This window comes from Lactuca serriola, chromosome 3 (genome assembly GCF_051521515.1).
Source record: "Lactuca serriola cultivar US96UC23 chromosome 3, Lser_US96UC23_V15, whole genome shotgun sequence".
NCBI classification, from domain to species: domain Eukaryota; kingdom Viridiplantae; phylum Streptophyta; class Magnoliopsida; order Asterales; family Asteraceae; genus Lactuca; species Lactuca serriola.
Genome location: NC_136410.1, coordinates 73,293,875 through 73,365,963, shown reverse-complemented (window position 1 = coordinate 73,365,963; position 72,089 = coordinate 73,293,875).

Sequence of the window (72,089 nt, the reverse complement as noted above, 5' to 3'; positions counted from 1 at the left end):
TCTACCATGTGAAAATGTACCCACTTGTTGGAAGTTTTACCCTGGAAAGACATAGTACGCCTTGGGAAGTGCGGAAAACTTAACTTGTGGAACCATAGACTCTTCGAGATCCTCGTTAGGAATCGATTCCATAGCCCTCTCCGAGCTATCTTCAGGAACTTAGCAGCGAGCATTCGGTATTCCACAACGTTGTTTGTGAGAAGTGCTAACCTGATGAAAACCCTAGTCGCCCTTTGATGAGGTCAAAACCAATGAAAATCCGAACCTTCTTGTACGAATCAATTGAGATAATAGATTGAGAGGTTAACCATGCGTAACAAAGCCATATCCTGACAGTGAGGGTTCGCTAGAATGTCAAGCGGAGACCCGATTCAACTTAGGAGATTAAAGACCCGAAGCAGTAGATTCATCATCATATCTCTTTTTACTTCGTGACCTGTGTTCGAATCTCTGAATTTTGGGACGAAATTACCTCTAACGGGGGGATAATGTAACAACCCGAAATTCAGATCCCTAAATGTAACCCCTTTTCGCGACTCGTTCTGAACATCCAATCGCCGTTTCCGATTTGGACATTTTATTAAGTCATTATTGAATATTTTATTTTATGACTTAATGAGTGCCCAAATACCCTTAGAACTCATTCTAACGCCTCGTATTAGTGATCGGAACATTTCTAGAATCAACCATATCGGGTTATGGCAAATTGGCAGGGTGCGACCAAAAGCCCCGTCTAACGCCGGTATCGGGTAGAATTCTATCGTGTCCCGAACTTGGACACTATTTAAAGTGATCCAAGTCTTCATTTTGAAGCTTTTGCTTCATTTTACAACTATCACTCCAACCTCTCTCCTCAAACTAGATTTAAGGGTCCAAATCTCAAGTTTAAGGTCTCAAATCTTCAAGGTACCTTCCTATACTCATTTTGTATCATATTGGGCCTTCAAATTCGAGATTAATTCATGATTTAGAGGCTTGTATATGAGTTTACGGCCCAGGAAGGTGCTTAGGCCGTAAACCCATATTTAAAGGGTTTTTAAGCCCTTAAACCCTTCCATGACCCAATCTAGACCTAGTTATGACTTTTAGGAACTTGGTAATGGACTTAGAAGACTTCAAACATGAATTTTGGGGGATTTGTATGAGTTTACGGCCAAGACATGTGCTTGGGCCGTAAACTCCTCAAACATGGGTGTAAACTCACTTCTAAGGTGTTAGAAAGCCATCCAACACCACCAAAAGCCTTGGAATAAATCATAGAACCAACTAAAAATAGTTTAAGGACCTTAAACATAACAAAACTCTTCATTTGAGAGTTTACGGCCATAGAACATGCTCCAAGGCCGTAAACTCCTATAAGTATGTCAAATTGTGCCCCAAATTCTTGCCAATGCTTGGAAAATTAACTAGAATCACATGTGATTGTCCTAAGCATCACAAATTAAATATGGTTTGAGCATGGGAGAGTTTATGGCTGTAAACTCAAAGTTTATAGCCGTGAACTCTCAAATGTGATGTATATGTTGCTTCAATTAAATCCATGGCATTACAAAAATTCATTCCAACATTCCATTGTCCATTTAAGCCATTTTAGCACTCAAAACCACCCAAACATGAGTTCACGGCCGTGAACTCATGTATATAGGGGTATATGGCTGCAAACTTCATTAGGGAGTTTACTCTTGGGGAGTAAACTCAAATCCCAAGTCTCTCGCTTCAATTCCCGTCCGTAGATGTCACCCGGGTCACTCCAAACACCCGTTTTGAGGTGTTTTCGTTCGTTGGAGTGTAATTTCATATCTAATTAGAGTTTATGAATCTAATTAGATATATTTGTATGCCAATCATTTTACATAGGAACCTCGCGTGTTATCAGGCCTCGATTCAACATTTAGCATCCGAAACCGACACATTTCCGCGTCCGGTGAGTTCATACCCCTACCCTTTTTCAATGGTTTTTCAATGTTTTCAGGGGGGAATACAAGCAAAAGTACAAGAATATCTTGTACTTAAACTGATGATTTCAGTTAAATGGTTTCATATTTGTATATTTTTAAGAATTGAAAACCTTTTAACAAATTATTTTTAACTTGCAGAGTTGTTTGTTTTAACCGGATTTTCAATTCTTATTATACACTGTTATAATGTATACTTCACGTTTGATTGTTCACACTTAAACTGATAGGACACATAAACCATTGTAATGTCTGTAATAAAACACTAAGGTTCGAGTGTAAAAGACAGACACCATCAGAAAACATAAAACATCTGTATGTCCTTAACAATACACCTAGGCTCTAGTGTGATAGATAAATATAATCATAATACACAAATCAATTGTAATGTCCTTAATAATACACCTAGGATCGAGTGTAAAGGACAATCACCATAAGATAACACATATATCATTTGTAATGTCCTTAATAATACACCTAGGATCGAGTGTAAAGGACAGTCATCATTAGTTAACACCTAGGCTCGAGTGTAAAGGACAGGTACGTAGAATATAGCTAGTCGTAAATACTACTTTCCTAGTCGAAAAGTAAAGAGGAATCTTAAAGATTGGAGACACGTCCTCATAACACTTCCATGGCACGAGATAGTGGAGGACTAACCTTGTAACCAGAATCTCCGAACGTAGGAGAGCGTGGCTTGAGTGTATAAATCTATACGGGACTGACAATCCCACACCTGGCTGCTAGCTATAGCCGAATCGAAAGGTTCAAGGGTGACGAAAGTCATAAAAAGGATATTGACCACGACTCGAGTCATATCTAGTCTGAGTATGGTTAAGGACTCGCAATCTAGATTGTTAACGCTTTAGACTCATTTACTAGCTTTATGTGCGTAGTAAAGCTAATGTACGTTCAAGGATGACAGACACACACATACACACAAATTCAGGAAAACATGGGGTTTTCCTGGGAGAACACTGAACATAACCAGAATCGGTAATGATGCACACACAAATTCAGGAAAACATGGGGTTTTCCTATGGATAACAATGAACATAATCAGAATCGGTAACAATTAGTATACACAAAATTGGTAATAGCACACCCTCACTCATTCAGGAAAACATGGGGTTTTCCTATGGATAATAATGAACATAATCGGAATCAGTATCAGTTAGCTCACACAGAATCGGTAATAGCTCACACACACATGTAGGAAAATATAGGATTTTCCTGAGTAACAGTAGTATGTAACCAAAAAAGTGTAACAAGTTAAATAACTGAACTACAATTCACAAGAACAATCATGTTTTCATTGTACATCGTTTACTTTACTTTTCAGATTTGGAAACTAACTTTACATAAGAAAATATGGGATTTTCTTGGATAACCACGTTTTCAGAAAACTAAGGGAACTCGTACATATTCAGAAAAACAAAACCGCTTATGAACTCACCAGCTTTATGCTGATTTTCAAACCGCTTGTATTCTCAGGTCCGTGTTAGACAGGTACCCGACGATCTCTTTTGGTGAAGAAGAAGTGCGTAGAAGACTCGTTTCGTGTTGTTTATATATACTATGTATCACTTATATAACTTATGCTTTTGAAACAAATGTAACACTTTCATATATGTAATGTAATGGTTGTTTTACTTTACTTACTATTTACATTGGATTTGATACTCAACGTGGAGTCAACCCCAGAAATGTTTCCGCCTTTGGTTTTCGGGGTGTGACATCATATACTTGAACATACTTTTAGAAGTATACACATGATAAGAATCAGGGAATACATGCTCTATTCAAGAAATAACGACATCATCCATATTTGTTATAGATGATACTTCCCCACCCTGTCCCAGACCTTTTAATAAACCCATAAGGAACCAGGTGCAACAATAGAGATTATTTTCCATGGCCATACCAAATTCTATAAGGAGGGTCTGGTTGTTCCTATCGATAGCAACCACTACAAACATTTTTTTTAAGTAGTGCCCTTTAAAAGGGACACTACGCATGAAGATCACAGGCAAGAAGCAGCCTATGAATGCATGGACCTGTATTTTTTGGGAACAAAAACAAATTAATTTAGATGTAGAAACATTATCATTGTTAAAGAAACAATAGAAAAGTACAAAAAACAAATATACCACCCATCCAATAGCCACAAAACAAGCTTCGAAATGATCCATCAAATTAGTTTTGACGTGAGTGTAACTATGCAGGTTAGTTCGCCTTAGGTTGTGAAGGTAAACATGCAGGTTGTTAAAGCTTTCTTTGTGCTGACTCTCTAAAGATAGATGATACATGCGGACGGGTATCAATTATATAAGATTGAATAATATCCAAATGAAAAAAGTAAGTATCTACGTCCTATTCTGGTTTACGATGTGATCATATCGTGAGGGAAGGTGTTTGTGTCTGCTTTATATGGAGAGGACTCTAGGGTTCGTTTCCCTCATTTGTGTATTGTGGTAAGAAAGTGACTAGTGAGGAGGTGCGAGGTTTTCCTTGGCTTATGCAATGGTGGGATTAAGGTAATCAGTGGTTATCTCTTGTGGAAGTCGTCAAGGAGTTTCGACTAAAGACCATTGAAGGGTAATACTAAAAGTCTCACCTTGGAAGAGGATTATTCACTTACAAAAAAAGGAAAGTTAGGACCTCATTACATTGGTCCACTAACAGTGTTGGATCAAATCGGTGATCAGGCATATAGGCTAAAGTTGCCACAAAAGCAGAAGGGAATCCATGACTTGTTCCATGTCTACTATTTGCGGAAGTGTTTGGTCATGGAGCCAAGCATACTACCCTTGGATGAATTGTGAGTCGACGAGTTGAAGCATTTAGTGGAGGAACCTAAAGCAATTTTGGATAGTGAGACCAAATAGTTATGCAAGAAGCAAGTGAATCTTGTAAGGGTTCTTTGGATGAACAATCACATAGGCGATATAATGTGGGAGCTTAAGAGTGAAAAAGATATTATAATCCTATCCTGTTCGTTCGGGTTCTTGATTCCTGGATGGAATCCTCTCAAGGAGGGGAGGATTATAACGACCCGAACTTCTATCCGTTATTAATGTTAGTGTTATATTAAGTTTTATTCTTAAAATAAGAATTTGATTTGTTTAAAGTTATCTTTGGAGGGCCAAAGTGTAATAAAATGAACCTAGATCATGTATATGGCTCTACAAGTCATTTTGTGATACTTTAATGGCCAATTATGGAAGTTATAGGGTATTTAAGGCGGCTAAACCCTAAAATCTGGGAATTCGTTCATTTTACAGTCAAAAAATCCTAATTTGTATCCTCCAAGTTCTTTTGATGTGACTTCATAAGTGGTATTTCCATTCTTGAAGTTTTTGTGAAGATCCAAGAAGGTGGTGTAGTATTTTTGGTGCTTTTCGAGTGAAGATTCTTCTAGTAGAGATCAAGTACTCCTTCCTATTTCTTTCTACTGTAAATTGATCATATTTCCAGAGGTATGAATGAATTTCCTACCATCCATCTCTATTTTCAAGTCCTTGTTTTAATCTTTGAAGTATTTAGTGATTTTGTAAAAACTTAGAAATCTGGACATAATTTTTTCTCTGTTTTAAGAGGGCCTTAGAGCTTGACATGTTCCGAATTAGACGATTCCCTAGAGACATGAAATTTTAGAAAATCGATTCTAGTTTCTATAAAGTCTGATAACACTCATTTTTTAATTTTAGAATATGTTTTATGCTTGAAATACTGAACATGGGTCGGGCTGTGAAACTTCAATATATGAAACTTAGACTTTGTTTTCTATTTGGATTGCTTGTTTCTATGTGTGGTAACTTTTTCATTCTTATTGAGTGTGGTTTTTTTGTTTAGTGTATACCAAAATATTTTCATGAACACTCTCAAAAGTGTTATTAATCAAGTCCATGAATTGCTCAAAGTGTTGGGATCATTTCCTTCTTTGTTGTTGCAAAAATTCATGTTGATTTCTATCTCAATTATAGTGAGTATTTTTCTATAAAAGTCCATGTTTTGAACCGTCCAAAAGGTCTTTAAAACATTCCCTAAGTGTCTTTTTATGTGTCCTAATGGTGAAGAAAATCCTACCCAAATTGTGTTTTCTATTTTTGCAACATACATTGTTTTTCCCATAAAAGCAATGTACTTTGAGTTATGGTTTGAGGTTGATATTGTTATTTTAACTTCTTGGGATGTTGCTACTGTTAAGAACTCAATTTCCATCTTTATAGTTGGTTTTTTTTATGGATTAATGAGTTAAGTTGTCAATTACTCCTTAAAATGCATTGTTAGGAAATTCTAAAAATTTACCAATCTGTCGATGTTTTGAAATAAAAAATAGAGAAAAATCATCAGGAGTCGGATTAATGATTTGTGAGTTCTCAAAGTTTTAATTTTAAGTATTGTTTATCCATGAATTTTTCCAGACCTATTGTTGCCTCCAACTTAGGAGAAAGTTGTCTTTTTCACCAGCTGATCAGAGTATAGCTGCATTGATAGGCAATTTTGTAAAAATCATATAAAATTGTAGAAATATAGTTTGGACCTTTAAAATTACTTTCAGAAAAGCCACAATTCAGAACTTTTGTAATATGAAATAAAAATAAAAATTTTACAGGTACTAAGGGTCCTAAAACAACTCTAAATAGGTTGTCAAACAAATTATAAGTTATTATCAAAACAACATCAGAGTATCCTAAAATCCTCGAATCTCTATAAGCCGACGGATGTGTACAATCGAGCCTTCGCCTTCCCGAAATCTGCAAGAGTACCTAAAACACATATTAAATAACACGGTAAGCACGAAGCTTAGTGAGTTCCCTAAAATACAAAACGCAAATAATTAGCCTCTCATGGATATATCTCAATAAGGACCCTCTAGTCATGTGTCTCAGCGAAGACCCTCCGGTCTCACGGCTCAGGTTGGACCCTCTGCTCCTATCTCAATAATGCACAAGGTAATATACAACATAAATCACAAGACAGAATGCTTGATATCACATATCATAGTATAAGTTCATAAGAGCAACATATACACAGAATAATATAACAACATAAGTCACAAAGATAGTATGCATGGTAACACATATCACATTATAAAAAAATAAGACCCTCCAATCAATAATGTAATAAGACCCTCCTATCAATAGTGAGGACCCTCCAGTCTCATAGCTCAGGTTAGACCCTCCGGTCCTGTATCTCAATGAATACCCTTCGACCATACAGTAATTACCACTCATGTAAGTATAGTGAGAAGACTCACCTCGAAGAGTAAAGCAATGTATCCCCACACTCGAGCTGCTGGTCTAATCTCCACCCCTCTATGGCCTCCAAAATCCACAGTTGACCAAAACCCTAAAGTCAACAGTCAAAACTAACCCAACCCTAAAAGTCAATGGAAGTCAAAACTCAAGTCAACAGTCCATGTTGACTCAACTCTCCGAGTACAACTCATGAACTTGTCGAGTCCCTCGGAACTCAGTAATCGTGAAAACCCAAGTCTATTCGCCAAGTTGCTAGCCAACTCGTCGGGTCCATATAGTGCCCAAAAGACTAGGAAACCCACACCTACTCGTCGAGTCGTCTCATCAACTCTCTGAGTTCACTCTGAATCCATAGATGGGTAAAACCCTCTCAACTCGTCAAGTTGTCTAACCAACTCGTTGAGTCTGCAACGCGTCCAGACAATCGGGGTAAACCCTAACCAACTCATCGAGTTGGCTCATTAACTCGTCGAGTTCCTTCAGCCATAACTATCATTCTTATGTCTTTAAGCTAGACTAGGGCCCCAAACTTCAGATCTAGACTCCTAAGGCTGAGATACCATGTAAAGTTGCAAGCTTTACGTCCATGCATGGTCTAGAATGGCTAAACTCATCAAAACAAGGCTTTACAAGGACATTAGCTCATGTAGATTGTCCTAAGCTTGGTAAGGCTTGTGTCTTTAGGTCCAAGGGACTTCATACTATCCACATCTAAAGTTTCATCTCCATATCAAGCCCACAATCATAAATGACTCAAGAAAAAGCTAGAAAGGCCATAAACTCATAAATAAGGGGATCTAATGCTAGAGTGATCAAGGTAACGACTTGTTACATGAAATAGGATGCCAAAATGAAGTAGACAACAAATCCTCAGACTCCTCCTTGAATCAAGCTCCTGAATCCTCAAGCCTCTTCAAGAATTCCATCAAAATAAGCACCTTAAGCCTCACACACACTCATGATAGGGTTTAGCTCACTGGGGTTTGTTCTATGGACATAGAGAGTGATGAGGGAGGCATGGTGGATGCTTAGAGTCCTTTAAAGAGGGTGCAAAACCCAAATATTTAGGGTTTCCTCAAACAGCTCCAACTCGGCGAGTTGGCCTCTCAACTCGTCGAGTTCGTCATAAACCTCATGCGGCCAACTCAGCCTCTACTCGATGAGTTGCGACCTCCAACTCGTCGAGTCGCCCTGCTAAATTGAATATACAAAATACTTTAAATTGTACTTGTATGTCGGGATGTTACAATTCTCCCCCACTTGAATTAAATTTCGCCCTCTAAATCGATTTTTAACAACACATAACTCGAAACCAATAACCCGAGAAGTACCACCGGAAAATCTCATATCATACAACGTGACATCCCCTAATTTCTCGGCTAGAAAAGACCGATTTAATTTATGCTTTTTAAAATAAAATCAGAGAAATCTTTTTAAAAGATGTTGCGGAATTTGTCCCCAAAACAAAACATGATAAAAGTTTGTCAAAACCTTTCTTTAAGAAATATATAATTTCCTTTTATATCAAAACCTCGGGATGTCATGTTCCGATACAGATCAAAAGCATAAACAAGACATTATAAGCCTTACAATAGTTATTTATAACTACTGGCCTATAATCCAAAATCCCTCATCATCATCATCCGACTATGCTCGGGGTCCATTACCTGTAATCATAAAAAGCTGAGTGGGTCAGGCTTGGAAGCCTGGTGAGCATATAGGGTTTTCAACCCACAATAAATAATAAACTCTTTAGGTTTATCAATCAACAAATAATTTATTAATTTTATCACCAAAAACAACCCTAATTACCCATTCCCGTTATCCTCACCTTACGTCCCTAAAACAACTATCACAAGGGACCTAGCCTATGGATTTTCATTAGGGGTGATAACATTGCTTCGGGGGTTCCTCAGCAATTTATGTCAAATAAGGTAACCACTGGGGTGACAACATTGCTTTCCCTCAACAATTTATGTCAAATAAAACAAACACCGGGGTGACAACATTGCTTTCCCTCAGCAATTTATGTCAAATAAAACGATCACCGGGGTGATAACATTGCTTTCCCTCAGTAATTTATGTCAAATAGGCACGAAGTCACATCGTCGCCAAGGTTTATACAACAGGCACTACGTCACATAGTCTCTAGGGTTTATACAATAGGCACTACGTCTCATAGTCGCCAGGGTTTATACAATAGGCACTACGTCTCATAGTCGCCAGGGTTTATCTAATAGGCACGAAGTCACATCGTCGCCAAGGTTTATCTAATAGGCACTACGTCTCATAGTTGCCAGATTTTATCTAATAGGCACGAAGTCACATCGTCACCAGGGTTTATCTAATAGGCACGAAGTCACATCGTCACCAAGGTTTATCTAATAGGCACGAAGTCACATCGTCGCCAAGATTTATACAACATGCACTAAGTCCATAGCTGCCAACATACTAAATCCGTAGCTACCAACGTACATCTATACCGTACTAAATTCATAGCTACCAACGTACATCTATACCGTACTTTTATCCCTCATACTTTATCTACCCATGTTTTACCCAACATATTTAAAGATAAAATATATACATTTTAAATCATTTTAAACATGTATAAAACATTCATTCAACATCCATCTCAAACAAACAAACGACATATATACACATATCACGTATTTTATATAAAATACTTCATATTTATGTGTAAGATGAAAGTGACTACACACTCACTTGATTTGATGATAATCGGGCAGCAATTCGTTTCCTAAAACGTTCGTTTCTAATAAAACCGAGAGTTTTATTGAGAAACCGGGATCTGCGAAGGGTCGGGCTTCGAAACCGAAAAGATAAATTTTCCGGGCTTCTCGGGCACTTCGTGGCGTATTCTGGGCTTTGGAATAAGTATCGGGGCTTCGGGGGATGTCAGGATAGTAAAAATATGGAAAAAGGGGTCAAAAATGGCAAAATCCCATTTTTACCCGGGAGGGTTCGCAAGGCTCCTATTTATAGGAGTGAAATCCGAAGGTCGGTGGAGAAGAGGTGAGTCAGCGAGGCACGTGGAAGCCGCGGAAGAGGGACACGTATGCGAGGGTTCGGACACGTGGCAGGCTGCGAGGCCTTGGTTCGGACAGATGGCGAGACAGGGCTTCAGCTCGGATAACTGGAGGCCTCTTAGTGGACCGGACTTCGGTCCAATGGGGAAGAAGGGAGACGAGTTCGGACCAATCAGCGGTTGCCACGCGAGGCTGTGTTCCAATCAGAAGATGCCACGTGGAGGTTGCATGCGAAGTGTGACGTTGCCGAAGCAACCTATGCGAAATTTCTCGGTTTTCGCGCCAAAACTTTTAAAATCCATAACTTTCGCATACGAGCTCCGTTTTTGACATTCTTTATATGCACGCGTAGGTAAAATTAAGCTCTACAACTTTAGTTTAGACTTTGTCGGCTAATTTTGACTTTAATTTTTATATTATTATTTTTAACAGACCGGGACAAGAAATCCGTTAGAAATTCATAACTTCTTCATCCAACGTCTGTTTTCGTCAGACTTTTTACCATTGTACTAGAAATGATGAGATCTTCGATTCTCGTTTAGGTCGTGTTGGCTAAAAATCAGTCGATCTAAAATTCGAGTTTTTAGCTGTCTACTGCTAAACTTCGAGCTTCTGGTTTAACGAATACTACGGGTTTCGTTTAGATCACTAAGGCTAAAAAGTAGCTTATCAAAAACCCACTTTTTACGACATTCGGCACCGTGCCGGTTTGTCGCGAAACTTCGACATGTCATAACTTCTTTGTTATAACTCGGATTTCAGCATTCTTTATATGTCCAGAAACCTTGAGACATATACTACAACTTGGTTAAGATTAATAATTCTAAATAATCTTCCATCAAAAAGTCATTTTTGATGCTTTTCGTCTCTAAATTGACTAGCCCGGATCTACGGACATTACAATTATCTCCCCCTTCGGATGAACACGTACCAGAATCATCAATGAAAACAGGACTTGTATAATGATTCCATACGTTATCTTTCCATCCCAAGCAATAACCATGATGCTCAATCTTACACCTGCTCTTCGTACTAGGTTGGACTTTCAATCGTAACCTACAAGTTACAAAATGAATCCTTATTGAGGACTCCTTCTTCTTCTTAGGATAAGTACTTCCCCTTATCTATTGTAACAGATCGACGGGTCATGTTCTAATGACCTTCATCGGATGATGCAACGTCTAGACTCAAGTCTCTTGGAGTCAAATTCCATAATGGAATATACCTTCGTTCGTATCTTAATGTGATATAATCACATTTTAACATATAGCATTTCCAGCTACAAGCTTCATTAACAACGAGTGCGCTGCTATCGATCGCATTAATTTCAACCTTCTAACTTTAGTCAGATGCTACATCGAACTTGGTCCTCCGAACCATGTAACAAACTCATCGTAGTCCGACTCAATTTGATATGACCACTAGGGTCGGAATAACAACCAACTTACTAGTCATTACCGAAACAAGGGAAATGACACATCCGAATAAAACAGAATCAATCACTAGTTTCTTGGTAACCTTGTGACTTTCCCCGATCCAAGTGTGAGTCCTGTGCTTCCAGTAGTATAGATCTCTACTACTATTCACACCTACTTATACTCGTCCCAAGTACTGTCTCGTAGTCCCCATGTCCTAAAATCACAAAACAATTTAACACATACGAATGTGTCCAATTAATCATAGAATTTTCCTAGACTCTACTAGGACTTCTTCCACGAGTATATTCAATCAATTCTACCTCAACTTGGTTGGTGATGGAAATTCTAGACAACGGGACAACTTCAAGAATTACACCAACCATTCATCGCCCTGCCAATCAGAGGTGTACTTCAGACGTACCGTACCCCTCTAAACATTTCGTTATTTAATTAGACATATTCTAAAGACAAGATACCACTCTTACGATATCTTCTGATAGGTATCATTCACTATCATAAGCTTTTCATTTCCTCCATCTACTAAATTTTCTACGAGTCTCAACTATGACGTTTTGTACACCCAAGCAGACGTTCGGTGTACTGGGCGAGAATTTAAGATAGGAAAGCTTTAATTATGATAAACATATAAATCTCCTTATCACTTCGAAACGTTTACATGTTAGTTCTAATATCGTAATCGTACGCTTAGAATCCTACACACATAAGGTTTCCAGATCCGGTCGACAACAGACCATATATCCTAACAAATAATGGCATATATGGAAAACAAATAGCATTTAGCACATAAAAACATTTTAGGCATCTTTCCTAAAATGAATTTGTGCTCGTGTCTAAAATATAGCAGCCACTCATCTCACAATCATCACATAGCATTCTAAGTTTAAGTCTAGAAATCCTACAAATTCCTAGTTCGCCTAAACTAATGCTCTGATACCAACTCTGACATCCCCTAATTTCTCGACCAGAAAAGACAGATTTAATTTATGCTTTTTAAAATATAATCAGAGAAATCTTTTTAAAAGATGTTGCGGAATTTGTCCCCAAAACAAAACATGATAAAAGTTTGTCAAAAGCTTTCTTTAAGAAATATATAATTTCCTTTTATATCAAAACCTCGGGATGTCATGTTGCGATACAGATCAAAAGCATAAACAAGACATTATAAGCCTAACAACAGTTATTTATAACTACTGGCCTATAATCCAAAATCACTCATCATCATCATCCGACTATGCTCGGGGTCCACTACCTGTAATCATAAAAAGCTGAACGGGTCAGGCTTGGAAGCCTGGTGAACATATAGGGTTTTCAACCCACAATAAATAATAAACTCTTTAAGTTTATCAATCAACAAATAATTTATTAATTTCATCAACCAAAAACAACCCTAATTACCCATTCCCGTTATCCTCACCTTACGTCCCTAAAACAACTATCACAAGGGACCTAGCCTAAAGATTTTCATTAGGGGTGACAACATTGCTTCAGGGGTTCCTCAACAATTTATGTCAAATAAGGCAACCAATGGGGTGACAACATTGCTTTCCCTCAACAATTTATGTCAAATAAAACAAACACCAGGGTGACAACATTGTTTTCCCTTAGCAGTTTATGTCAAATAAAATGATCACCGGGGTGATAACATTGCTTTCCCTCAGCAATTTATGCCAAATAGGCACAAAGTCACAACGTCGCCAAGGTTTATACAACAGACACTACGTCACATAGTCACCAGGGTTTATCCAATCGGCACTACGTCTCATAGTCGCCAGGGTTTATAAAATAGGCACTACGTCTCATAGTCGTCAGGGTTTATCTAATAGGCACGAAGTCACATCGTCGCCAAGGTTTATCTAATAGGCACTACGTCTCATAGTTGCCAGGTTTTATCTAATAGGCACGAAATCACATCGTCACCAGGGTTTATCTAATAGGCACGAAGTCACATCGTCACCAGGGTTTATCTAATAGGCACGAAGTCACATCGTCACCAAGGTTTATCTAATAGGCACGAAGTCACATCGTCGCCAAGATTTATACAACATGCACTAAGTCCATAGCTGCCAACATACTAAATCCGTAGCTACCAACATACATCTATACCGTACTAAATTCATAGCTACCAACGTACATCTATACCGTACTTTTATCCCTCATACTCTATCTACCCATGTTTTACCCAACATATTTGAAGATAAAATATATACATTTTAAATCATTTTAAACATATATAAAACATTCATTCAACATCCATCTCAAACAAACAAACAACATATATACACATATCACGTATTTTATATAAAATACTTCATATTTATGTGTAAGATGAAAGTGACTACACACTCACTTGATTTGATGATAATTGGGCAGCAATTCATTTCCTAAAACGTTTGTTTCTAATAAAACCGAGAGTTTTATTGAGAAACCGGGATCTGCGAAGGGTCGGGCTTCGAAAGCGAAAAGATAAATTTTCCGGGCTTCTCGAGCACTTCGTGGCGTATTCCGGGCTTTGGAATAAGTATCGGGGCTTCGGGGGATGTCAGGATAGTAAAAATATGGAAAAAAAGGGTCAAAAATGGCAAAATCCCATTTTTACCCGGGAGGGTTCGCAAGGCTCCTATTTATAGGAGTGAAATCCGAAGGTCGGCGGAGAAGAGGTGAGTCAGCGAGGCACGTGGAAGACGCGGAAGAGGGACACGTATGCGAGGGTTCGGACACGCGGCAGGCTGTGAGGCCTCGGTTCGGACAGATGGCGAGACAGGGCTTCAGCTCGGATAACTGGAGGCCTCTTAGTGGACCGGACTTCGGTCCAATGGGGAAGAAGGGAGACGAGTTCGGACCAATCAGCGGTTGCCACGCGAGGCTGCGGTCCTATCAGAAGATGCCACGTGGAGGCTGCATGCGAAGTGTGACGTTGCCGAAGCCACCTATACGAAATTTCTCGGTTTTCGCGCCAAAACTTCTAAAATCCATAACTTTCGCATACGAGTTCCGTTTTTGACGTTCTTTATATGCACGCGTAGGTAAAATTAGGCTCTACAACTTTCGTTTAGATTTCGTCGGCTAATTTTGAATTTAATTTTTATATTATTATTTTTAACAGACCAAGACAGGAAATCCGTTAAAAATTCATAACTTCTTCATCCGACGTCTGTTTTCGTCAAAATATTTACCGTTGTACTACAAATGACGAGACCATCGATTCTTGTTTAGGTCGTGTCGGCTAAAAATCACTCGATCTAAAATTCGAGTTTTTAGCTGTCTACTGCTAAACTAAAACTTTGAAAAATCATAACTTCCTCATACGAAGTCAGATTTGGGCGTTCTTTTTATCGAACTTCTCGGTTTAACGAATACTACGAGTTTCTTTTAGATCACTAAGGCTAAGAAGTAGTTTATCAAAAACTCACTTTGTACGACATTCAGCACCGTGCCAGTTTGTCGCGAAACTTCGACAGGTCATAACTTCTTCGTTATAACTCGGATTTCGGCATTCTTTATATATCCAGAAACCTTGAGGCATATACTACAACTTGGTTAAGATTAATCCTTATAAATAATCTTCCATCAAAAAGTCATTTTTGATGCTTATCGTCTCTAAATTGACTAGCCCAGATCTACGGGCGTTACATACAAGAATATACCTCCCAAGACACCCGAACCCAAACAGAAACTCCACTCCCGAGGAAGGACGGTCCCCTCTGCCGTTGCGGTACCAGTCTTGACTCTCCAAAACCTAGAAACTCTAGTCGTCTGTCTCCCTGCCAGACCACCCATGAGAATATCATGTTAATCGATCATCGAATAACAGATCCTGATAACACACTTCTAACTCTGATTATCTTGTTGCGACTGATGGGAATGATTCTTTGACTTATAATTTGCTGCTAATCACTCATGTCAGACATGCCAATTGATCCAGATCGTGGCTCAAAAGGGACGGAAGGGTCACATGTTGTGACAACCCGAAATATTTGGATCAAGTAAGGTCTAAATCGTATCCCTATTACCATGAAAACCTGGAAGACTAGAAGGGCATAGGTGCTTGTACATGGAAGTATACATTTTAGAAATCACATTTAGGGTAACCTCTTGAAAGTAAACAAGTTTAGCAAGGCAAAAGTGAGACAAGTAAAATGGAGTCCATGTTGCAATAAGTCCTAAGTAAACAATACAATCCAACAACGTCACAACTAGCATTTTAGGATCAGGGTTTTCCTATTCAAGAACAAGATAGTTCTTTGTGTAACTATGTAATGGCATGTTTAAATGTGAACCAAACTTCAATGTTATATTAGTTTATTCATCCAGAAATTGTGTTGTAGTCGGAACCTCCTCGTGTAAGCCAAAATCAAACCAATAAGCCATGATCACTTAACTTTGGGCCATAGTTGGGCCGAAAATTCTTAATTAACATAGTTTTGGGCCATAAGACCCTTCGTGGGGCTTATTGGGTCGATAACATCTCAATTTATCCCTATGGGCCGAAAACCCATTTATCCAACCATATTGGGCTGAAAACACATTTATTTAACCACATTGGGCCGAAAACCCATTTATTTGACCCCATTGGGCCTTAAACCCATAAGTGGGCCCACATGGATCGAAAAATCCATAATGGGCCAATGGAATCTCAACTACACTTAAATCCAAGCCCAATATGCTTTTTCCTTCTCCCCTCTCCTAATTCTCAGCTATATATATATATATATATATATATATATATATAAAAGGGGGAGAAAATTTTGTATTAATCTTAATGTGACACCTCATCTTTGCATGGAGGACATCCATGCAATATATCTATCATACATCTAGGAAAATAAGGGTTTAATCATTAAACAATCACCACACTAGTTTTTCTCTCTCTCTCTCTCTATCTCTCTCTCTCTCTCTCTCTCTCTCTCTCTTCCTTCTTAAACTCGGCCAAGAACCCCCACCATCACTCTTATCCTTCAATTCAAACTTCACTCTCTATACTCATTCTTCTCTAAATCTTCAAGAAATCCCCTCATTTCCTTAGCAATTTTCGTGAGTCTGGTGTGTGTGTGTTTACAAGAGCTTTTCATTAAGCTTCGTACTCTTGGTAAGGTGTCATAATACACAAGTTATTACTTTCCATTTTATGCTAAGAACTCTTCCTTACATAACTTCATTTCGTGTGTTAGCTTCTTAGAACCATCCAAATTTTGAAACTCTCCTCAAGAAGCTAGCTAAGACCGAAACCACCTTCATTCACCTCTTCAAAAACCGATCTAACACTAAGGTGAGCTTCATACCCCCTCATTTTCGAGTTTTACTACCTTTTTGGGGGGAGAATACAAGCTAGTTTTGTGGTTAATCTTAGTATTATGCATGAATGTGTGTATTTTTCATGATTATGTTGTGTTAATATACCATGAAAACATTTTAAACATCCATAAAATTTGAAATATCTTCCATGTAACATTCGGATTTTCAGGTATGTTACTTTTAATTATTTATTTTTGAGGATCATTGATCTACTCGACGAGTTGGTGCTATAACTCGTCGAGTAGAAGAAGGGTGGCCACGTGAGTTTAATGAACTAGTCGACGAGTCCAAGAGTAAACTCGTCGAGTAGGCGCTGTAAGTGGAAACCCTAGATCCCCAGGTTTGGGACCTATTTAAGGGAACTTATAGCCTTATTTGTGGCCACACCTCACTGAGAAGAAACCCTAATCGCCCCTTGAGCTTGTGAGAGAGTCTTGAGCCTTACTTGAGATTTGTGAGTGCATTTTGGTGAAGGAAAAGAAGATTCCAAGCTAGGATTGAGAAGAGGCTGATAGATCTACTGCTTATTCGTCCAAGAGCTTCTATTATAGGTATCAAGTTTGAACCTTTCCCTTTTATTTGAGTAGATCTCTCATCTTAAAGATTAGGGCTTCTTTTCCTTTCATTTTGGGACTTTGAGGATTTAGGGTTCATGAGGAGGTTTGAACTCCAGATCTAGACCTTAGGAGGTCTCTAGCACCCAAAGGTTCATGCTTTATTCAGCCTTGATGGTATTTATGAGTGAAAACCCCATTTAAATCATGTTCCTGTCATTTCATGCCCAAAATGCCATGCATGGACACCAACTTGAGACCTTTACGTGATTATTAGGTGTTAGAAGGCCAGATCTATAAGTTAGAGAAACAGATTTGACCTCAGCAGGTCGTTTGAGCATTCTCATGGATGAAACTCGCCGAGTCCATGAGCGGACTCGACGAGTCGGATCGTGTTGCACCACGATTCGTGATCAGTGGTAACCTTCGAGAAAAAGGTTAACTCGACGAGTCGAGTGAGTTCTTAGGAGGATTCAGAGGACACGCATGGACTCGCATAGTCTGGTCAAAGTTGGACCGTTGACCGGGGTTGACTTTTAGGGTGTGGTCAACATTTGGACATTGGACCATTGGAGGGATAAAATGGTCTTTTCCCCTTTTGAGTGAATATAGGGAGGGACTAGTCTAGCCTTTGAGAGCCGTATTAATTAGAGATAATTACTTTATGTGATTAGGCGGAGGCTATATCAGATATTCGAGTTCGAGACTTTCCGAGATTACCCGAGGTGAGTCTTCTCACTACACATTACCTAGAGTGGTATCTATGTGCAGTCCGGAGGGTCTTATGTGTTATGTGTATGTTGAGTTTATGTGTATTGAGATATAAGTATGCTATGTGTTATACAGACCGGACCGAAGGGTCCTACGATTTAGACCGGACCAGAGGGTCCAACGATTTAGACCGGACTAGAGGGTCCAACGAGTTACACCGGACTGGAGGGTCCAACGAGCTACGGGACTCGAGGGTCCCGCTAAGACACATTGACCAGAGGGTCATACCGAGTCATAGCCTCGAGTGGCTTATGTGTTGTATGTGGTATTTTGGGGAACTCACTAAGCGTTTATGCTTACCGTGTTATGTGATAATTGTTTCAGGTACCAACGAGGATCGTGGGAAGACGCCAACATGATTTGTACACACTGACAGAGGATTATGTTTTGAGATTTTGGGATATATTTTATTATGATGACATTTGACACATGAGATTTTGAGAATATTATATGAGTTTTATCATGTTTGAAAAATGAAAAATTGTTTTAAAATTTACGTCGTTACAAGTTGGTATCAGAGCCTTGGTTTGAGGGATTTGTTTGCACCTTTGGGTGTATCTGAACTCAAACTGAGGATTTGAATTTTTTTTGCATAAAAGAAACAATTTTTCTAAAAAGAGAAAAAGATTTTTGAGAAACGCGGAACGGAGCAGTGTGTACAATCAGCCAGCGCCCGAATGGTGATTTCGTAAAATACCCTTACATTATGTGTTATGAGATATTATGTGATATGCTATGCATGCTAAAGTAGGCTAGGTATTCATAGTTAGGACTAGAGTGGGTCTGATTTGTGATGCCTTAGCCTAGGAGTTACTGCTACTATGAGATACTTCGAGAGTGAGTAGGTAGCAGCGAGGAGCTTATGAGTGGTCTACTGGAGGGTAGCCTGAGTTTAGTGAGATATAGAGTACTTGTGATCTGGGATCCTAGGAGGAGGACTTGAGGTGAATACCGATGCGTTGTGGAAGGTAGTATAGGGCCCATACTACTGGAAACACCAAATCAGTGAGCAGTCCAAGTAAGAATCCTTAGGGTACTAAAGAACAAGAAGGGTTGAGTATCGAGTGAGAGTATACTCGAGCGAGTCTCTGACTTCTTTTGTGTTGTATTTTAGAGACATCATGGTTGGGACGCACTACCACCCAAGGGGCAGTGGTACCGGTGATGAGGAGATTCGTAGGTTGATTCACGAGGAGGTGGCCGCAGCTATACGAGCGGATATTCCTAAGATGTTTGGGTCTATCAAGACCACTTTGATTAAGATGTTTAACGAGCAGTATGCTTTTCTTACCGAGGCTGCTGTTGCTGCAGCCACCGCAGTCGTCGCCGCTGCTAGGCCACATGGGGGGTGACTCGTTGCTGTACCAAGAGTTTAGCAACACAAAGCCACCGGAGTTTGATGCAACTCAAGATCTGATAGTCGCGATGAGGTGGATCTCTGACATTGAGGGATGCTTCTACACCTGATCTTGTCCGGAGCATCTAAGAGTTCGGTTCGCGCTGAACCAGCTTCGCTTGGGAGCGAAGGACTGGTAGAAGTTTGTTACTGCAGACTTCACTCCTGTAGAGATTACAATGGTGACCTGGGAGAGGTTCACCACCATGTTCCGAGATGATTATGTTCCCCCGGTGGAGAGGGAACGATTCGCGCAGGAGTTCTTGTCCCTCAAACAGGGAATGAAGTCTGTAACTGTGATTACACGAATGTTTCGTGAGAGGGCGTTGTTTTTCCCTGAGCATGTGTGTACCGAGCAGGCACGTATGAGCCGATATCTGAGCATAACGAGGAGGGACATTCATGAGATCATGGCAAACTCGACATACCAGACATTTTCCAATCTCCAAGCGAATGTCCGGAAGAGGGAGATCGAGCTAGAGAATCAGGCCAGGGAGGAGGCCAAGTGTCAGAGGAGGGATAGGCGGCCGGTACAGTCTCAGCCGGCATCCAAGCGGGCAAAGCCTGCTGATTCAAGATCTGGAGGTCTGAAGGGCCGCACTTGCGGGAAGTGCGGCAAGAGCCATGATGGGACATGCAGAGCGGGTGTATGCTACAAGTGTGGGAAGGAGGGGCATATCGCGAGGGATTGCCCCAAGGGATTTTTGGTTTTCTTTAATTGCAACCAGACAGGCCATCGGAAGGCCAAGTGCCCGTAGCTACTACATGGATCAGCACAGGGATCTGCACCTGCTGCTAGAGCTACCGAGGTCCGGCCAACGAAGGCCGAGGCACCGAAGGCTCGCGAGAGAGCCTTTCAGTTGACAGCGGAGGAGGTCCGCGCAGCGCCCGATGTCATGGCTGGTATGTATTATTTTATTTTCTTATACTGAGTTTGAGATATTGTTCTTATTCTGTGGTATGCATATGTACCTGCTTTGGTGTTATTTGACTCGGGTGCGAGTCAATCTTTAGGGTCATTAGCGTTTAGCCAGCACATCAGTACCCGACGAGAGGCGTTTATGCTACTGATGTGATTCGATGATGTGTGCTCGAGATTTTCGGTTTTGAGTTCCCGATAGATCTGGTACCGATTGCGGAGGGTGATGTCTGTGTCATCATGGGAATGGATTGGTTGAGCCGATTTGGAGCTATTATAGACTGCGAGCGGCAGTTGGTGACCATACGAGACCCTAGTGGGGGAGTGCTGATGGTGTATGGTGAGGGTACCCGATCTGGGTCAATATTTTGTTCGGCTGCCAGAGCGAGACAGAGTCTACAACATGGCTGTAGAGGGTTTGTACCCTATGTGATGGATAAACGAGTTACCGCAGAGAGGCCGAGTTCTGTTAATGAGGTACCGATAGTGTGAGAGTTTCCGGATGTTTTCCCCGAGGAGTTACCGGGTGTGCCTCCCTAGAGGCAGGTGGAGTTTCGCATCGATTTGATTCCGGGGGCAGCACCTATTGCCAAGGCACCCTATCGCCTTGCGCTACCGGAGATGCAGGAGTTATCCTTGCAGCTTCAGGAGCTGCTGGGGAAGGGATTCATCCGACCAAGTAGCTCGTCGTAGGAAGCACCGATCCTTTTTGTCAAGAAAAAGGATGGTTCACACCGGATGTGCATTGATTACCGGGATTTGAACAAATTAACGGTCAAGAACCGTTATCCATTGCCGAGGATCGATGATCTGTTCGATCAGTTACAGGGTGCGTCTTGGTTTTCCAAGATAGATTTGAGGTCTGGATATCACCAAATGAGGGTGCGTGATGAGGATATCCAGAAGATGGCGTTCAGAACTCGTTATGGGCATTACGAGTTCGTGGTGATGCCTTTTGGGCTCACCAATGCACCAACGACATTCATGGACCTCATGAACCGAGTATGCAGGCCGATGTTGGATCGATCAGTGATTGTGTTCATCGACGACATTGTAGTGTATTCGAGGACCAGGGAGTAGCATGAGGAGCACCTGAGGGAGATCCGTGGAGTATGCAGGCCGATGTTGGATCGATCAGTGATCCGTTTTTGACATTCTTTATATGCACGCGTAGGTAAAATTAAGCTCTACAACTTTAGTTTAGACTTTGTCGGCTAATTTTGACTTTAATTTTTATATTATTATTTTTAACAGACCGGGACAAGAAATCCGTTAGAAATTCATAACTTCTTCATCCAACGTCTGTTTTCGTCAGACTTTTTACCATTGTACTAGAAATGATGAGATCTTCGATTCTCGTTTAGGTCGTGTTGGCTAAAAATCAGTCGATCTAAAATTCGAGTTTTTAGCTGTCTACTGCTAAACTTCGAGCTTCTGGTTTAACGAATACTACGGGTTTCGTTTAGATCACTAAGGCTAAAAAGTAGCTTATCAAAAACCCACTTTTTACGACATTCGGCACCGTGCCGGTTTGTCGCGAAACTTCGACATGTCATAACTTCTTTGTTATAACTCGGATTTCAGCATTCTTTATATGTCCAGAAACCTTGAGACATATACTACAACTTGGTTAAGATTAATAATTCTAAATAATCTTCCATCAAAAAGTCATTTTTGATGCTTTTCGTCTCTAAATTGACTAGCCCGGATCTACGGACATTACAATTATCTCCCCCTTCGGATGAACACGTACCAGAATCATCAATGAAAACAGGACTTGTATAATGATTCCATACGTTATCTTTCCATCCCAAGCAATAACCATGATGCTCAATCTTACACCTGCTCTTCGTACTAGGTTGGACTTTCAATCGTAACCTACAAGTTACAAAATGAATCCTTATTGAGGACTCCTTCTTCTTCTTAGGATAAGTACTTCCCCTTATCTATTGTAACAGATCGACGGGTCATGTTCTAATGACCTTCATCGGATGATGCAACGTCTAGACTCAAGTCTCTTGGAGTCAAATTCCATAATGGAATATACCTTCGTTCGTATCTTAATGTGATATAATCACATTTTAACATATAGCATTTCCAGCTACAAGCTTCATTAACAACGAGTGCGCTGCTATCGATCGCATTAATTTCAACCTTCTAACTTTAGTCAGATGCTACATCGAACTTGGTCCTCCGAACCATGTAACAAACTCATCGTAGTCCGACTCAATTTGATATGACCACTAGGGTCGGAATAACAACCAACTTACTAGTCATTACCGAAACAAGGGAAATGACACATCCGAATAAAACAGAATCAATCACTAGTTTCTTGGTAACCTTGTGACTTTCCCCGATCCAAGTGTGAGTCCTGTGCTTCCAGTAGTATAGATCTCTACTACTATTCACACCTACTTATACTCGTCCCAAGTACTGTCTCGTAGTCCCCATGTCCTAAAATCACAAAACAATTTAACACATACGAATGTGTCCAATTAATCATAGAATTTTCCTAGACTCTACTAGGACTTCTTCCACGAGTATATTCAATCAATTCTACCTCAACTTGGTTGGTGATGGAAATTCTAGACAACGGGACAACTTCAAGAATTACACCAACCATTCATCGCCCTGCCAATCAGAGGTGTACTTCAGACGTACCGTACCCCTCTAAACATTTCGTTATTTAATTAGACATATTCTAAAGACAAGATACCACTCTTACGATATCTTCTGATAGGTATCATTCACTATCATAAGCTTTTCATTTCCTCCATCTACTAAATTTTCTACGAGTCTCAACTATGACGTTTTGTACACCCAAGCAGACGTTCGGTGTACTGGGCGAGAATTTAAGATAGGAAAGCTTTAATTATGATAAACATATAAATCTCCTTATCACTTCGAAACGTTTACATGTTAGTTCTAATATCGTAATCGTACGCTTAGAATCCTACACACATAAGGTTTCCAGATCCGGTCGACAACAGACCATATATCCTAACAAATAATGGCATATATGGCAAACAAATAGCATTTAGCACATAAAAACATTTTAGGCATCTTTCCTAAAATGAATTTGTGCTCGTGTCTAAAATATAGCAGCCACTCATCTCACAATCATCACATAGCATTCTAAGTTTAAGTCTAGAAATCCTACAAATTCCTAGTTCGCCTAAACTAATGCTCTGATACCAACTCTGACATCCCCTAATTTCTCGACCAGAAAAGACAGATTTAATTTATGCTTTTTAAAATATAATCAGAGAAATCTTTTTAAAAGATGTTGCGGAATTTGTCCCCAAAACAAAACATGATAAAAGTTTGTCAAAAGCTTTCTTTAAGAAATATATAATTTCCTTTTATATCAAAACCTCGGGATGTCATGTTGCGATACAGATCAAAAGCATAAACAAGACATTATAAGCCTAACAACAGTTATTTATAACTACTGGCCTATAATCCAAAATCACTCATCATCATCATCCGACTATGCTCGGGGTCCACTACCTGTAATCATAAAAAGCTGAACGGGTCAGGCTTGGAAGCCTGGTGAACATATAGGGTTTTCAACCCACAATAAATAATAAACTCTTTAAGTTTATCAATCAACAAATAATTTATTAATTTCATCAACCAAAAACAACCCTAATTACCCATTCCCGTTATCCTCACCTTACGTCCCTAAAACAACTATCACAAGGGACCTAGCCTAAAGATTTTCATTAGGGGTGACAACATTGCTTCAGGGGTTCCTCAACAATTTATGTCAAATAAGGCAACCAATGGGGTGACAACATTGCTTTCCCTCAACAATTTATGTCAAATAAAACAAACACCAGGGTGACAACATTGTTTTCCCTTAGCAGTTTATGTCAAATAAAATGATCACCGGGGTGATAACATTGCTTTCCCTCAGCAATTTATGCCAAATAGGCACAAAGTCACAACGTCGCCAAGGTTTATACAACAGACACTACGTCACATAGTCACCAGGGTTTATCCAATCGGCACTACGTCTCATAGTCGCCAGGGTTTATAAAATAGGCACTACGTCTCATAGTCGTCAGGGTTTATCTAATAGGCACGAAGTCACATCGTCGCCAAGGTTTATCTAATAGGCACTACGTCTCATAGTTGCCAGGTTTTATCTAATAGGCACGAAATCACATCGTCACCAGGGTTTATCTAATAGGCACGAAGTCACATCGTCACCAGGGTTTATCTAATAGGCACGAAGTCACATCGTCACCAAGGTTTATCTAATAGGCACGAAGTCACATCGTCGCCAAGATTTATACAACATGCACTAAGTCCATAGCTGCCAACATACTAAATCCGTAGCTACCAACATACATCTATACCGTACTAAATTCATAGCTACCAACGTACATCTATACCGTACTTTTATCCCTCATACTCTATCTACCCATGTTTTACCCAACATATTTGAAGATAAAATATATACATTTTAAATCATTTTAAACATATATAAAACATTCATTCAACATCCATCTCAAACAAACAAACAACATATATACACATATCACGTATTTTATATAAAATACTTCATATTTATGTGTAAGATGAAAGTGACTACACACTCACTTGATTTGATGATAATTGGGCAGCAATTCATTTCCTAAAACGTTTGTTTCTAATAAAACCGAGAGTTTTATTGAGAAACCGGGATCTGCGAAGGGTCGGGCTTCGAAAGCGAAAAGATAAATTTTCCGGGCTTCTCGAGCACTTCGTGGCGTATTCCGGGCTTTGGAATAAGTATCGGGGCTTCGGGGGATGTCAGGATAGTAAAAATATGGAAAAAAAGGGTCAAAAATGGCAAAATCCCATTTTTACCCGGGAGGGTTCGCAAGGCTCCTATTTATAGGAGTGAAATCCGAAGGTCGGCGGAGAAGAGGTGAGTCAGCGAGGCACGTGGAAGACGCGGAAGAGGGACACGTATGCGAGGGTTCGGACACGCGGCAGGCTGTGAGGCCTCGGTTCGGACAGATGGCGAGACAGGGCTTCAGCTCGGATAACTGGAGGCCTCTTAGTGGACCGGACTTCGGTCCAATGGGGAAGAAGGGAGACGAGTTCGGACCAATCAGCGGTTGCCACGCGAGGCTGCGGTCCTATCAGAAGATGCCACGTGGAGGCTGCATGCGAAGTGTGACGTTGCCGAAGCCACCTATACGAAATTTCTCGGTTTTCGCGCCAAAACTTCTAAAATCCATAACTTTCGCATACGAGTTCCGTTTTTGACGTTCTTTATATGCACGCGTAGGTAAAATTAGGCTCTACAACTTTCGTTTAGATTTCGTCGGCTAATTTTGAATTTAATTTTTATATTATTATTTTTAACAGACCAAGACAGGAAATCCGTTAAAAATTCATAACTTCTTCATCCGACGTCTGTTTTCGTCAAAATATTTACCGTTGTACTACAAATGACGAGACCATCGATTCTTGTTTAGGTCGTGTCGGCTAAAAATCACTCGATCTAAAATTCGAGTTTTTAGCTGTCTACTGCTAAACTAAAACTTTGAAAAATCATAACTTCCTCATACGAAGTCAGATTTGGGCGTTCTTTTTATCGAACTTCTCGGTTTAACGAATACTACGAGTTTCTTTTAGATCACTAAGGCTAAGAAGTAGTTTATCAAAAACTCACTTTGTACGACATTCAGCACCGTGCCAGTTTGTCGCGAAACTTCGACAGGTCATAACTTCTTCGTTATAACTCGGATTTCGGCATTCTTTATATATCCAGAAACCTTGAGGCATATACTACAACTTGGTTAAGATTAATCCTTATAAATAATCTTCCATCAAAAAGTCATTTTTGATGCTTATCGTCTCTAAATTGACTAGCCCAGATCTACGGGCGTTACATACAAGAATATACCTCCCAAGACACCCGAACCCAAACAGAAACTCCACTCCCGAGGAAGGACGGTCCCCTCTGCCGTTGCGGTACCAGTCTTGACTCTCCAAAACCTAGAAACTCTAGTCGTCTGTCTCCCTGCCAGACCACCCATGAGAATATCATGTTAATCGATCATCGAATAACAGATCCTGATAACACACTTCTAACTCTGATTATCTTGTTGCGACTGATGGGAATGATTCTTTGACTTATAATTTGCTGCTAATCACTCATGTCAGACATGCCAATTGATCCAGATCGTGGCTCAAAAGGGACGGAAGGGTCACATGTTGTGACAACCCGAAATATTTGGATCAAGTAAGGTCTAAATCGTATCCCTATTACCATGAAAACCTGGAAGACTAGAAGGGCATAGGTGCTTGTACATGGAAGTATACATTTTAGAAATCACATTTAGGGTAACCTCTTGAAAGTAAACAAGTTTAGCAAGGCAAAAGTGAGACAAGTAAAATGGAGTCCATGTTGCAATAAGTCCTAAGTAAACAATACAATCCAACAACGTCACAACTAGCATTTTAGGATCAGGGTTTTCCTATTCAAGAACAAGATAGTTCTTTGTGTAACTATGTAATGGCATGTTTAAATGTGAACCAAACTTCAATGTTATATTAGTTTATTCATCCAGAAATTGTGTTGTAGTCGGAACCTCCTCGTGTAAGCCAAAATCAAACCAATAAGCCATGATCACTTAACTTTGGGCCATAGTTGGGCCGAAAATTCTTAATTAACATAGTTTTGGGCCATAAGACCCTTCGTGGGGCTTATTGGGTCGATAACATCTCAATTTATCCCTATGGGCCGAAAACCCATTTATCCAACCATATTGGGCTGAAAACACATTTATTTAACCACATTGGGCCGAAAACCCATTTATTTGACCCCATTGGGCCTTAAACCCATAAGTGGGCCCACATGGATCGAAAAATCCATAATGGGCCAATGGAATCTCAACTACACTTAAATCCAAGCCCAATATGCTTTTTCCTTCTCCCCTCTCCTAATTCTCAGCTATATATATATATATATATATATATATATAAAAGGGGGAGAAAATTTTGTATTAATCTTAATGTGACACCTCATCTTTGCATGGAGGACATCCATGCAATATATCTATCATACATCTAGGAAAATAAGGGTTTAATCATTAAACAATCACCACACTAGTTTCTCTCTCTCTCTCTATCTCTCTCTCTCTCTCTCTCTCTCTCTCTCTCTCTCTCTCTTCCTTCTTAAACTCGGCCAAGAACCCCCACCATCACTCTTATCCTTCAATTCAAACTTCACTCTCTATACTCATTCTTCTCTAAATCTTCAAGAAATCCCCTCATTTCCTTAGCAATTTTCGTGAGTCTGGTGTGTGTGTGTTTACAAGAGCTTTTCATTAAGCTTCGTACTCTTGGTAAGGTGTCATAATACACAAGTTATTACTTTCCATTTTATGCTAAGAACTCTTCCTTACATAACTTCATTTCGTGTGTTAGCTTCTTAGAACCATCCAAATTTTGAAACTCTCCTCAAGAAGCTAGCTAAGACCGAAACCACCTTCATTCACCTCTTCAAAAACCGATCTAACACTAAGGTGAGCTTCATACCCCCTCATTTTCGAGTTTTACTACCTTTTTGGGGGGAGAATACAAGCTAGTTTTGTGGTTAATCTTAGTATTATGCATGAATGTGTGTATTTTTCATGATTATGTTGTGTTAATATACCATGAAAACATTTTAAACATCCATAAAATTTGAAATATCTTCCATGTAACATTCGGATTTTCAGGTATGTTACTTTTAATTATTTATTTTTGAGGATCATTGATCTACTCGACGAGTTGGTGCTATAACTCGTCGAGTAGAAGAAGGGTGGCCACGTGAGTTTAATGAACTAGTCGACGAGTCCAAGAGTAAACTCGTCGAGTAGGCGCTGTAAGTGGAAACCCTAGATCCCCAGGTTTGGGACCTATTTAAGGGAACTTATAGCCTTATTTGCGGCCACACCTCACTGAGAAGAAACCCTAATCGCCCCTTGAGCTTGTGAGAGAGTCTTGAGCCTTACTTGAGATTTGTGAGTGCATTTTGGTGAAGGAAAAGAAGATTCCAAGCTAGGATTGAGAAGAGGCTGATAGATCTACTGCTTATTCGTCCAAGAGCTTCTATTATAGGTATCAAGTTTGAACCTTTCCCTTTTATTTGAGTAGATCTCTCATCTTAAAGATTAGGGCTTCTTTTCCTTTCATTTTGGGACTTTGAGGATTTAGGGTTCATGAGGAGGTTTGAACTCCAGATCTAGACCTTAGGAGGTCTCTAGCACCCAAAGGTTCATGCTTTATTCAGCCTTGATGGTATTTATGAGTGAAAACCCCATTTAAATCATGTTCCTGTCATTTCATGCCCAAAATGCCATGCATGGACACCAACTTGAGACCTTTACGTGATTATTAGGTGTTAGAAGGCCAGATCTATAAGTTAGAGAAACAGATTTGACCTCAGCAGGTCGTTTGAGCATTCTCATGGATGAAACTCGCCGAGTCCATGAGCGGACTCGACGAGTCGGATCGTGTTGCACCACGATTCGTGATCAGTGGTAACCTTCGAGAAAAAGGTTAACTCGACGAGTCGAGTGAGTTCTTAGGAGGATTCAGAGGACACGCATGGACTCGCATAGTCTGGTCAAAGTTGGACCGTTGACCGGGGTTGACTTTTAGGGTGTGGTCAACATTTGGACATTGGACCATTGGAGGGATAAAATGGTCTTTTCCCCTTTTGAGTGAATATAGGGAGGGACTAGTCTAGCCTTTGAGAGCCGTATTAATTAGAGATAATTACTTTATGTGATTAGGCGGAGGCTATATCAGATATTCGAGTTCGAGACTTTCCGAGATTACCCGAGGTGAGTCTTCTCACTACACATTACCTAGAGTGGTATCTATGTGCAGTCCGGAGGGTCTTATGTGTTATGTGTATGTTGAGTTTATGTGTATTGAGATATAAGTATGCTATGTGTTATACAGACCGGACCGAAAGGTCCTACGATTTAGACCGGACCAGAGGGTCCAACGATTTAGACCGGACTAGAGGGTCCAACGAGTTACACCGGACTGGAGGGTCCAACGAGCTACGGGACTCGAGGGTCCCGCTAAGACACATTGACCAGAGGGTCATACCGAGTCATAGCCTCGAGTGGCTTATGTGTTGTATGTGGTATTTTGGGGAACTCACTAAGCGTTTATGCTTACCGTGTTATGTGATAATTGTTTCAGGTACCAACGAGGATCGTGGGAAGACGCCAACATGATTTGTACACACTGACAGAGGATTATGTTTTGAGATTTTGGGATATATTTTATTATGATGACATTTGACACATGAGATTTTGAGAATATTATATGAGTTTTATCATGTTTGAAAAATGAAAAATTGTTTTAAAATTTACGTCGTTACAAGTTGGTATCAGAGCCTTGGTTTGAGGGATTTGTTTGCACCTTTGGGTGTATCTGAACTCAAACTGAGGATTTGAATTTTTTTTGCATAAAAGAAACAATTTTTCTAAAAAGAGAAAAAGATTTTTGAGAAACGCGGAACGGAGCAGTGTGTACAATCAGCCAGCGCCCGAATGGTGATTTCGTAAAATACCCTTACATTATGTGTTATGAGATATTATGTGATATGCTATGCATGCTAAAGTAGGCTAGGTATTCATAGTTAGGACTAGAGTGGGTCTGATTTGTGATGCCTTAGCCTAGGAGTTACTGCTACTATGAGATACTTCGAGAGTGAGTAGGTAGCAGCGAGGAGCTTATGAGTGGTCTACTGGAGGGTAGCCTGAGTTTAGTGAGATATAGAGTACTTGTGATCTGGGATCCTAGGAGGAGGACTTGAGGTGAATACCGATGCGTTGTGGAAGGTAGTATAGGGCCCATACTACTGGAAACACCAAATCAGTGAGCAGTCCAAGTAAGAATCCTTAGGGTACTAAAGAACAAGAAGGGTTGAGTATCGAGTGAGAGTATACTCGAGCGAGTCTCTGACTTCTTTTGTGTTGTATTTTAGAGACATCATGGTTGGGACGCACTACCACCCAAGGGGCAGTGGTACCGGTGATGAGGAGATTCGTAGGTTGATTCACGAGGAGGTGGCCGCAGCTATACGAGCGGATATTCCTAAGATGTTTGGGTCTATCAAGACCACTTTGATTAAGATGTTTAACGAGCAGTATGCTTTTCTTACCGAGGCTGCTGTTGCTGCAGCCACCGCAGTCGTCGTCGCTGCTAGGCCACATGGGGGGTGACTCGTTGCTGTACCAAGAGTTTAGCAACACAAAGCCACCGGAGTTTGATGCAACTCAAGATCTGATAGTCGCGATGAGGTGGATCTCTGACATTGAGGGATGCTTCTACACCTGATCTTGTCCGGAGCATCTAAGAGTTCGGTTCGCGCTGAACCAGCTTCGCTTGGGAGCGAAGGACTGGTAGAAGTTTGTTACTGCAGACTTCACTCCTGTAGAGATTACAATGGTGACCTGGGAGAGGTTCACCACCATGTTCCGAGATGATTATGTTCCCCCGGTGGAGAGGGAACGATTCGCGCAGGAGTTCTTGTCCCTCAAACAGGGAATGAAGTCTGTAACTGTGATTACACGAATGTTTCGTGAGAGGGCGTTGTTTTTCCCTGAGCATGTGTGTACCGAGCAGGCACGTATGAGCCGATATCTGAGCATAACGAGGAGGGACATTCATGAGATCATGGCAAACTCGACATACCAGACATTTTCCAATCTCCAAGCGAATGTCCGGAAGAGGGAGATCGAGCTAGAGAATCAGGCCAGGGAGGAGGCCAAGTGTCAGAGGAGGGATAGGCGGCCGGTACAGTCTCAGCCGGCATCCAAGCGGGCAAAGCCTGCTGATTCAAGATCTGGAGGTCTGAAGGGCCGCACTTGCGGGAAGTGCGGCAAGAGCCATGATGGGACATGCAGAGCGGGTGTATGCTACAAGTGTGGGAAGGAGGGGCATATCGCGAGGGATTGCCCCAAGGGATTTTTGGTTTTCTTTAATTGCAACCAGACAGGCCATCGGAAGGCCAAGTGCCCGTAGCTACTACATGGATCAGCACAGGGATCTGCACCTGCTGCTAGAGCTACCGAGGTCCGGCCAACGAAGGCCGAGGCACCGAAGGCTCGCGAGAGAGCCTTTCAGTTGACAGCGGAGGAGGTCCGCGCAGCGCCCGATGTCATGGCTGGTATGTATTATTTTATTTTCTTATACTGAGTTTGAGATATTGTTCTTATTCTGTGGTATGCATATGTACCTGCTTTGGTGTTATTTGACTCGGGTGCGAGTCAATCTTTAGGGTCATTAGCGTTTAGCCAGCACATCAGTACCCGACGAGAGGCGTTTATGCTACTGATGTGATTCGATGATGTGTGCTCGAGATTTTCGGTTTTGAGTTCCCGATAGATCTGGTACCGATTGCGGAGGGTGATGTCTGTGTCATCATGGGAATGGATTGGTTGAGCCGATTTGGAGCTATTATAGACTGCGAGCGGCAGTTGGTGACCATACGAGACCCTAGTGGGGGAGTGCTGACGGTGTATGGTGAGGGTACCCGATCTGGGTCAATATTTTGTTCGGCTGCCAGAGCGAGACAGAGTCTACAACATGGCTGTAGAGGGTTTGTACCCTATGTGATGGATAAACGAGTTACCGCAGAGAGGCCGAGTTCTGTTAATGAGGTACCGATAGTGTGAGAGTTTCCGGATGTTTTCCCCGAGGAGTTACCGGGTGTGCCTCCCTAGAGGCAGGTGGAGTTTCGCATCGATTTGATTCCGGGGGCAGCACCTATTGCCAAGGCACCCTATCGCCTTGCGCTACCGGAGATGCAGGAGTTATCCTTGCAGCTTCAGGAGCTGCTGGGGAAGGGATTCATCCGACCAAGTAGCTCGTCGTAGGAAGCACCGATCCTTTTTGTCAAGAAAAAGGATGGTTCACACCGGATGTGCATTGATTACCGGGATTTGAACAAATTAACGGTCAAGAACCGTTATCCATTGCCGAGGATCGATGATCTGTTCGATCAGTTACAGGGTGCGTCTTGGTTTTCCAAGATAGATTTGAGGTCTGGATATCACCAAATGAGGGTGCGTGATGAGGATATCCAGAAGATGGCGTTCAGAACTCGTTATGGGCATTACGAGTTCGTGGTGATGCCTTTTGGGCTCACCAATGCACCAACGACATTCATGGACCTCATGAACCGAGTATGCAGGCCGATGTTGGATCGATCAGTGATTGTGTTCATCGACGACATTGTAGTGTATTCGAGGACCAGGGAGTAGCATGAGGAGCACCTGAGGGAGATCCGTGGAGTATTGAGATCGGAGAGGCTTTATGCCAAATTCTCCAAGTGTGATTTTTGGTTGCGAGATGTCTAGTTCCTGGGACATCTCGTTAATCAAAATGGGATATTGGTCGACCCGGCCAAGATTGAGGCTGTCATGAGTTGGGAGGTGCCGAGATCCCCCACCGAGATCAGGAGTTTTCTAGGGTTGGCCAGCTACTATCGGAGATTTATCCGGGATTTCTCCAAGATTGTCGTTCCCCTCACCAGATTGACCCGAAAGGGCATTGCTTTTCTTGGGGTCCAGAGCAGCAGACCTCGTTTGAGATTCTTCGCCAAAGACTATGCGAAGCCCCAGTGTTAGCCCTTCCGGAGGGAATGGAGGATTTTATGGTTTACTGTGATGCGTCTATATTAGGGTTGGTGTGGTGCTTATGCAGAGAGGACATGTGATAGCATACGCATCGAGGCAGCTGAAGCCTCATGAGATGAGGTATCTCACCCACGATTTGGAGTTGGGGGAAGTAGTGTTCGCCCTCAAGATATGGCACCATTATTTGTATAGGGTTCGGTGTACTGTATACATGGACCACAAGAGTTTGAAGTATCTGATGGATCAGCCCAACCTGAATATGCGCCAGAGGAGATGGTTGGATGTGGTAAAGGGTTACGACTGTGAGATCCTGTACGTGATTATTAGGTGTTAGAAGGCCAGATCTATAAGTTAGAGAAACAGATTTGACCTTAGGAGGTCGTTTGAGCATTCTCATGGATGAAACTCGCCGAGTCCATGAGCGGACTCGACGAGTCGGATCGTGTTGCACCACGATTCATGATCAGTGGTAACCATCGATAAAAAGGTTAACTCGACGAGTCGAGTGAGGACTTAGGAGGATTCAGAGGACACACATGGACTCGTCGAGTCACCCGAGTGCACTCGACGAGTCTGGTCAAAGTTCGACCATTGACTGGGGTTGAATTTTAGGGTGTGGTCAATATTTGGACATTGGACCTTTGGAGGGGTAAAATGGTCTTTTCCCCTTCTGAGTGAATATAGGGAGGGACTAGTCTAGCCTTTGAGAGCCATATTAATTAGACATAATTACTTTATGTGATTAGGCGGAGGATAGATCAGATATTCGAGTTCGATACTTTCCGAGATTACCCGAGGTGAGTCTTCTCACTATACATTACCTAGAGTGGTATCTATGTGCAGGCCGGAGGTTCTTATGTGTTATGTGTATGTTGAGTTTATGTGTATTGTGATATAAGTATGCTATGTGTTATACAGACCGGACCGAAGGGTCCTACGATTTAGACCGGACCAGAGGGTCCAACGATTTAGATCGGACTAGAGGGTCCAACGAGTTACACCGGACTGGAGGGTCCAACGAGCTACGAGACTCGAGGGTCCCGCTGAGACACATTGACCGGAGGGTCATACCGAGTCATAGCCTTGAGTGGCTTATGTGTTGTATGTGGTATTTTGGGGAACTCACTAAGCGTTTATGCTTACCGTGTTATGTGATATGTGTTTCAGGTACCACTGTGGATCGTGGGAAGACGCCGACCTGATTTATACACACTGGCGGAGGATTATGTTTTGGGATTCTTGATATGTTTTATTATGATGACATTTGACACATGAGATTTTGAGAATATTATATGAGTTTTATCATGTTTGAAAAATGAAAAATTGTTTTAAAATTTACGTCATTACATTCCAAGTCTTGGTGATATTTGTAAATAAACTACTTGATGTAACTTTTTATAAGGTTGGAAAGATTAAACATGTAAAAGTTACTTGAAAACCAAAGAAAGAACATAAAAAGGCCATACTTGACAATAAAGATAAACAAAATGGTCTTTTGGAGTCATTTTCGGTTTTAATGGGTTTAAATTGACAATTCATGGTTTTATGGGCCTTATTTTCACAACCCATGGTTTTATGGGCCAAAAGTGCCATTTTTCATAAAAATGGACCTTATTTGATAATTTACGGTTTTATGGGCCAAAAGTGCCATTTTTCTTAAAAACGGGCTTTATTTGACAAACATAGTTTTATTGAGCCTAAAATACCATTTTTAACAAAAATGGGCCTTAGTTGTAAATTTTCGGCTTAATGGGCCTAAAATGTCGCTTTTAACATAAATGGGCCTTGATTGTAAATTTTCGGTTTTAATGGGCCTAAAATGTCATTTTTACAAAGAATGGGCCTTGGTTGTAAATTATCGGCTTTAATGGGCCAAAAATATCAATTTTGGCAAAAGTGGGCCCTTATAGTCAATTTCGGTTTTGCTAGGCCAAAAAGGGTTATTTCTAACAAAAGTGGGCCTTTTATGTCACTTTGGTTTTATTTGAACTAAAATGATCATTTTGATAACAAACAGACTATTTACAACATTTTTACTATAATTGGGCCTTACATACCCAATTCCATGCTTATTGGGCCTTACATGCTTATTGGGCCATGTTTGGTAATTTATTCCTAATTGGGCCCTATATCCTCAATTACTTCCTTATTGGGCCATTTCAACACATCCTATGTTAATCGGGTCAATATCCATAAATATTTAAGATTTTGAAAAGAACAAATATATTTTTATCACCGACGCTTTGTGGTAAAAAATACATACTCGAAACATTAGTTAAAGTGTTAAATAGTGTGATACAGTATTCGCGTAAACTTAGTTAAGGCTCTTGTGAGACACGCCTTCATTCGTACCTACGTAGTGTACACCATAGGTCCTGTAGTTATAACCAGAGTCTCCTGGAGGGAGAGCGAGAATTGTGTATAGATCTATACGGGGTTGAGACCCTCACACCTGAGTTGTTCGCTACAGCTAGACGGGCCAGTCTAGGGTGACAAATATCTTACCGAAACCGACGCCTGAAGAATGCCATGATAGGCATATCAGTCATATCAAGTATGGTTATAGCGACTCACATAGAGAATAACAAACAAATGAACTTACGGAATGCACACACTATACTCATGATACAAAGTACAAACTATATCGTTACTATTCACGTTTAAACTTTCACCACCCAGGTCTTAGGGTTAAGACCACACTTTTTCATCTATATGGAAAATATAGGATTTTCTGGGAAACCCTCTTTATACACTATCAAACAAAATCATACATGCTCTAATACAAGATTTGAAAGAAAACTCTCAAATTACTTTTATAGAAAATATCAGATTTTCTAGTGTTTACAAACTTCTACAAAAACCTTTCATACAAACATGCTTATGAACTTACCAACATTTTTATATGTTGACGTTTTTCAAAATGACTTGTATTCTCAGGAACACGTTAAAACAGGTTGGTCGATAAGGAATGAAGATTTTGTTGTATTATTGTTTCTCACCATACTTGATGTTTTGGATATTTGTTATAGACAAATACACTGATGTAAAAACTATGATGGTTGGTATATTTTATGTATGGCGATGATGTTGTTTTTGATTCATTTATATGCACTGTGATGATATTACAAGATGAAGTCACCCGCCCCCGGACGTTTCCGTCGTCTGACCCGAGGGTGTGACACCTATCACCAGGGACCCCCCCCCCGCCACCTGTACTACTCTCAGAAACCATCTGAAAATGAACCTTAATACTCTGTCCTCAAACACAAGAAAAATGATCACGTCCGTTCGGAACTATTCTCTGACGTCTATAATCATAAGCCCCAACTTCTTCTCAAAGGCCTATTCTGATACGGAGTATCGGGTCAGCTCCCGACCCAACAATTAAATCTCCAAGGCTACTCCTTGCATACCCAATAAAACGAATTTACTGACTCCTTTCTAACAATAGCTATCTCAAATCGTCATAACACACAGAGTCACGAAATTCGCTTTACCTTAAGCGAATATTACAACCCATCTGAAGTGGTCTCACCTTCGAACTCTGTCGTCTACCACTTACTAGTTCCATGCGTTACGTGGTTCTTCCCAGACCAACGAACCGACCCACTCAAGTCTAAAACATCAGATAGAAACCATTATCTATCAAAATGAAACCCATCCGGAATCTCATCCTGCCTACTCAATACACAAATAAAGCCAAACTCAAGCCCGAGAGTCTGATTCAACAACAGACTTGGAACCACTCATCTCCAATCTGATACTCAACTCACAACCCATGATCTGCGAATCTACGCATACATTATTTCTCCTATCCCTTCCGATTTGCAACAACCCCTTTCTAACTCGAGATATAATGGTTCTCGACCATTACGGAGACCCAATCTCACCCCTATTCCGACCACTAGGCTCCCAAAGACTCAATCATCAAGGCTAAGAACTCTACTGCGTCACGCTTTGACTTGTGAATACTACGACTCCTCGCAGTTTACAACACTCTCTATTATTGACTAATGAGTACTACGACTCCCTGTAGTCTTATGACATTCCCTCACTGACTCGCGAATGTTACGAATCCCCGCAGTCTTACATCACTCATTCACTGACTCGTGAATGCTACGGCTCCCCACAGTCTTACATCACTCACTCACCGACTCGTGAATGCTACGGCTCCCTGCAGTCTTACATTACTCACTCACCGAATCATGAATGATATGGCTCCCCGCAGTCTTACATCACTCACTCACTCGTCATGGGTTCACCCCATGGTTTTCCCCTGATAATCCAAGGTGATTACTCCCACCTGGATCCTTCCGCTCTCTTATCACCCAATAATCTCATCATTGAGTCATCACTACACTGCGCTCACTAAACTCACGCTTTGCGGTTCCTCATGGACTGGTGCACACACCCACCCAGATTAAGCATCACTAACCCTGACAATAATCACTGCAACAAATATCTTTCTCTCAATATAATCCACATTATTGGACAATCCCGTCCGATGACGGTTAGCTGTTGGGTTCCCACAAGAACAATAGTCACTCAATACTCCACTTGTCGTCTCACAACCCAAGTCTCATAATAGTGCAATGATTCAGGGCATCATACTCAGATACCTTGATACACCTTCACATACTTTCGCAGTGTGTTGCTACGGCCACCGATCTTCCCCTCGCACAACTCATAACCTCGAAATACTCCAGCTCACAATTTGAAGCACAGAGGAATCGTTAAAGACTGAGAACAGGTCGAGAAAAATCCGAAACCCCATCCTTTACTGATCAAAACCCATGCGAGGTACTCATTCCGAATCTGAAATTGATTGACAACTCAACTGCTGCCCTTCCCGAAGTACAAATAACAATCCATACGTGGAACTATCAACCTTTCGGCGTTCGAATCTTGACCTCAGGAACCCAACTGTCTCCAAACTCAGCATTGGAAAACCCAAAGAACACAGGCCACAATCAGATTCCTGTCCCACGACCACCTCCTGTGAAGACACTCATTCTCTCCTAAGCATGTGTAACATGCATCCTCTCGCTCTTTATGTTGCCTTGACTCCTACATGTCCTTAGTCTCGTATACTCGGAACACAGATCCCCGTAACCCAAACTTTTGTACCACGTCAGATTGAGGATCCTTCCCACAGAACACCCAGTTCTCCACCGCTCAGGGTTCGAACCATCATCCATTGATATACCCAACAAATCGTACTACGGACTGGCTCACCAGATCTACCATTCCCGACTCATAGAACACACCATGAAACACTCGATGATCTTCCCGGTAATGACCAAATAACTCCAAGTACCCTGAATCTCACATGAAAATCTCTGAATCCTCCCAATGTGATTGCCTCTAGATTTCCTAAGTAGCTGCCCAACCTTCTCGTTCTCCAATCCCATTACTCATGTTCGCCCTCCAACAAATACTCACCTCTAAACAGCATACTCATTGTACTAATATTACTCCCTAGGCTCTCCTAGGTTCTCTCACTTCTCTGCCATCAGCTGTCGATGAACTCCTCATGATGCCAGCTACCTACCTCCTGAATATCGTCATATTCACTTAGTAGCTAACTCCTATCATTCAAGAGTTCCACAAAGCACAAACAAGAAGCATCCGAGCATCGAATAACCTCCACTAGCACATAAAACCAATCTAGCATGAAACTCCACTCGCTCTATACACAACTCAACAGGCATCACTAAACTCAGGCAATCTTACCTCTAGTGGATACGTAACAACTCTCTCAGTAGATTCCTCAATTGCTCATCTAGGTATCTCTACTAGATTACTCCTCTACTCAAAACTCTCTCTAAAAGATTCCTGCTAGGTACTCATACTCAACACATACATAGAGCAAATAGCAGATAATATCAATTAATTGCATCCCCCATGCTAAGGCATCATGAAGTAGACAACTCTAGCTCTAAATTCCTGAAATACATAGCCTATTCTCTAGCATGCAACTCTAATATCTCATAAGTATATTATAAATATAAGGAAGTAATGGTATTTTGGGAAATCACCGTTCGAGCTCTGGCTGATTGTACACACTGCTCCGTCTCATTTTCTCAAATCCTCAGTTTGAGTCCAGACATACCCGAGAGTACATCCGAATCCCTCAAACCAAGGCTCTGATACAAAATTGTAACGCTCTAAATTTTCTAAAAAAAATTGATTTTAAATTCTCAAAACATTACTCATAAATCCAGGTTGTCACACAAATTATAAGTTATTATCAAAACAACATCAGAGTATCCCAAAATCCTCGAATCTCTATAAGTCGATGGATGTGTACAATCGAGCATTCGCCTTCCTAAAATCTGCAAGAGTACCTAAAACACATATCACATAACACGGTAAGCACGAAGCTTAGTGAGTTCCCCAAAATACCACACACAAGTAATTAGCATCTCATGGCTATATCTCAATAAGGACCCTTTGGTCATGTGTTTCAGTGAAGACCCTCCAGTCTCACGACTCGGGTTAGACCCTCTGGTCCTATATCAATAACGCACAGGGTAATATACAACATAAATCACAAGACAGAATGCTTGATATCACATATCATAGTATAAGCTCATAAGATCAACATATACACAGAATAATATAACAGCATAAGTCACAAAGACAATATGCATGGTAACTCGTACATATCACAATATAAACAAATAAGAGCCTCTGGTCAATAATGTAATAAGACCCTCCGGTCAACAGTGAGGACCCTCCAATCTCACAACTCAGGTTGGATCCTTCGGTCATGAATCTCAATGAAGACCTTCCGATCATACAGTAATTACCACTCAGGTAAGTATAGTGAGAAGACTCACCTCGCAGAGTAAAGCAATTTATCCCCACACTCGAGATGTTGGTCTAATCTCCGCCCCTCCATGGCCTTAAAAATCCGCAGTTGACCCAAACCCTAAAGTCAACGGAAGTCAACAGTCAAAACTAACCCAACCCTAAAAGTCAACGGAAGTCAATAGTCCATGTTGCTAGCCAACTCGTTGGGTCCATACAGTGCCGAAAACACCAGGAAAACCCCACCTGCTCGTCGAGTCGTCTCATCAACTCGCCGAGTCCACTCTGAATCCATAAACGAGAAAAACTCTCTCAACTCGTCGAGTCTGCAACGCGTCCAAACAATCGGGGTAAACCCTAACCAACTTATCAAGTTGGCTCATCAACTCTCTGAGTTCCTTCATGTAACACTGCAAATTTTCAAATAAAATTTTCATTTTTAAAATCCCATATACTTAACATCACATTTCCTAAAACCACAAAATACACAAGTTGTCAAAACACAAGTCAACAAATGTTTGATAAAATCCTAGAATCCTCAAAATATGATCTCTAACTTGTGTGTACAATCAATCCGGCACCTTCCCGCGATCCAAAGAAGTACCTGAAACACATATCACACAACACGGTAAGCACGAAGTTTAGTGAGTTCCCTAAAATACCGCACACATATCATTAGCCTCTTATTGCTATATCTTAATAAAGACCCTCCGGTCAATGTGTCTCAGTGAAGACCCTCCTGTCTCACAACTCGGTGTGGACCATCCAATCCTAACTCAATACAGCACAGAATAATATACATCATAAATCACAAAGACATAACGCATGATATCACATAACTCAGTATAAGCATACAAGACCCTTCGGTCGATAACTCAGATAAGACCCTCCGGTCACACAGTATTACCACTTAGGTAAGTATAGTGAGAAGACTCACCTTGCAGAGTAAAGCAATGTATCCCACACTCGAGCTGCTGGTCTAATATCCGCCCCTCCATGGCCTCCAAAATCCACAATTGACCAAAACCCTAAAGTCAGCGGAAGTCAACAGTCAAAGCTGGCCCAACTCTAAAAGTCAATGGAGGTCAACACTCAAGTCAACAGTCCATGTTGACTCAACTCGCCGACTAAAGCTCAAGAACTCGTCGTTTCCCTTAGAACTTAGTAAATCGTGAAAAACCCAAGTGTACTCGCCGAGTTGCTAGCCAACTCGTCGGGTCCATGTAGCATCCAAAAGACTAGGAAAACCCTACCTACTCGTCGATTTGTCTCATCAACTCGTCGATTTGTCTCATCAACTCGTCGAGTCCACTTTGAATCCAAAGACATGCAAAACCCTCTTAACTCGTCGAGTTGGCTCACCAACTGGTCGAGTTCCTTCAGTCCAATTCCTCATTCAGATGATTTTGGACAGAAATAAGGTCTCATAGTTTGGATCTAGCATCCTAAGGCTGAATCATCACGTAAAGCTGCAAGATTTACGTTCATGCATGGCATATAGAGTTCAAAATGTGAAAACAAGCTACATAAAGGTATTCATGCATGGAGACTTGCCCAAAATCCATATAGCTCAGATCTAGAGTCTCAACCTCCATTACCAACTCAACAACTCAAAATCCAAAAGATGGATGGAAATACGCCCTAAAACTCTCTAGGAAGAGATCTATCGCAAGAAATGCTTAAGATGGTAGCTTTTTACCTCCAAATAGAAGCTAGCATAGAGAAACACTTGATCTAAAAGTCTTTTCTCGTTCCATGGCTTGATGCTCTTCACTCTTCTTTCAAAAATGCACTTGAACACAAGATCTTTAGCTTTTCTCTCTCTCACAACGACTACAGCTCGTCTAGGGTTTCTCTCAGTGTGTCTAAATGATCAGGGAGGTGGATATGAGGGCTTAAGGTCCTTTAAATAGGGTGCAAGCCCTAAAGTTAGGGTTTTCTCAACATAGACTCAACTCGTCGAGTCCAGCACTTCGACTCGACGAGTAGGCTTCATATCTCGTGCGGCCAGCTTAGCTCCTACACGGCGAGTTGGTACCAACCAACTCATCGAGTAGGTCCTACAATGTGCATTATAACTCTGAAGTTTCACATCTAGGATTTGGGGTGTTACAATTCTCCCCCACTTGAATTAGATTTCTCCCTCGAAATCGCTCCGTAACAACACATAGATCGAAATCAATAACCCGAGAAGCACCACCGAAAAATCTCATATTATACAACAATCTCCCTCCCAAGACACACGAACCCAAACATGAACTCCCAATACTGAAGAAGGAAGGACCCCTCTTCCGTTGCGGGACCGGTCTGACTCTCCAGATCCTGGAAACTCTAGTGGCCTGTCTCTCCGACAGACCGCCCATGCAAAATATCGTCATGTTAAGTGCTCATCGAATAACAGATCCTGATAACACACTGCCAACTCTGATTTTTTATTACGACTGATGGAAACAAGTCCTTGACCAATAATTTACTACCGATCACTCATGTCAGATATACCAATCGATCTAGATTGTAGCTCAAAAGGAACGGAAGGGTCACATCCCACAAAGGACCCATCGCTTGTACTGCTATCAGAACTCATTTGGAAAAAATGAACCTCAATACTCTGTCCTCAGACACAAGAAAATGATCATACCCCCTCGGAACTATCCTCTGACATCTATAGTCATAAGCCCCAGCTTCCTCTCAAATATCTCGTCCAATACCAAGCACCAGGTCAGCTCTCGACCCAACAGTTGAACCTCTAAGGCTACCCCTTGCACACCCAATAAAACGAATTTACAGACTTCTTCTCACAATAGCTATCTCAAGCCGTCATGACACAAAAAGTCACGAAGTTCTCTTTACCTCAATTGAATACTATAATCCCATCTGAAGTTGCCTCAACTCTGATCTCTGTCGTTTACCACTCACTAGTTCCATGCGTCTCGTGGTCCTTCCCATTCCAATGAGCTGACCCACTCAGGTCTAAGACATCAGATGGAAACCATTACCTCTCAAAATGAAACCCATCTGAGAATTCGGAATCTCATCCTGCCTACTTAATACGCAAATAGATCCAAACTCAAGCTCGAGAGTCTAATTCGACAACATAATTGGAACCAATCATTTCCAATTTGATACTCCACTCATGACCCGAGATCTGCAAATTTATGCATATACCACTTCTCGAGTTCCTTCCGATTGTGATAACCCCTCCCTAACTCGGGATATAACGATTCCCGACCATCACGGAGACCCTAGTCTCGCCCCTGGTCTGTCCACCAGGTTCCCAAAGACTCAATTGGTAATGCTACCCAAGCCTAAGAACCCTTCTGCGTCTTGCTCTATCTAGTGAATACTATGGCTCCCCGTAGTTACAATATTCTCTCTTATTGACTAATGAGTGCTACGGCTCCCCATAGTCTTAAGACACTCCCTCACTGACTCGTGAATGCTACGGCTCCCTGTAGGCTTACAACACTCTCTCACTTACTCGTGAATGCTACGGCTCCATGCAGGCTTACGACAATCTCTCACTGACTCGTGAATGCTACAACTTCTCGTAGGCTTACAACACTCTCTCACTGACTCGTGAATTCTACGGCTCCCCATAGGCTTACGACACTCTCTCACTCGCCATGGGCTCACCCCATGGTTTTCCCTGATAGTCCCAAGTGATTACTCCTACTTGGATCCTTCCACTCTCTTATCACCCCACAAGCTCATCATTAAGCCATCACCATAATACGTTCACTAAACTCATGCTCCGTGCTCCATCATGGACATGTACACACACCCACCTAAATTAAGCATCACTACTCCTGACAAAAATCGCCACAACAAAACACCTCCTCTTGCTACAATTCACATTCTTGGACAATCTCGTCCGATGACAACTAGCTGAAGGGTTCCCACTGCAATAATAGTCACTTGATACTCCACTTTCCATCTCACAACTAGAGTCTCAAAATAATCCAACATTTTAGGGCATCATACTTGGATACCTCGGTACACCATCACAAAATCTCACGATGTCTCTCCTCAACCACTGATCTTTAACTCATGGCATCATACTCGGATATCACAATACACCCTCTCAGAAACTCACAATGTCTTGCCTCAACCACTGATCTTCTGCTCACAACATCATACTCGGTTATCGCAATACACCCTCTCAGAATCTCATAATGTCTTGCTACGACCACTCATCTTCCTCTCGCACAACTCGTAACCTCGAAATACTCCAACTCACAACTTGAAACACGGAGGAATCGTGAATGACTGAGAACAAGTTGACAACAATCTGAAACCCCATCCTCTACTGATCCAAACCTGTGCAACAATACTCATACCGACTCTGATTTTGGTTGCCAAATCAACTACTGCCCTTCCCAGAGTGCAGATAACAATCCATACGCGGAACTACCAACCTTTCGACGTTCAAATCTTGACCTCAGCAAACCAACTGTCTCGAAACTCAACATTGTCGCACTTGAAGAATCACAAACAATAATTAGATTCTTGCCCAATGGCCACCTATTGTGAAGACACTCATTCTCTCCTGAGCATGTGCAACATGCATCCCCTCTCTTTGTACGTTGCCTTGACTACCGTATGACCCTATCCTCGTAGATTCGGATCGTAGATCCCCGTAACCAGTCCTCTAACTGCACTTGAACAGATTGTTGATCCTCTCAATAGAATACCCAGTTCTCCCCCACTCAGGGTTCAAACCATCACCAATTGGCATACCAACAGTCTACTCCACAGACGGTTTCACTAGGTACCTCACACTTGACTCTTGGAACGTACCACGTAACACTCTATGATCTTCTCGATAGAGACCAAGCAACTCCAAATATCCTGAATCTCAGATGAAATCCTTGGAAACCTCCCAACGTGACTGCCTCTAGTCATCTAAAATCTTATACCAACACACTACCACAACTCTCAACTGTCCCGAATTAGTCGTGACCCTCAGTCTGAAAATAATGAACTATCACACACCTCATCTAGGATTCCTCAACCAACATTCCATCATGTACATTATTATAGAAGCAAGAGACCTCACTCTCACAGTCGATGTCCAATGTAAATAACGAGGGCCACCGCCCCAATATCCTTCTCTTGATTACCCGAAATTGCTACAAAAATGTGCCTTACTATACTCATCTAAGGCATATCCTTGTCCTCATCCATCCCAGTCCCCTCTGGTGACTCCCTCACAATATATAAATACCTCGCAACAGACATACCACACATACTCTGGTGAAAGTATCTCAACTAAATGATACCCCACAAGGTTTACCTCCAAACTTTGAAATCGGAAACTTGTTATCTCCTTCGCTCCACACGGGAAACGAGGATAGTGTAATTCTCGTCACATAAAGTGACAGCTCAACCATCATCCGATCACTCAATCCAGATGCAATCCTCCACATCGTATCATCTCCACTTTTCCTCAAGTCCCGAGACTCCAACTAGCAGCGCACCAGTCAAACTCCTCGGGATCTAAACTTAATTTTCCTCGCAAGGCACACTCTATCAAAACTCAACCGACATGTCCCTCTGGCCCTATAGTTTACCATATGTATTCTCGGTCTAAACACCCATCGTCGGATAACTGGTAAAGATGGAACACTCTGCCATGAATCATGGAACCCAAACCATGTTATCTCCCTTCAATATGCTATTTAGAACCTTTGAAATTCTCTGTGTTTTGAGTATGGGTCCTCTTCTTTCAACAGTACGGGCCCGTGCTACCTGCCACATCTACCCATACTTTCCACACGGATCGTCCCAGATTTTCCTAAGTAGCTGGTTAACCTTCTCGATCTCCAATCCCATTACACATGTTCGGTCTCCAGCGAATACTCACCCCTAAACAGCGCAGTCATCAGGATAAAATTTACTCCCTAGGCACTCACACTTTCTCTGCCGTCATCTGCTGAGGAACTCCTCATGATGCCAACCATCTACCTCCTGAATATCTTCATATTCACTTAGTAGCTGACTCCCATCATTCAAGAGTTCCAAAAAGCACAAAGCAAGCAGCATTCGAGAATCGAATAACCTCCACCAACACATAAAACCACTCTAGCATACAACTCCACTTGCTCTATCCTCAACTCAATAGGCATCACGGAACTTAGGCAATCCCACCTCTCGTGGGTATCTAACTACCCTCTCAGTAGATTCCTTAAATGTACGTTTAAGCATCTCTCCAAGATTACTCCTCTACTCAAACATCTCTCTAAAAGATTCCTGCTAGGTACTCCTACTCAGCACATACAAAGAGCAATTAGCAGATAATATCAACCAATAGCATCCCCTAGGATAAGGCATCATGAATCAGGAAACTCTTAACTCTAAATTCCTGAAATACCTATCCTATCCTCTAGCATGCATCTCTAATATCTCATAAGTATCTCGTAATGTAAACAAGTAATGGTATTTTGGGAAATCACTGTTCGGGCTCTGGATGATTGTACACACTGCTCCATCTTATTTTCTCTTAAAAGCTCTTACTCGTTTTAGAAAATAATTTCTTTTTAGAAAATTTTCTCAAATCCTCATTATGAGTCCAGATATACCCGAGAGTACATCCGAATCCCTTAAACCAAGGCTCTGATACCAACTTGTAACACTGTAAATTTTCAAATAAAATTTTCATCTTTAAAATCACATATACTCAACATCACATTTCCCAAAACCACAAAATACACAAGTTGTCAAAACACAAGTCAACAAATGTTTGATAAAATCCTAGAATCCTCAAAATCATGATCTCTAACTGGTGTGTACAATCAAGTCGGCGCCTTGCCGCGATCCAAAGAAGTACCTGAAACATATATCACAGAAAACGGTAAGCACGAAGCTTAGTGAGTTCCCCAAAATACCGAACACATATCATTAGCCTCTCATGGCTATATCTCAATAAAGACCCTCCGGTCAATGTGGCTCAGTGAAGACCCTCCGGTCTCACAACTCGGGGTGGACCCTCCGGTCCTAACTCAACAAAGCACAAAATAATATACAACATAAATCACAAAGACATAATGCATGATATCACATAACTCAGTATAAGCATAAAAGACCCTCCAATCAATGACTCGGATAAGACCCTCCGGTCACACAGTAATACCACTTAGGTAAGTATAGTGAGAAGACTTACCTCGCAGAGTAAGGCAATGTATCCCACACTCGAGCTGCTGGTCTAATCTTCGCCCCTCCATGTCCTCCAAAATCCACAATTGACCAAAACCCTAAAGTCAGCAGAAGTCATCAGTCAAAGCTGACCCAACTCTAAAAGTCAACGGAGGTCAACACTCAAGTCAACAATCCATGTTGACTCAACTTGCCAAGTACAGCTGAAGAACTCGTCGAGTCCCTCGGAACTCAGTAAATCGCGAAAACCCGAGTCTACTCGCCAAGTTGCTAGCCAACTCGTCGGGTCCATGCAACGTCTAAAAGACCAAGAAAACTCTACCTACTCGTCGAGTTGTCTCATCAACTCGTCGAGTCCACTCTGAATCCAAAGACAGGTAAAACCCTCTCAACTCTTTGAGTTATCTCATCAACTCGCCGATTCTGTAATGTGTCCAAACCATCGGGGTAAACCCTAACCGACTCGTCAAGTCGGCTTACCAACTCATCGAGTCCCTTTAGTCGAATTCCTCATTTAGACAATTATAGACAGAAATAAGGTCTCATACTCTGGATCTAGCCTCTTAAGGCTAAATCATCACGTAAAGCTGCAAGCTTTACATTCATGCATGGCATATAAGGCTCAAAATGCCAAAACAAGCTCCTTAGTGAACGACATTTTAGCTATGGTATTGTTTGATTCAGGGGCTACCCGATCATTTGTGTCGCTCGCACTTAGCAAGAGATTTAGCAGAGCTCTAGTGGAGCTGGATTGCCCACTCTATGTTGAGATAGCTGATGACAGGACCGTCAGGGTCACGAGGGTTCATAGAGGATGTACACTGTGGTTATTTGATGAGCAGTTCTCAGTGGATCTAGTTCCTATTCCCCTGCGATGGAATAAGGTTATATTAGGTATAGATTGGTTGAGCCCCAATGGGGCAGTGATAGATTGTGAGCAGCAGTTGGTTAGATTTCGCACTCCTAGTGGGGGAGAGTTAGTTATTCAGGGCGAGAGGTCACAACGCAGACCAATTTTCTGTTCTGCAGCGAGAGCGAGTCGTCACATTCAGCAGGGCTGTGCGGGATATGTTGCGTATGTCATGGATACCCGAGATAAGGGTAAGATGACAGACGATGATGTATCTGTGGTACGAGAGTAGTTGGATGTGTTCCCGGAGGATTTTCCTAGGATACCTCCGGAAAGACAGGTTGAGTTCTGGATCGAACTGGTTCCTGGTGCGGCTCCGATAGCCAAGGCACCGTATCGGTTGGCTCCTCCAGAGATGAAGGAGTTGTCTATGCAGCTGCAAGAGCTGCTTGATAAGGGTTTTATGAGGCCGATCAGTTCACAATGGGGAGCCCCGATCCTGTTTGTGAAGATGAAGGACAGGTTGCATCGCATGTATATAGATTACCGGGAGCTGAATAAGGTAACAGTTAAGAACCATTACCCACTCCCGAGGATAAATGATTTGTTCGATCAGCTTCAGAGAGCATCATGGTTTTCCAAGATTGATCTACGGTCCAGTTATCACCAGGTGCGAGTCAGAGATGATGATGTGCAGAAGACTACTTTTAGGACCCGCTATGGTCATCATGAGTTTGTGGTGATGCCGTTTGGGCTCACCAACGCTCCAGCCGCGTTCATGGATCTCATGAACCGCGTATGCAGGTCGATATTTGACCGGTCTATGATAGTATTCATTGACGACATCTTGGTGTATTCAAAGACTCATGAGCAGCATGAGGAGCACCTGAAGGAGATGCTAGAGACCTTGAGGAGGGAGAGACTTTTTGCAAAGTTCTCCAAGTGTGAGTTCTGGTTGCGCGATGCAGTGGGAGGCCCTAAGGTCTCCATCTGAGATTTGGAGCTTCCTGGGTTTGGCAGGGTATTATAGGAGATTTATCCAAGATTTCTCGAAGATAGCAGTTCCACTGACCCGACTGACTAAGAATTCAATGGTGTTTCGCTAGGGTCCTGAGCAGCAAACAGCCTTTGAGACACTCAGGCAGCGCTTGTGCGAGGCACCGATTCTTATCCTTCCAGAGGGAGTAGATGACTTTGTAGTCTACTGTGACGCTTCGATCACAGGTATAGGAGCAGTGTTGATGCAGCGAGCGTTTGTGATAGCTTATGCCTCGAGACAGTTGAAGCTTCACGAGGCTAACTACCCGACACATGATTTAGAGTTGGGAGCAGTGGTGTTTGCCCTCAAGATTTGGTGGCATTACCTCTACAAGGCCCAGTGTACTATCTAGACAGAGCACAAGAGTTTGAGGTACCTCATGGATCAGCTAAATCTAAACATGAGGCAGCGTCGGTGGTTAGATATGGTAAAGGATTACGACTGTGAGATCCTTTACCACCCGAGCAAGGCCAACATAGTGGCCGACGCCCTGAGCCACAAGGCAGTAGCAGATCTGATCTGAGATATCTGTCTAAGGATGACAGTAATTACTCCACTGCTGGAGTAGATTAGGGAGGCACAGGTTGAGGGCCTGAAGGAGGAGCGCCAGAAGTGTGAAAGGATAGTGGGCCGAGTAGCTTCGTTTGATTACGATAACCGAGGATTGTTGACCCTGCATGGGAGGGTTTGGGTACCATACTGGGGTGGAGTACGAAAAGTGTTGATGGATAAGGCCCACAAGTCTCGGTTCTCCGTCCATCCAGGGGCGATGAAGATGTACAGAGATCTTCGACCCGATTACTGGTGGCCCTGCATGAAGCGGGATGTAGCTTGGTACGTGGAGAGATGCCTGTCCTGCAGAAAGGTTAAGGAAGAGCACCAAAGGCCCCATGACAAGATGTAGCCGTTAGATATTCCCATATGGAAATGGGAGGACATCACCATGGACTTCATTACTAAGCTGCCCACGACCGCACGTAGGGTTGATTCGATATGGGTCATCGTGGATCAGTTGAGCAAGAGCGCTCATTTTATACCGATCCAGGAGAGCATCTCGGCCAAGAAGTTCGCCGAGATTTATGTGTGAGAGGTAGTGGCACGTCATGGAGTGTCAGTCTCGGTGGTGTCAGACCGAGACGTCCGACTTACTTCAAGGTATTGGAAGCGGTTTCATGACGAGATCGGTACCCGTCTCCATTTCAACACCGCTTTCCACCCTTAGATGGATGGGCAGAGCGAGAGGACGATTCAGACTCTCGAGTACATGCTTTGGGCATGTGTGATAGATTTCGGTGGCAGCTGGGATACGTACCTTCCGTTAGCGGAATTTCCGTATAATAACAGCTATCACTCCAGTATAGACCGGCCTCCCTTTGAGATGATCTACTGGAGGAAGTGTAGGACCCCAATCTGTTGGGGTGAGGTTGGTCAGAGAGTCATGGGGAGTACTCAAGACCACGGAGCGGATTCAGTAGGTCCGGAGTAGGATCCAGACTGCTCAGGGTCGGCAGAAGAGTTACGCCGACAAGCGGCGTTCAGACATGGAGTTTCAGGTGGGCGATATGGTCCTCCTGAAAGTGTCACCCTGGAAGAGTGTTATCAGGTTTCGGAAATGGGTCAGGCTAGGCCCCAGGTTCATTGGTCCATTTAGGCTTTTGGCCTGGGTGGGTTAGGTTGCTTATCGGTTGGATCTTCCAGCAGAGCTCAGCCAGATCCACAGCACGTTCCATGTTTCTCAATTGTGGAAGTGCTTAGTGGATGATTAAGTAGTGGTACCCCTTGAGGACATTCAGGTTGACGATAGCCTGAACTTCATCGAGAGACCCGTGGCGATTTTAGATCGCAAGACGAAGGAGCTGTGGAACAAGAAGGTAGAGTTAGTGAAGGTGCAGTGGCAGCACCGCAAGGGCTCGGAGTGGACGTGGGAGCCCAAAGAGGAGATGAGGGAGCACTAACCGTAGTTGTGTTTAGAGACAGCAGACTTCGAGGGTGAAGTCTAAGACAAGTGGGGGAGAATTGTAACACCCGGTCTCAGGTACACATTTAAATTCAAGCCAAACTTCATATTTTACCCTTAGACTCGACGAGTTGGAGGCTCAACTCGTCGAGTAGGATCGACTCTGATTTGGGGAACTAAGTGACCTACTCGACGAGTCGGAAGACCGACTCAGCGAGTAGGAGCTGTCTGATGGAAACCCTAATTTTAAGGGTTTGTCCCGCTATTTAAAGAAACATAACACCCTTGTGGCCTACCTTATCACTCCCTCAACGTCCAGAAAACCCTAACTCACCACCTTAAGCCTTATGAGTGTTTGAGTGCCATTTTTAAGTAATCTTGTGTAATTTGAAGCTTGTGTGAAGAAGAGGAAGAAGGAGAACTTCTAGAGAAGATTGTAGATCCAAGAACAACAACATTTTCTCTTCACTTTTTGGTAACCAAGCTTCATACTTGACTTGTAGTTTCTTAGATCTCCTTGTGGTCATTTTAATGGAATTTTGGGTCCAAGAAGCTTGATGCTTGGGACTTGGACATCCCAAGTTGATATACCTCCAGATCTGGAACCTTGGAGGGTACTCATGGCATAAAGGTGCCATCTTTATGGCCATGAGAACCCCATGTATGTAATAAACCCCATTTTTGGTCATTTGAGCATAAAAGTCCCATGCATGTACGTAAAGTTCATGACTTTATGTGTTATATCGATCTTAGGAGCCCAAATCTACCTTTTCGATGAGATTTGCACAACAGAAAACGAGCTATGGACTTGGACATTAGTCAACTCGACGAGTCGTTCTTGGGACTCGGCGAGTCGAGGGGGTCTAGTTAAGTCCAGACAGGATCCAGAGGAGTCTAGAGGAAGGACTCAACAAAATAAACGTAGTTATGGAACTGGAAACCGTGGGACTCGGCGAGTGGATGAACACACTAGGCGAGTCCAAGGCAATCTCGCAACCCATGAAGATGGACTCGATGATTTGTTCATACAACTCGGCGAGTCATAGACTAGACACCCTCATATGATGGAGATGAACTCATCGAGTTCAAGGATAAACACAATGAGTTCGTTGAAGATTATCCTAATATTGATTGAAGAAGAACTCGTCGAGTTTTTGCTAGACTCGACGAGTAGATTTGGGGTTGGGGACAAATGAAAGAACAGGGACTCGACGAGTTGGTGGACCAACGCGGCGAGTCGGGTCAACTGGAAGTTGACTTTGACCAGGATATTGACTTTAGCCAGGGGTAAAATGGTCCTTTTACCCTAAGGATAATTATCAGCTTTTGACCAGGATATTGACTTTAGCCGGAGAGTCGCCGGAGCAGCAGACAGAGATTTCTCACCCAGAGTTGCAGCAGTCAGTCACACGAGGTGAGTTTTCCTCCAGTAGGAACGGGTCTAAGGCACCAATGTCAGCCTGTTTAAGTAGTATAGTATGCCGGGGTCTGCCCGATGTCGGGGTTCGACCGATGCAGTCTATATGTTTCCGGACTTTGGTTCGATGCCGGGGCGGTCCCGAGAAGTAGTTATGTATGCTTGATGTCTTTGTGATTCATGCATGTTTATGTGTTATGTGTTCCAGACTCCGATCTGATGTCGGGCAAGCCCGATTCAGTATATGTGATTATGTTATATGTTATGTGTTCCAGGGTAAGCCAGATGTCACGGCAAGCCCAATGTAAGTTAGTCATTATGCCATGTATTATGTATTTCGGGGCAAGCTCGATGTATGCTAGTTTATGTGTTATGTGTTTTTGTTTTGTACTACGGTCTGATGCCAGGCTAAGCCCGATGCAGATTATGTGATTATGTTATGTATGTGTCGGTGTAAGCCGGATGCCGGGGTGAGCATGATGGTCGGTGCGGCCGGATGCCGAGGTGAGCCTGATGTCGAACAGGAGTCCGATTCCGGGTAAGCCGATGTCGAGATTCGTCCCGATGCAGTTGGGAGTAGTCGTAGAGTTATGCTATTTGTTCTATGTGCTTTGTATGGTATGTGGTAGTTTGGGGGAGCTAACTAAGATTCGTGCTTACAGTTTCAGTTTTGGTTTCAAGTACTTCAGCTAGCAAAGGGAAGGGCTCGAGTTGATGGCATGTCACACACCACAGTTGATTAGCCTGGGAGCTTACTCTGATATTTTATATGAGACAGTTATATATTGACAGATTTTATGAGATTTTGAGATACATGCTTGATGATTTTATCTTATGGTGATAACACTATGTTTGTTAAATGATTTTGAAAACGAAATTTTTGGGTTGTATTTTGGGATGTTTCATTATCTTGTTGCGAATAATGGGAACAAGTCGTTGATTAATAATTTGCTGATGATCACTCATGATAAACATATCAATTGATCCAGATCATAGCTCAAAAGGTACGGAAGGGTCACCTCTCACCAGGGACCCACCACCTATACTGGTCTCTAAACCCATCTGAAAATGAACCTCAATACTCTTTCCTCAAACACAAGAAAAATGATCACGTCCTTTCAGAACTAGTCTCTGACGTCTATAATCATAAGCCCCCGCTTCTTCTCAAATGCCTCTTCCGACACGGAGTACTAGGTTAGCTCCCGACCCAATAGTTAAATCTCCAAGGCTACTCTTTGCATACCCAATAAAACGACTTTACTGACTCCCTTCTAATAATAGCTATCTCAGCTCGTCATAACACAAAGAGTCATGAAATGTTCTTTAGCTCAAGTGAATATTGCAACCCATCTAAAGTTGTCTCACCTCCGACCTCTGTCATCTACCACTTACTAGTTCCATACGTTACATGGTTCTTCCCAGACCAACGAACCTACCCATTCAAGTCTAAAACATCAGATGGAAACCATTGTCTCTCAAAATGCAACCCATCCGGAATCTCATCTTGCCTACTCAATACACAAATAAAGCCAAACTCAAGCTCGAGAGTCGGATTGAACAACAAAACTGGAACCACTCATCTCCAATCTGATACTCAACTCACGACCCATGATGTGCGAATCTATGCGTACATTATTTATGCAATCCCTTCCGATTTGCGACAACCCCTTTCTAACTCAAGATATAACGGTTCCTGACCATTATGGAGACCCCAGTCTCCACCCTGGTCTGGCCACCAGGCTCCCAAATACTCAATCGTCAAGGCTAGGAATTCCACTGCGTCACACTCTGACTTGTGAATACTATAGCTGCCCACAGTCTACAACACTCTCTCTTATTGACTAACGAGTACTATGGCTCCTTGCAGTCTTATGACACTTCCTCACTGACTTATGAATGCTACGGCTCCCCGCAGTCTTACATCACTCACTCACCGACTCGTGAATGCTACAGCTCCCCACAGTCTTACATCACTCACTCACCGACTCGTGAACGCTACGGCTCCCCGCAGTCTTACATCACTCACTTACTCGCCATGGGCTTACCCCCATGGTATTCCCCTGATAATCCAAGGTGATTACTTCCATCTGGATCCTTCCACTCTCTTATCACCACCATGACTAATCACCATGGTTTGGCATAACGAATCACCATTGGCTTGATGCCATGGTTCGATATAATAAAGCCACCATGGCTAATCACCATGGTTTGGAATAACGAATCCCCATCGGCTCGATGCCATGGTTCGATATAATAAAGCCACCATGGCTAATCACCATGCTTTGGAATAACAAATCACCATCAGCTCGATGCCATGGTTCGATATAATAAAGCCACCATGGCTAATCACCATGGTTTGGCATAACGAATCACCGTCGGCTCGATGCCATAGTTCGATATAATAAAGCCACCATGGCTAATCACCATGGTTTGTAATAACAAATCACCATCGGATCGATGCCATGGTTCGATATAATAAAGCCACCATGGATAATCACCATGGTTTGGCATAACGAATCACCATCAACTCGATGCTAGGGTTCGATATAATAAAGCCACCATGGCTAATCGCCATGGTTTGGCATAACGAGTCACCATCGGATCAATGCCATGGTTTGATATAATAAAGACACCATGGTTTTCACGCCATGATTTGGCTAAGTGTAGGTCACCATGTTTCTTATACAATGGTTCGACCAAATACAAGCCACAATGTTTTTCATACCATGGGTCGGCTAAATATGGAAACTAATGTTGTATGAATTATTTGCTAAGTGTATGCTTTCAAAGTTGTACATATTTAGGATTGCATGGCGCTAGAATGATGGAATCTGCCTTATTCATGTTCCTTGTTTGGTTGTGGTTTAAGGTAGAAGCCTTATTTGACAGTCTATGTGATTCTCTTGGTGTATAACTTGCATGCATAAGGGCAACCTTCTATGTTTAATCTGAGCTTCTGGTTTGGTGAGGGTTGAGAATCCTAGAGCAGTCTAGGATCTGAGTTAGTGCTTTGTTTATGAGTCATGATTACGATTGGATGATTTAGGAATATTAGTTTTGGCCTTGGGGAAGGTATAGGAAAGTGTGGAAGGTAGTATTGGGCCCGTACTACTGGAAGCACAGGACCTGTACCCGAACCCATGTCAGATATGATAGTTCTTAGGGGTCCGGTGATGAGGAATCCATTTCAAAATCCTTATCTTTGTTAATTGTGATATTTTTAGTTGAGGATGGTGATGATCACACGAGGTTCAGGTTCAGGATCAGGATCAGGCTCGGGCTCTGGTGCAGAGCCCATTGATGAGAGGTTGCGAGATCTTATCGCAATCGAGGTTACTCATGGCATCCTTGACGCTGCCCCGATGATTTTCGGTATCGTCAAGGAGGGAATCATGGAGATCATGGAGGCGAGGCTTATGTCTTTCCGATCCGAGTTTGCTGCAGGCCAGATTAGGGTCTGAGCCCCCTTGTTCAGGGAGTTTAAGGCGTGTGGAGCGCCTGAGTTCTTTGGGGTCAAGGATCCCATCACTAAACAATGTTGGGTGGCAGACATGGAGAATGCCTAGAGCATGAGTTTTTGCTCTGAGGTGGCAAAGGTGGGGTTTACATCTTGTATGTTGAGGGATCGAGCACGAGACTGGTGGGAAGAGGTTACCCGTAAGGTGGGATCAGCAGGGGTGGCTGAGATGATTTGGGAGGATTTTGTGAGGAGGTTTGATCAAGAGTTTTCACCATCCATTGAGGTGCAGTGTTTGGAGAGGGAGTTCTAGGATTTAGAGCAGACTACTGAGATTGTGGCGGAGATCACCACCAAGTTTCCAGAGAGGGCACTTTTGGTTCCACAGTACACTGCAGATGAGGAGATGAAGAAGACGAGGTATCACTCCATGCTGAAGGATGATATTCGGGAGTTTGTGAGTTTTTCAGAGTGTAAGACCCTGAATGATACGGTGGAGATGCCCCGGGAACGGGAAATTGAGTTGGAGCTCCGAATCAAGCGGAAGCCGGAGCATGTTTAAGCAGAAGTGGGTCAGGCCAAAAAGCCTAAGACCTCCAATCCTCCAAGCATGGGCCAGCAAGGTCGTAGTCGGTTTGCCAAGTGTGGTAAGCCGCATAGTGGAGCATGTCGAGCAACAGGCTCGGTATGTGATGCATGTTTCCAGTCGGGTCACATGAGCCGGGATTGCCCTAAGAAGGGATTGATTTGGTTCCACTTCAACCAGACTGGTCATAAAAAGGCCGATTATCCGAGGTTGGTTAGAGGAGGAGGAGCAGTGGCGGCGCCTGCGCCTGCCACGATGAGGACTATAGATGGTCGCCTGAGCAAGGCAGAAGCTCTTACGGTGAAGAGCCGCACATTTCAGCTGACTACTGAGGAGGCCCGAGCAGCGCCTGATGTCATGACTGATATGTGATTTATTTCCTGCTTCGTTTATTTTATTATTATTATTATGATGTTATGATTTTATTTAGGGACCTTTTTGGTCAATGGTTTTTCAGCTCAGATTCTTGTTGTTTCGGAGGCTACCCGATCTTTTGTATCTCTTACGCTCAGCAAGAAGTTTCGTGATACTCCGGGGACTTTGGATTCCCAACTTGAGGTAAAGATTGCGGATGACCGCACCGTGTGTGCTACGAGGGTATTTCGAAGGAGTATTCTGAATATGTTCCGGGAGAGGTTTCCTATCAATTTGGTTTCGTTTCCTTTGCGATGATTGAAGGTGATCATCGGGATGGACTGGTTGGGGTCCAATGGGGCCATGATAGATTGCGAGCGTCAGTCAGTGAGGGTTCGGACCCCAAGTGGGAGAGAACTAGTTATTCATGGAGAGAGAGCCTCTCATGGGCCAACTCTCTGTTTGGCTGCGAGGGCTAGGAGACTTCTTCAGCAGGGTTGTTATGGGTTTTTGTCTTATTTGTCGGACGCGATGGTAGAGAACGTGCCAGATATGAACACGGTACCGGTTGTACGATATTTTCCTGATGTATTTCCATAGGAGTTGATTGGGGTGCCTCCCAAGAGGCAAGTGGAGTTCCGTATTGATTTAAATCTTGGCGTGGCTCCTATATGTTGGATTAGGTATCTAAGCCCATAATTATAATCGGTATGTACTTGACCCGATAGTAGCATGGTCCTTTTGGGTTACCTTCACTGGTGCAATTTGATAGGATGGATATTTGAGAAAGAGGTTATTTGTGATTTATTAATATATTATATGAATAATATATTAATTGAGAAATTATATTATTTAATTGGTATTGATCAATAATTAATTTGGAATTAATTTAGTGATCAAAAGAGATTGATTAAATTAATAGGGGCTGATTATGTAAATCAGAGATACATATAGTTTGGGCTAATGATCCATGATTGATTAGTGATGGACTAAGCTTATGTGAGAGTCCATGAAGTTTTAGTCCAAATGAATTATTGGATCAAAATCCTAAGTGAGTGGATTAGGGTTTACAAGTGACCATTAGAATTCTATACTATATATGTAACCCCTAAACACCTAAAATGGGCACTTGTGTTCTATGAAGTAACCCTAACCGTTTTTGGTGATCTCCTTGCCTCTCTCTCAATATCCTCCATTGTTCTTGGTGTTTGTGACTTATTTGAGGCATCAAATTTGAGGAGCTAAGCTCTTGAAAGGCCAAGTTCTAGAAGCTACAAATAAAAGGTATTCATCTAACTAGTTTTTACGTTGTATATCTCCAATTGCATGCTAGCTAGGTTATATGCTTTGGGTTAAATGAAATTGCATGTATAACTTGAGAAAACTTAGATCCAAAGAATTAGGGTTGTATGTGTACCATAGGAGTGTTATAGTACTCAAAACCCATCAGTGGTATCAGAGCCATGGGTGTTTTCTGTTATATTTATGCATTGGTTAATTGTTCAAAGCAAAAAAGAAATCGTTTTTGGAATCTGCTAGATGACCACTGTACCACCCATAAAATTCAAGCCAATTTAAAACTTTTTAAAACATTTAAAACCATTAAGTTATTACAATTTGTTTTCAAAATAGTTTAGACATCAGAGTATCCCCAGAATCAAATCATGAAAATATAAGGAGGTGCATGATCACGCCTTCGCCTTCCAGCGATCATCAAGAAGTACCTGAAACGAAAATCGATAAATGTAAGCTCGAAGGCTTAGTGTGTTACCCCTAAAATACCAACGCCATAACATATGAATAACACATATAACAAATAGCATACATAATGAGCCTTCAGCTTGACTGGACCGCCTCACAGGCCTTCAACCGATCTGGACCGCTCTCCGAGCCTTCGGTACATCTGGACCGCCTCACAGGGACTACAGCCTATCTGGACCGCTCGTTGGGCCTTCGGTCTGACTAACGTGCCCTCTTGGGCCTATAGTCTATTCGGACCTCCCTGGGTATGTTGGCCTTTAGCACAAAGCAGGTCTGTCTCAACCCAAACCCCAATCAAACAAACATATGCACATAATATCATACGCTAGCATATATAACAGTCAAACCGATCTAACAGATCATCAATCATCGCAACATCCTATAACCAGGATACAGACCTAACCGGTCACTAACACAGCATATATACCAGGATACCAACCTAACTAGGTCACTAAGCATATCACCATCCTAACTACCAGGATGTAAATCAATAAGCATATCATGCAATAAACCCGGATACAAATCCGATGCCGACATTGGTGCCTTAGACCCTGTTGATATAGTTGTTGGATTAATGTCTAAGTCCATAACTATATTTGGTATGTACTTGACCCGACCCAGCATGGTCCATTTGGGTTGCACTTCACCGACACAATTTATATGGATAATCTTTTGAGAATAGTATGTTTATGATTAATATTAATATATTATAAGTTCTAATATATTAATATGGAATCATATTATTTAATTAGTATTGATCAAGAATTAATTTATAATTAATTAAGTGATCAAAAGGAACTAATTAAATATGGACTCTTATATATATGGAATGGGCCAAGTTCATTTAGGTTGGGCTAAGCTTTCATGGATAGTCCATGGAGTGTTTAACCCATGGATCCTAGGAAATGAAGGGTCATGGGTATTAGGGTTTAACCCTAATCCTCCACACTATATAAAGATGTCCTTGGTTGGTGAAATTGGCACTAATGTGGTACACTATGAAGGGCTAGCCGATTTCACAAGAGAGAACCAAGTATCCATATTCTCTAAAGTCTTCCAAGGTGTTTTGGTGATTTCTGATTCCACTTGAGGCTTCCACACTATTGGGGCTAAGCTCTTAAAGCTTGAAGACATCAAGCTACATCAAAAGGTATGTCATCTAACTAGAACTTTGTGGTATAAGAACTTCATAATATGCTAGTTAGGATTAAAGCCTTGGAAAGTTCTTATTTGCATGTATAATAGAGAAAACATAGATCCAAGGTTTATAGGGTTGCATGTACACCATAGGAGTGTTAGAATGCTCAAAACCCAACAGTGGTATCAGAGACTAGGCTTGTTTTCTTGTTATACTTGCAAAAGAAGCTAGAAAATCGAGTTTTGATGCTGTCTGCCCAGCAGACTCGCCGAGTCCAAGGCAAAAAGCATCCAACTCGCCGAGTTGGTTCGTGCACTCGACGAGTTGGACCCCCAGACAGCATAAATTCGACTTTTTTGGCTGGAATTGGACTAGGAACATTACCCTAAGATGTTTTTGAACTTATAAACTTGTTTTTGATGTGGTAATGTTCATGCTAATCCAATTTCAAAGATAATTGTCAATAGGTTCATGTTTTGTATTAGTTTAAGGTTTAGACTAATTACATGAAAAAGTTTGATTTGAATTATCTTGTTCTTATGAGTTGCTTAGATTAATAGAAAAGTTGAGTGAAATATTTGTTTTCAATCCAAATTAATCTAAGAGTTGATTCTAAAATGTGTATTTGTAACTTGTCCTCAAGTTATATGAAAAGTCACATTTAAGTTTCATAAAACTCATAAAAGTTGGCAAAGGGTACAAAATGAAGAGTCTAGTTCTAATTAAATGGTGTTATGACTCCATAATTTGTCTTCATAAGTTATAAAATAAAGAGAAGTTAATTCTTTTATTAGTTTAAAGTCTTCCATAACTTGTCCTCAAGTTATGGAACTTGAAGAGTTTTTGGATTAAAACTACTTTAAACACATAAGTTATGGAATTAATTAGTTTTGAATAGTTTCAAAACTTGCCCTCAAGTTTTGGAATTTAAAAAGTTTTCACTTACGAATACTTTAATTCTAAGTTAGCCCGTAGAATTTTAAAGACTTAAAATTCAACCCTTATACTTTATAATATTATAAGTTAATAATATATATATATATATATATATATATATATATATATATATATATATATGTATGTATAAGAGTAAAGTCAGTCTTACCGCTAGTACGCCTCATTCACGAAGCCGGTCTATAAGGTGGGTATAAGGTTGTTGCCTATAAAATGGCAACTTAATGGGTGTCCACTCTCACCCACCGCTTGCTTGACTGGTGGAGGGTCGTTAGCCGAACGGGTTTGACAGGACTATAATTCTCCCTTCATTAAAAGTATTAATGATAAATACTAACTAACTAAACTCTTAATAATACCCAATCTTAGTTACTTAGGAAAAATGTGAATAAGGTGCTAATCCATGAAATTACACTTTGCACTTTGTTTAAGTCGGTTAGTGGAGCGTCTGTGGTTAACCAACACACTAACTCGTATTTAACAAGGTAGGCAAAGGGTAACTTAATGTTTATCATAGTATCGATGGAGCGTGTGTGGTTAACCGGCACATCGATTGAGGGGTAAACACTTAAGGGTACCAAGTAATTTGCATGGTTACTTCACACCTTGTTTTGTCATCCTCGGCATCCCAGTCACAAAACCTAAAGGGCACACTCGAGATTGAAACATGCCATTGAACAGTTCAATGAATCTCAAAGATCTAGGAGTTTCAAAAACCAATTAAAACCTAATAATTCATTTCGTTTATCTTGGTGGAAATTGGTGAATCGTCATTCACCTACCTTCAAATATTTTATAGCTTGGATTACGGCATACCTCTTCTAAGTTATAAAATAGTTTTTTTGGGTCCTAGCCTTAATATTTCATATTAGGTGTCATATTAAGGACTTAAGATCAACTATCTTGAATATCTCCCAAAAGATGTCTGGTTTAGACATTTATGATCTTCCCAAATCTCTTGAAACAAGCTTTCCTAAATGAAGATGATGTCCCATGGAAATCATACTTCTTTCACCTCCTCCAATTATTCTTCCCAACCCACAAGTTCTTGAAAAGTTTAAGGTCACTCAAGCCCAATTGGCAAGGCAAGGTCTAGGTGTGGTCACGTCTTGGAGATGTAGTCACATATTGACAAGCCGAGAGAGTTGGGTGTCAAAGTCTTGAGAAAGTTGGTGGTTCAATCACTTTATAAGTCACATAGTGAGTTTCTTTGGGACACCTATGAAATAGACTATGACAAGACCCTTAATGATCTTATCTATTTGTTAAGATCAACTTCCTTAAAACTTGATGGACATTGACAATAGTGACATAGGAACTCCCGAAAAGCATTCTCTTCCCAATGGAAAGGGATCAGCCATAGTAACTCGGTTGACCAAATGGTAAAGAGAAAAGTTAAGTCTGTGATAGTCCCATGTACCATTATCAAAGGGTCCATATGTTTATATTGTCAAAGAAAGGGGCATTGGTTGCGAAGCTGCCAAATTTACCTAAGGATGTTAAAGTCAATAAGTATGACTCTACTTCAGGTAAAGTCCACTATCTAACTCTGTTAAGTTTCTATTATGAGATTCTTGATACATGATGTGACTGGGTCACATGGTGATGTTTTAAGAATCAAAGAAAAAGTGAAGAAACTTAAAGGAATAATATGCTGAATCTGATCGCATAGATGGATTTCTATCACGTAGTTTGAAGATCGGATTCTTGAGCTACTTCTTAGGAGTTATGAGATATTGCTTAGGAATAGATAACAACAAGTTTTCATATGGATTGTAAGGATAAGTTTTTCCGCAAAGTTTTAAAATTAAAGAAAAATTTTTAATTTTATTTATTTTAAAAGATCCTTACAATGGCATTTGAGGAAGAATTGTTGCTTATAAGATTCCATTCATAGCAAGAGTGGAAATATGGAATTGATTCTTTCATGTGTGGTAATGTCTAAATTTACCAAATAAGGAAAGATTCTCATCACCCAAGTTTCAATTGGACCGGAACTTGGAATCATGCAAGTTGTATAGCATGATGAATGAGAACTTTCAAGTATTGGAAAATTAAGACTAATTACTTGTTCACATGGATGTGTGAGTCAAGTGAAGGACTAAGGGATCGAGTACACATTCTTGTGCACTGGTCAAGTCCACCACAAAAGATTGATAAAACTATTCGTCATAGTTTACAAAAGCTCAGTAAATATGATTATACTTACAAGCTTAAGTGTAACTCTGAGACATTGGAAAAGGGTTCCAATGTATGGCAGAGCGAATAAGAAGAATCAAATTAGGCAGAAGGATAAAAGTTTCTCAAATATGAAAAGATGGGAGAATACTTTAGTATCAGTTTTTGTGATCATCTTAATGATTAAGAAACCATAGCACAATTAGTTCTCTAAGGAAATATTAGTGCCTTCTTATGACTAAGAAGAGGGATCTTGAATTGTTGAAACTGTTAAATCAAGAAGATGAGTCATACTTCGTTCCAAAAACAATTCTTAGAGTTATACTCTAAGATTGTAACTTGAGTGACATGTCTTAAAGAAGGTTTAAACCACTTGTCAAATGTAAGAGTAAAAGTTTTCTACTCTTGTACATTTGAAATTGGTAAGTTGTGATGTTTTGGATAAAACAAAGACCAACTAAGGCCAATTGTGTGAAGCGTTTGTCTTGGTTAGAATCCTCACTATCTCTTGGATGTTTGACAAGGGAGTCTTATAGGTCAAGAGGACAGTGGGAGTCTTAAAGGTCTTGAAAGTCTCAAGAACTAATCAAGAATAAAACCTGAAGTTCTTCACTAGCACACGACTTGAGGTTTATAACCTATCGTGTTGACATATTTTGTGCCCATTCCAGTTAAAGTTGGCTTTGCATATGAGTTCTTAGAGTTCTCAATTTGTTGCACAACAACTTGGAAGCAATGGCAGGCCCTTGATCTGCCAGGTGGCAATAAATTAAGATTGAGTTCAGTCCATATGAGTTTGGATTTGTCATTATCCTTGTCTTGTGATTATGGTTTTGACAATTCACATGGATAAGAACACATACACTAGCAAATCTAAGTGTCATAAGGTTTCTCTCCGATTCATGGAAATGATGGTGAGGAAACACTTTCACTAAGTAGATTTTAGCTAGATAGCAATTGTGATATTTGCATTCTCAAAGTCGTTAGTGGAGCGTGTGTGGTTTACCGGCACACTAACCTGGACTTGTGAGAAGTGGCAAAAAGGTCTAACCATTATGATTACGGCATCCCTCTTCATAATTGTTTAAACACACAAGTGTGCTATCTAAGGGAAGGTGTATGATTTTGATAAAGTCTTATCAAAACAATCTAGTATCAGAAATCTGAACTTTGGAAAGAAAGTCAATGAAGTATTGATTTCTAGAAGTCCAGCTGATTTCTGAGTACATGTCAAAGCTAGTGGGAGCATAAGTGTTATGCTAATAATCATCATGTTAGTGTGAGCATGATAATTATGATAAGTATTGCAAGTTAGCAATGTTAATTATAGAAAACAAAAGGTTTCAATTGGGAAAAGTTGTTTTGCTATAATTAAGGGAGAGGAAATTGTACTTCATCTCAAATCTATAAGCTTAGATCGTGAGGTTTTAATCATTTAGTCAAGGATATATATGAATTTCATGTTGGAATGGCTCAACATAAGGAAATTTTGTATATGAGTCCATTATTTGCGTTCTAAAATTCGATTATGATTACGGCATCCCTTTTCATAATCTGAATTATGAGAACTTGGCAAATAGAAGTGGAAATATTATAGCAAAAGACTGGTTTAGTCTTTATGTGAGACATCATGAATCGTGTCCCATATGCTTCAGATATAGGATCGATTACATGTGCTATATTCATCCTTTCTAAAATTTTCCAAATGCCTGGGGCATTAAGAAGGGAAAAGGTTTAGAACTGGATATGACTAAAAGGATTAAACAATTGTCGGGGACAATCTAAGGTTTACCAAAGATTGGTTGCTCAAGGACAATTGGAAGTATAGTGATAATTCTGGAAGGACCATATTGACATAATCTGTAAGGAGGCAACTCTTGTTCAGAAGTGATAGTCAAAATGGAATTTGGAAATGTTTCAAAGTTAGAATTTTCAATCTGTTTAAGGTTAGGAAACTTATTGCAAGAAGGATGTTCCCAAGGAGCTGATCTCCTTTGGAATGGTCTGTAATGGTTGTTGTCAATTCCTTCTGACTTTGTGCATAATCATTACAAGAGGTTCAATGCATATAAGTTTAGAATCTGACAGATTTCAGTAAATGGCATGAATTTGGAATTCTTGCATTTGCAGTAAGGATTTGGGAGTGTGCAAAGAGAATCATTGAAGTTATGTTCAATTGATCTAGTTCACAAAGTAAAGATCATAGACAAACATAGTATGCATACTTGGTGTATGGCATGACTAGTGTTTAGAAAACATAGTGTACATGCTTGGAGCATGGGACAACTATTGTTTTAAATTCAAGAATAAAGTTGATAGCTGAAACAGTATACAATGAATAATGTGTAATCATATGGTGATAAATAAAAGGTGTTTTATTTATGTTTATAGGTTTTGATACCATATTGGATTCAATTATTCTTGTGTTTCATTTTGCATGTTTTGACTTCCCGAATAAACTAGGTTATTCTTCCGGAATGACTAAGTTATTCAAACCATCCATAGTCGGTCATATGTTGGAAGTAGATATGAATTAAGATTGTCATGGGTTGGCTTGTAGAGGTCTAAGGTGTTGGACAAAGGGCTACAACACTCATGAGTGCTCATAAGTTCTGAGTATTGAATTCAACCCGCGCTCATTGGAATCACTTCATGGATTTTATCACGAGTGATCATGAGACGATAATATCTTATATTCTTCAAACCTAGAGATATGAGTTGTTACTATGAGTTGGTTGTACATTGATTGCACGAAAACACATTCGGTAACTCGGTGTTATAAAACATGCCATTGTGTATGATGACAAATGGAAGTGCTCGGCCGGGCCAAGACTGATTTGATTTGTTCAATTAGTCAGTTGTCATAAATCGGAAATCGGGAAACAACAAATGGACAGAGAGAATGATTATAATCCATGTCTCAGTCCATATGATATCTAGAATGGAGGAATATATGATCCCTTATCTAATGGACAAGTTCGTTGACAAGATCAGAGTTCGACAGCGGCTTTAAGAGCTACGATTGCCAGTTAGGTTTGAAGTCATACGCAATAATAGTTTTAGACTTATCCAAGTGGGAGACTGTTGGATTAATGTCTAAGTCCATAACTATATTTGGTATGTACTTGACCCGACCCGGCATGGTCCATTTGGGTTGCACTTCACCGACACAATTTATATGGATAATCTTTTGAGAATAGTATGTTTATGATTAATATTAATATATTATAAGTTCTAATATATTAATATGGAATCATATTATTTAATTAGTATTGATCAAGAATTAATTTATAATTAATTAAGTGATCAAAAGGAACTAATTAAATATGGACTCTTATATATATGGAATGGGCCAAGTTCATTTAGGTTGGGCTAAGCTTTCATGGATAGTCCATGGAGTGTTTAACCCATGGATCCTAGGAAATGAAAGGTCATGGGTATTAGGGTTTAACCCTAATCCTCCACACTATATAAAGATGTCCTTGGTTGGTGAAATTGGCACTAATGTGGTACACTATGAAGGGCTAGCCGATTTCACAAGAGAGAACCAAGTATCCATATTCTCTAAAGTCTTCCAAAGTGTTTTGGTGATTTGTGATTCCACTTGAGGCTTCCACATTATTGGGGCTAAGCTCTTAAAGCTTGAAGACATCAAGCTACATCAAAAGGTATGTCATCTAACTAGAACTTTGTGGTATAAGAACTTCATAATATGCTAGTTAGGATTAAAGCCTTGGAAAGTTCTTATTTGCATGTATAATAGAGAAAACATAGATCCAAGATTTATAGGGTTGCATGTACACCATAGGAGTGTTAGAAGGCTCAAAACCCAACAATAGTAAGGATAACTCACCTGGCGCTGCTGTAGTCCCGCGGATAAAACTCTAGCGGCTGGTTGACAGCTTCCTGAACTGTCAACATCAAACAATACCCAATTAATAATTAGGATCCAACACATAACCACACGTCCATGCTTGGGGTAAAAGACTACTTTACCCCCAACCTAGCTTGATTCAAATCCAAGGCCCAACTCACACTCCAAGGCCCAACATATGGTCCAATTTTCCAAATTCGGCCCAGACCTCTACATGTTCTTTCCTTAAGGCCCGTTCATTATTTCTAGTCCAAAATCTTGGTATTCCAATGGCCCAATATCTCATAATCATCAAGGCCCAGTTATGGCCCACCTATGGCCTAATTTTGCAAATTGGGCCTAGTTCCTTCACATGGGCCTTATCCTTAATCCCATCCAATTATTTTGGTCCATTTACTTGTTCTTGGATAGCCCATCCATAGTCCAATCACCAAATCCCAATAGAAAGACCAAACTCAGGGCCCAAGTGAAATTTGGGTTTTCACATGAACTGACGATTAGGGTTAAGTGTTCATACTTAACCTATTAAGGACTTAATCCATTAAGTCCAACATTGACTTAGGTTAATTACAAATGATTATTAATTAATATTTTAAGTTTAATAAACAAGTCTAGTGCGGGTCCCGATCAAATTCCCAAAATTTGAGTTTCATGACATTAGGGTTTTCTAAACCCTAATTAGGGTTTCAAACCCAAATACTAGCCCATTAGTCACATGGTTGGGCTTTTAGGTTAATTAGGGCTTCATTGGGCCCATTAGGGTTTCATTAAGCCCACTAGGGTTTCACTAGGCCCATTAGGGTTTTGTTAGTCGGGCACCACCCACTACCACCTCGGGTAGTGGTGGTCAACGGCGGCTCATGGAGACGGCCACCACCTCGTGGTGGTGGTTATGATTCTTAGCTAAAATATTCAAACATCCCAAAATAACAATCACACACACAAAACCACACAGCCACCCAAGGTGGCGGCAGAATGGCGGTGTGAGGTGGCAACCACTACCTCACGGCGGTGACGGGTCGTTTTCTTGATTATTACAGCCATACAATATAATTTACAACAATATCCAAATAACACACACATAGAATAACACACACTCACACACACAGCCACCCTTGTGGTGGTCGGCGGTGGTAGATGGTGGCAGCTACCACCTCACGGTGGTGGTGGTGACTTTTTCGGCCAAATAAACACCCAAACACCACTTCACTATAATAAACACACGCACAAATATGTATTCTGTTCACATAAGGAGTCCAACCACCTACGTGGTGGCGTAAGGCGGCGATGATGGCGTGAAGCGGCGGCAACCACCATGGCTCGCAGCCATGGCGGGTTTTCTTGGGTTTTTCCGGCAGCAGCAACCCGCACAACACGAGATGTAACAGTAACCACGCACCCACCTCCTCTTCGGGGTGACAGACGCAACCGGAGCACCATAAATAGGTGGTCGTTTGGAGCGGTGGGGGCGACATAGCAACAAACAGAACAGAGAGGAGAGGAGAGAGGTTTATGCGTCTTCAACCGTGAACAACAACAGTGACTGCCGCGGTTTTGCTTTCATCGACGATGGCGGCAGCGGGAGCAGCGGCGGTTTCTGGTGATCACCGTCGTCGGCAGTTGACGATGGGAGTTCCAACTTCAGCATGGTGGCAACATCGGTGGTCTTGCTGATCGGAAAACGGGAGTGAAGGGGGTGGTGGCGGCCGGAGGTTAGCAGGGTGGCAGATGCATTAGGGTTAGGGTTAGGGTTTCATGTTTGATGAATTTATACGCAGCCGTCCCATCTCTCTCTTTGCTCTATTGCCAACTTCGGCCCCTCCAAGCCCATTCCTTTCAACTTAACTACTATATTCTACCCTTTTAGCCCCAACCATCCAAAACCTCTTCAAATTAAGTCCAGAATTTACCATTTAGTCCCTGCCCCGAAGAATCTATTCAATGAAAGTCCAAATAATACTAAAAATCCCTTGACTACTGAAAATCTTTACGAAATAAGTCCCGAAATTACACTTTAACCCCTAGAAATTCAAATCTTGCCATTTGGCTTCCCGAAACTAACATCCCGCTAATTATTATTTGATTTTGGGTTATAATAATATAAAATAATGATAATAATTAATTCTTGGGGTTTCGGGTTTACTATTTAATTGTTCTATTTTAAATGGGGTGTTACAACCATGACTTGGTCAAAGTTACCACGACGTGGTGGATCATCTGTTTGCAGATTTCCATGTTTTTGGGCCAGAATTGGATTAGGTTCATTACCATAAACTGTTTTGTATCATAAAATCTGATTTTCTGATATGGTAGTGACTATCCTCATCCAACTAAAGATAAATTGTCAAATTTTAAGATAATTACTAGATTATATAATAAGCTAATTATTTGTATTATTTGATTTGAAATTATCTTGCTATATGAGTTGAATTAAATCAAACTGGTAAATGATAAAAAAAAAAATATATGTGATTATTTTACTTGTTTAAAATTTGATCTAAATGACTTTGCAGAGTTACAAAACTTGTCGTCAAGTTTTGGAATTCAGAAGGTCTTGAAGAGTTACAAAACTTGCCATCAAGTTTTGGAATCCAAATTTTTTTGAAGAGTTTCAAAACTTGCCCTCAAGTTTTGGAATTCAAAAAGTCTCATTTATGAAGCATTAAAATCTAAAATTCAAGAGGTTTTGAAAAGTTTCAAATTTTTCCCTCAAGTTTTGGAATTTGAAAAGTCTTAATTATGAAATATTAAATACTAAATCCTTTTGGTTTCATAACCTAAATCTAGAATTAAAAGGTTTTAATTATGGATGTGTTGATAATTAAATAAAAGATCAATTAAAAGAATATTAATAAATCCATAATAGAAAGGTTTAATGTTTAGTTGCATTAAAAGTCTAATTTATCTAAAAGATTAAACCCTCCTAGTATTTTAAAGGTTTAAAATACACCCTTATACTATAACAATTAAAAGTCTAATATATTATATATGTATAAGTTAAAAGTCAGGCTTACCGTTAGTAGGCCTCCTTCACAAAGTTGGTTTATAAGGGGTGTTTAAGGAAGCGGCATGTAAAATGACTGTCATTAGGTATCCACTCTTACCCACCGCACCCTTGACCAGTGGAGGGTCGTTAGCCGAATGGGTAGGATAGGACATTAATCCTCATTAATAAGTATAATGATATTATAAAGTAACTAAACCTTTATAAATTCCCAATCTTAGTTACTTAGGAAAAATGTGAATTTGGTGCTAATCCATGAAATTGCACATTGCACCTTATTGGTCGTTATTGGAGCGTGTGTGGTTAACCGTGTTGGATATAGTGTATAAGTCCATAACTATATTTGGTATGTACTTGAACCGACCTGGCATGGTCCATTTGGGTTGCATGACATTGCAATAACTGGATAGACCAAAATGAGAGAAAGGACACTTAAGGTTTATTAATATATTATAAGTACTAATATATTAATAATATTATTTAATTAGTATTGATCAAAGAATTAATCTTGAATTAATTAAGTGATCAAAAAGAGACTAATTAAATATATGGGGTTGATTATGTAAATAATATATTCTTGTATAGTGGGCTAATGATCCATGGTTTGTATGGATTGGGTTAAAACCCATAAGGTGCTCCATGGATAGTCCATGGGGGTTACAAACCCATGGATCATGGAATATGGAAAGCCATGACAATTAGCGTTTACATGGTGTAACCCTAATTGTGTCACAACTATATAAAGGCTCCTTGTCTAGAAAAATGGGACTACTACTACAAGCAAGTAAGAGGGCTAGCCAATTTTTAAGTATAGTGTAATTATCTCAAGGTTATTCCAAGAATTGTGGTGTTGTGTGAAGCATTTGAGGCATCACATTTGGGGTGTTAGGCTCACAAAGTCATCAAGGAATCCAAGCTTCTAAAAGGTATGTTATTCTACTTGAATTTTGTATTGCAAGTTATTATGAATTTTGGAAAAATCATTTTGCATGTATCTTAGTCAAACATAGATCCAAGGTTTCTAGGGTTGCATGTACACCATAGGAGTGTTAGATTGCTCAAAACCCAACACTGGTATCAAAGCCTAGGCTTGTTTGTTTGAAACATGATGCAAAATAGCTGAAAAAGTAGAAATTCTTGTTGTCTGCATAGGAGACTCGCCGAGTTCATAGAGGAACTCGACGAGTCCATGCGTATCTCTAAACAACTCGACGAGTCAGTTCTTGCACTCGACGAGTTGGCCAGGCAGAATGCAGATTTTCGATTTTTGCTGCTGGAAATGGACTAGAAACATTACCCTAAACTGTTTTGGTGTTATAAAACTTGTTTTAGATGGTGTAATGCTTATGCTAGTCCATTTACAATGGCTAATATCAAAATTCCATGTTTTATATGTGTTAATATGATTCTTTAAATTTTGATATGATTGTTCATGTTCTTATGAGTTTTAGAAGATCATAGGAATTATGTGTAACTTGATTATAAGTATGATTCTTGATCTTAATGGCTAATCATGGAATCCATAACTTGTCCTCAAGTTATGGATAACCAAAAGTCACTTCTTTAAAAGTGTCATTAAAGAATAAGAGGTTACATAAAAATGAAGAGTCTTCATTTTAATGAACCATCAAGCTCATAAGTTATGAAATGAAAGATCTTGAATAGTTTCAATACTTACCCTCAAGTTTTGGAATTTGTAAAGTCTTACACCCTAATACTTTAATTTCCAAATTGAACCTTATAATTTTAAAAGTTTAAAATTCAACCTTTATACTATTATTATATTAAAAGTGTAAATATATAGATATGTATAAGAATAAGTCAGTCTTACCGTTAGTAGGCCTCATTCACGAAGTCGGTCTATAAGGGGGTATAAGGTTGTTGCCTATAAAATGGCATCTTAATGGGTGTCCACTCTCACCCACCGCTTCCTTGACTATAGGAGGGTCGTTAGCCGAACGGGTAAGACAAAGACTTTAAATCTTCATTAAAAGTATAATGAAATTATAAAGTAACTACATTTTAATAATTCCCAATCTTAGTTACTTTAGGAAAATGTGAAATAGGTGCTAATCCATGAAATTACACTTTGTACCTTACCAAGTCGTTAGTGGAGCACGTGTGGTTTGTTGGATTAATGTCTAAGTCCATAACTATAATTGGTAAAACTTGACCCAACCCGGCATGGTCCATTTGGGTTGCATGGCATCATGCATTTGGATAGACTAAAATGAGAGAAATAACACTTAAGGTTTGTTAATATAT